Source organism: Lissotriton vulgaris, chromosome 10 (assembly GCF_964263255.1).
Source record: "Lissotriton vulgaris chromosome 10, aLisVul1.2, whole genome shotgun sequence".
Taxonomy (NCBI): domain Eukaryota; kingdom Metazoa; phylum Chordata; class Amphibia; order Caudata; family Salamandridae; genus Lissotriton; species Lissotriton vulgaris.
The window spans coordinates 615,715,787-615,787,875 of NC_141698.1; positions in this window are offsets into that span (position 1 = coordinate 615,715,787).

Sequence of the window (72,089 nt, forward strand, 5' to 3'; positions counted from 1 at the left end):
GGAAGGATGGAAGGGAGGTACTAGCACTTCACTTCAATAGTCCCCACACAAAGGACTGATTATCCCCCAGAGATAGCATGGCAGACAGGACTGGGTTGAAAGTGATACTAGTGCACTTCAGAGAGCTGCTTTGAAGTCACCCCTACATTAAAGGAATTTAGGGGTATATGTACTGGGTCTCTGGCCCCCCAAAAACAGGCACTTCTGTATCTTGAAATGAGCCTCTGTGAAAAGGACTGCTGTGCTGCTTAAAGAACTCAACTGGACTGCTGATCTGGAAGGCCTGTTTGTTTCACTGCTGCCTGCTGCTCTCTGATTCTGCTGAAAGAGAGTTGGACTCTGCCTTCCCTCCAGGTGATCTCCAAGGGCTTTGTGGACTGCCTCCTGTTGCTTGAGACTCAAGGATATCAAATTCTCTACCCCTGCTCCGGTGCCTGGCTCACTGGAATTAAAAAACACCAAAGGGCCTTGACTCACCTCAGTAAGGCTGAGTCCATATAACATCAAAATAGAACAGTTGCCAGTACTGAGCCACAATCAAAAAGATAAATTTTCTTTAGGCTATATTAATCAAACATATACGTCCATCTAGAAATGAATCCATCATTTATTTATTTGATTTTGGAATGCATTTAGAACACATTTTATCAAAAATACTTCAAAAACATGTGTAACAAACCTTATAACTAAAAAACAAAGAAAAACGATATACAAATAACTACATTCAAGTGTGACACCCACAAACACTCCAGATTCTTACTCGAACACACTGTTCCCACAATCATTCACAACCACCACTATCTCTCATATCATCAACACAACACACCAGTGCTAATGAAAAGCTAGTGAACAGATTCTTAAATCCCTGTGCCAAACGAAAAATCACAAATGCTAATATTAGAGATGTAGGGATTATTGTAAATTACCACCCTTCCATACATCAAAACAACCAACTTGTCCCAATGAAAATGTAATCAATCTATACAATTTGTTTGTCAGGGACACAACAACGGGGTCGATGCATTTCAAACCCAACGCTTTGTCGGGTTCTCATCAGGACCAAGATGTTCTGAAAATAAAACATAAGAAACAAACCTTCGTCAATATACAACATTAATACTTCTCTTTAACAACACAAGCCACCGGTGTGATCTGCCTACCTGATTTCCTATGCAGCAACTGTTGAAAGCAAATATTAAAGGTGAGCACACATCTAGAGGAGACAGGACAAAGCAAAGCAAGACACAAAAAATTCGGTCAGCCTATTTCAATAGTCAACTTGCTTAGTTGGGCGGTAAAAACATCCAATGTGAACTCTTACCAATGTCTAAAGCTTCTCTGGGGAAGCCCTCTTGGTTCACAATCACTGGGTTCCCAGTCAGCAACGTTCTTGGCTAAATTTGCCTGAAATGCTTTGTGGTGTAATTCAGTTGAAATTTCTTTTTACTAAATAAAATGGCACACCAACAACAAATTAGGGATTTCAAAAAGAGTCCGTCATTGCATCCAGTCAGCAATCCAGTAAACTTATCGCTAAGGTCCAGGAGAGGGTATTACCTTGGAAAAAGCTATTAAGCTCGTGCAACTTGCTTGCAGCGCCTCCAACTCTGGCGTGTGGCAACCATTCCCGCAATAGTCGGTGGGGTACGGAAGCCTTTGGGAGATGTAGTTTTTATCAAACCGAGAATCATCGCTTGAGGCTGCACATCATGTGATCCCACGTGGCCTTGTTGTGGTAGCCGTTGCTAACCGCTCAATCCAGTTTCTGGTGAGTTCACAACTCCATATTTGTTGCTTCCACTGTTCGAAACTTTAGTTATTTCATCCAGCCACCGATCCTTGCTTTTATCTACGTGTCACATAATTGTAGCTATACCCTAATTTTTAAGTCAAATACGGCACAGAATCCAATATTCGAAAAGAACTGTAGACTAAAATGCAGCAACCAATCATCGCTTAGCCTAAGCCTCACGTGATCGGGTTGCATATCGTTGTGGTAACCATTGATAAACACTTAGCTTTATTAGCATCAAGAACTCGCCGTGTATTCAACAAATGTATATCGAAGACCAAGAGTCCCACATTTAGGCATGTCCCGGATATTCAGGTGAATTACTGATACAGACTTGATCAAAGACAGTTCATGCCTTTGCTCCATTAGATAGATCGGGTGTTATAGTGGCGTGAATAGTACTTAGTATCCCATGTGTTGAAAAATATATGGGGCTTTTTGGTGAACCATCTATTTGAGCGGGTAGCGCTGCACTTCGGATGGCGGCGTCCCTCCTGGCATCAGTCAGAATAAGGTGAATCACAATCTTCTTGGCTGAAATGGCCTCCTCTGTCCCACTACGCTGCATATGGCCTTAATTTCCGGCTGATCACTAAAAGGACCCTATCTTATTCAAGTTTGACATACATGAAAAAAGGATCTAACCCCGCCTTCTCAGGTCATAGATGCTTCACGTCCGGAAAATCTCTGATGTCTCATTAAGTCAATGTATTGCTGTATTGAACTTCATGATCAGCAGTGCTTCACGTTGGCCTAGCTTGGCCTCCATGTCTCCACCTCTAATGTCAGCCTCAACTTTAGAGATGACTGTCCATCTCAAGTCTTTCTCTGAATGTCCTTGACTATTCCAATGATTGACCAGGGAGGCATTGGGCACCTTCCTTCTCAGTCTTGATTTATGTTGGGTGATACGTTGACGTACTTCCTGACTAGTTTTGCCAACATACAATTTTGGACAGGGACACAGGATTCCGTAAATCAGGTATTTCGACTTACAGTTGGAAAAGGAGTCATGTTTCCAATGAATACCTTCATGCGTAAATATTGTCCCTTCAATGGTCTGTTCACAACAGACACAGGTCCCACACTTGTGGTGGCCCTTTACCAATTCAAGCCCTATCATACTTCGTAGGGTTGCCCCTTCCAGTTTTGGCAAAGCTGCTCTTACCACATAGTTTGCGATGCTTTTTTCTTTTTTAAAGGCAAAAAGCTGTGGCTCACGTAGCCCTTCATCCAAATTTTTCACCAGATGCCAATTTTGATTCATAATCTTCTTCAGTTGGTTTGAATTTGGGCAAAATGTAGTCACACAGACCATTCTTTTAATTTCTGGTTTGGTTCTCTTTTCGAGCAGTGTTTCACGTGGCACCCACCAGGCCCGACGAAGTGTGTGCTTCAATAATTTTCTTGGGTAGCCTCTGTCTAATAGACGGTTCATTAAATTGTTAGCATGCTCGAAGTATTCGTCTTTAAAGGAGCGGTTGACCCGTATCCGCAAAAATTGCCCAAAGGAGAGATTTTGCCTTAGACTTTTTGGATGATTGCTTGTGTAGTCCAGCGCCTTATTTCTGTCCGTTTGTTTTCAAAACAATGTTGTTGTTAATGTCCCTTCTGACGCATATACTTGTACATCTAGAAATGTAATCTGATTTCTTGCAGAGGTGCAACTGAATTTGATGTCTTCTTTTCTCCCATTTAACCAATTACAGAAATCCTTTAATTTGTCCTGTGACCCTGACCAAATCAAAAAAACATTGTCAATATAGCGAATCCAATTTGAGATAAACTCTGAGAAGGGGTTAATATTATAAATGAATTTGTCTTCATACAGACCCATGAATAACACAGCCAACTCAGGGGCAAAAGGACAGCCCATGGCTACTCACTTTGCTTGGTAGAAGAATTCAGATCTGAATAAAAAATAGTTCTTCTGAAGGGCAAATTTAGCAAGCTCAATTATGAAACTCGTGGGGACTCGTACCCGTTTTTCCCTAGTCTCCAAGTACGTTAATGCCTCAAGGGCCTCCTCCTAAAGGATTAGGGGCCAGATATAGGTGGCCCAAAACCGGTCGGTAACGGACGAAATTACCAATTCTCGGCCGTTACCGACTGGTATTGAGCCATTGGGATGTAGGAGTCCGAAAACCCTCATATTCGGTAAATTTACCGAATCGGTAAAGTAACCGAATCGGTAAAATACTGAATCGGAAAAATTACCGAATCGGTAAAATACCGAATCTGTAAATATACCGAATTGGTATATTTACCGATTCGGAAGAGTTACCGAATCGGTAAAATACCGAATAGGAAAATAAGAAGTGGTAAAAATGATCATTGAGATGAAGGTAAGCACGGAAATACCGAATTAGCCTCAAAATCGGTATTTAAGAGGGGCGTGGCTAGCAGCCGATCATGGCGGCAGCATAAGGGACGAGCTCCGCAGCTGAAGCGGCCTCTTCGTCTATCCGACACACAATCCGACACAATTTTCAAGCCCTACAGGAGGGTACCAGAGCCCAGGACCAGGTGGTGCAAGCAGCGACAAGCGGCGTTTATATCCGACGTCTGGAGACCGAGAAACGTCGTGGCCGCGGTTTAGCCTACTCCGACCTCCTGAGCCGGGATCTCCCCTGGTCGAGTGGCCCAGCAGGAAGTGCAGGCGAACCTGGGAATCTGGACCGGAAGTGCCCGCAAACCGCGCAGGACGGCAAGACAAGTGCCTCCCGGGCAGCCAGACGTGGCAAAGCACGCAGGCCACAAGAGTGTGACGGACAATAACGCTATCGCCGGTGCCCCGGCCATCCTCGACACCGAGTATGCGGCTGTAAGTGTGAAGGGTCCTGCGACGGCGAGGGGCAGCCGCCAATTTCTAGACCGTGAAAGTTGCTGCGCACTTGGCGAATACCGGCACTCCTCGCCCTACGGAACACCCCACCGGGGCTTGAACACAATACATTAGGTTTTGGTATTGCGACCACGCTGCTCCGGACACCCTGGAGCGGAGAGGCACGAGGAGCACGAAATCCAGCGGTATGGCGGGGAAAGGTCCCAAGGGCGGCGCCACACAGACCCGCATTGAAAGATACACATCCGACAAGCCAACTACCTCCCCGGTAACGGGGAAAGATCCGGGAGGCAAGACTGCTGATACCCCGGGAGGTAAGAAGGCGACACTGGACGATGTGATGCATGCTCTGGCTCAACTACAGACGACGGTGGGTGCGTCACCTTGCTTAGGGCCGACCTCCACAAAATGTCGGAGAAGGTTAAGAACATGGAGGTGGTTACGAAATCCTTAGTGGAGGACGTCTCCGAACTTCAGCGGGAAATGGGGAAGATGGCGCAAGACAATAAAATGCTCCGTGAGAAACTTGATGAACAGGAAGGGCGTTCTAGGCGGAACAACATCCGTATTATTGGGGTACCAGAGTCGGAGGGACTTAAAGCCATGGACCTATTTGTGGAGAGCTTGATCACGGACGAACTTAAACCAAAAGGATTGTCAACCATTTTCTCCATTGAAAGGGCCCATCGAGTACCGGGAGGCCAACCAAAGCCAGGGGCAACTCCGCGGCCCATAGTGGCCCGTTTATTTAACTTCCGCGACCAGGACGCCATCTTGCAGGCGGCCAGGACTTCTCCTCCTATCAAGATACAGAACGCTACTATCGCCATCTTCCCCGACTACACGGCGGAGGTCGCACGTCGGCGACGAACCTTCTTTGATGTTAAAAAGGAACTGAAGTCCCGAGAACTGCCGTACTCAATGCTCTTTCCTGCAAGGCTTAGAGTGGTAGCTGAGAACAAAACGTGTTTTTTTGATAACCCGGAGACGGTACAGGAATGGCTGGAGGGATGGAGGCCGGTACAACACCCGCGACGGACAAATCGACCCAAGAAGGACCGAAATACAGGTCAACACCAGGGCTTCCAGGCTTCGGGAGGTGGACCAGAGGTGGACCAGAGAGCGGCGAATCCTTGGGGGCAGACGGCGGCCAAGAAGAGAATGAGGAACAGTGATCTTCAGACTTTAATACTCTATAGACATCTAATGCTGCACAAGAGCTTCCCACCATTGGACACTGGGTGAAGGGCCTCCGAGGGTGTGAATGAGAGACTGCCGGTAGCGGAGAGTCCCTCACCCCAACGCGCAAGTACACTGTTTTGGGGATGGGATATGCACTCTGCTCAGTTGGGGGGGCGGGCAGTTTTGAGTCCGTGCAGCAGGGGGGCAGGGAGGGGGGTGGGTAGGGGTTCAGACAGGTTTGCAATTCAGGGCCCTTTGGTCCTGCGAGTTTTTGTTTTATGCACACACATGCTTATTGGTATGTTTCATTCTTCTGATAGCATCTTGTTTATCTGGGACAGTGAGGAATTGGAATGTTGGAAGGGGTCACATCTACCCTACACTTGTCACCGTACGCCACCTCGCTCAAGGCGGGGGGGCCTCATGGCTGTTCACCACTTTTCTAATGACAGGAATGGATGACCATACTACACCGACCCCATTACACATCATGTCTTGGAACGTCAGGGGTCTAGGGGACAAGATCACGAGGGGTCTGGTGTTACAGGGTATTAGAAGACAGGGACCTGCCCTAGTTCTATTGCAGGAGATTTACCTGACAGGGGCGGCCACGAGGGCTCTTGATAGGCGAGGCTATCATATGATAGTACACGCAGAATTTACTTCAGGGTCCCGTGGCACGGGTATTTTGCAGAAGAAATCCTCCCAATTTATAGTGAAGTCAACAGCAGTCGATGATCAAGGCCGCTTCGCGGCAGTCCATGGCCAGTGGGAGGGGAAATTGTTAAATGTGGTCTCTGTATATATACCGCCGGCACTGCACTCGGTATCCCTGCCAAACCTCGGCAGATTCTTGCTAGATCTCCCTGACGGGGACTTACTTGTAGGTGGGGACTTCAATATGACACTCACAGACGCCCTCGACCGATTCCCCACCCGAACACACACAGATAGTACCAGCAGGTTACAAACTTTTTTGGATGCACAGGGTTTGGTAGACATATGGCGTACACTACACCCAGGTCAGCAACAATATTCCTACTACTCTGCCACCCACAATAGTCTTTCAAGGATTGACTACTTTTTCACACTGGGCAGCGGTCTTCTTACCGTGACCGAGGCAAGCATACAGCCGAGAGGCATCTCGGACCACTCACTGATCACTCTGACAGTCACCACCACAGGCACTAGACAACAACGGATCTTCCCGATCTTCCCGGGATATCTTAAAGTCCCACAGATAAGCAAGGACCTGAAAAAAGCTACTTGGCTCTACTTTGAGGAGAATCGGTCCTCGGTAGACTCCCCCTCCACATTATGGGAGGCGTACAAGACCGTGTTTAGGGGCCAAGCCATCGCCATCATTGCGAACCACAAGAAAACACACAGGAAGGAAGCATTAGATTTGGAGTTGGGCCTCGAAAGGGCCAACACCGCCCATATGGCAAACCCATCGGAGGACACACTTCACGATTTACAGGTTCACCAACGTCGCTTCACCGACCACTTGAGAAGAGTAACGTTGGCAGACATTGCCGCGACTCAACACAGGGTCTACGATATTGGGGACAAAGCTAGCAAACTCCTGGCGTGGCTGGATAAGAAGCAGGGGGGAGGGAGGAATATACTGCAGCTCACTGACTCATATGGCGTCGTCCATACCCACCCAGGCGATATTGTGGAGGTTCTGGCTGATCACTTTAGTGATGTGCATACTCCTGCGACAGTAGTAACAGAGGATGAAGCTCGAGATGCCCTTGAATGTGTGCCTCTACCAAAATTGACGGACAAGGCGTCGAAAGGTATCGACGCACCCTTGACTGTCGACGAAGTCCAATTGGCCATTGGCTCCCTTCACTCGGGTAAGGCTCTGGGCCCCAATGGGATACCCATTGAGTGGTTTAAAACTATGTCGGAATACCTGGGTACGCCCCTTCTTCAGATGTACGAAGAGTGTAGGTTGAAGGGAACATTACCGCCGGACCAACGGATGGCGACTATTGTAGCCATCCCGAAACCGGGTAAATCCCCCAGCAATTGCACGTCATATAGGCCTATCTCCCTCCTGAACCCAGAGGCCAAAATAATAGCTAAAGTACTGGCGAACAGACTCCTGCCGTGCTTAACTCAATTGATTCACCCACACCAATCCGGCTTCATGCCGCATCGAAGTACGGCCCTCAACCTTCGCAGGGTACATGGGGTTGTGGCGAGGCTCTCGATGCTACGGGAGCCAGCCGCAATCCTATCACTAGACGCCAAGATGGCGTTCGACATGGTAGAGTGGAATTACCTCTTCGCAGTGCTCGCGCGTATGGGCTTTGGTCCGGTGTTTATCTCATGGATACGTATGCTTTACAAAGACCCCATAGCCAGAGTGGTAGCTAATGGCCACATTTCTCGAACCATACATTTAGGACGTGGCACACGGCAGTGATGTCCACTCTCGCCCCTCCTTTTTGCTCTGGTTCTGGAACCGCTGGCGGTTACTATTCGTACCACGCAGCTCCTGAAGGGGATCCAATGGGATCCACATTGGGAAGATAGAATGTCTCTCTACGCGGACGACATGTTGATATACCTTACTGACTTGGAAGATAGCCTTCCCAACCTCCTGGCTCTATGTAATTCCCATGGGCAAACATCAGGATACACCATTAATTGGGCAAAGTCGACAATCTTCGAGCTCAATCGGCCACTTCCGCCACTCCCAGACTCCTGTCCGCTGGAGATAGCACCCTCTTCCTTTAAATATCTAGGTATCCATATTACGGAGTTTGCACGGCTTAATTTACAGCCTCCCTTGCTCCGACTCCGTAACGACGTGCAGCACTGGAAAGAAATCCCACTGACTTTGCTGGGTAGGGCGGCGTTGTTTAAAATGATGGCTCTGCCGCGCTTTCTGTATGTTCTCGAGAACGCCCCACGCTTGATACCGGACAGCTTCCTCCAAAAAATAACGGCACAGATCACGGGCCTGCTCTGGGGAAACCGGCCAGCCCGAATCTCACACACAAAGCTGAATAGAAGTTGGTACGATGGGGGCATCGCATTGCCCAATATACGACTGTATTATTGGGCAGCCCAACTCAAGATCCTTAATCAGTGGGTACACGCCCCGCAGGATGATCCAGCGTTCAAGACAGACAGGGCGCAACTGGGCACGAACAGCCTGCTGGCCCCACTGTATCACCGCGGCATTGCGGCGAAACTCGTAGAACCCACGAAACACACTGTTCACCTGTGGTACAAGGCGCAAGCGAAACTAAAATGGGGTGGGATCATCACAAAACTTACACCTTTATGGGACACTAAGGCACTGGGACATCTGCGACGCACTAAGGGCTTTACCCAATGGGATAACATCGGGATTTCAACTGTGGGGGACATGTGGGCTGGAGAGGGGGTGGTTTCCTTTGCAACTCTTCAGGAACAGTATGAGCTGGGGGATAACGAACTATACAGATACATACAGATCAGACATGCTCTACAGGTGGCAATCCCACCAGACACGTCCCCACCAGAATCCTCTCCGCTAGAAGACCGTCTGCTCACGGACTTCTTACAGGAGGGAGAAACCTCGCTGACATACCGCAAATTGATCAATAGCCTACCTGACCCACTGGAGAAGCTAAAAGACAAATGGATGACTGATGTCGGAGACCTAGATGAGTCCGACTGGAACGCAGCCATGGCGTCTCCCCGTGAGGCAGGTATATCCTCCAAATTCCGTCTAGTGCAGTTAAAAATTCTACATAGGATTTATTACACCCGCACGACACTACACAAATTGCAAAGGGCGGATCATCCCTATTGTCTCAGAGGCTGCGGGGCAGAGGGCACGTTCATACACACGCTGTGGGACTGCCCATGTATTGTTAGTTATTGGCAGCGGGTTCTACGTACCATCGCACAGACACTTCACACCTCACTCACACTGGACCCACGGATGTGTCTACTAAATGTGTGGGGGCCTACTGATCTTACCTTCTATGCAAGGGCGTGGACCACGATAGGGCTGGTCACGGCCAAACGAGACATCGCACAGAAATGGGGGTCGGCGGACCTCCCCACATTGGCGCAGTGGATCCGGAATATGGACATGCTCATGCTGACAGAAAGAGCGGTATACAAATTACGGGACAACCCTCGTAAATGGAACGGGGTCTGGCAACCGTGGAATTCCTACAGGGGGGATATATGTGAGCCGCTGGATGAGGAGGATCTTGAGGGTTCTGATGATGAAGAAGAACACTGAATGGGGATCGGGGCAGGGTGATGGGCAACACACAGGGGGGAATGGGGTGGTTTTGTAGTAGGGTTTATGGCGAAGGGGATAGGGAGGGCTCAGGATATGAAGAATGTATGATTGGTCCCTCACATGACAACTATGATGCTAGATGCTATACCGAGTCCAACTTAACATGCTGATTCATGTGTGCAATTTCTTTTAGTTTCTGTTCAATGTTACACAAAAAACACAAAAAGCAAATTGTAATTTTTTACGGTACATTTATACGCTCCGTTCATCTGGTCACTTTGTTAAATGATGCTGCTACATAATCAGAAGAGGTCCGAAAACATATGTATTGTCTACAATTACTTTGTACCATGAACCGGCCTCAGGGATGTAAGCATTTATGTGATTGATGGTGATGATACTATTTGATTTTTGCAACAAAAATAAAAATTAAAAAAAAAATCGGTATTTAAGAGTCGGTATTTACCATGGATTGAAATCAGGTGATAACCAACTGCAACCCATAAAAAAGGACCCAAAATGCAATTCTACTTGCACAATGGCGGCATTTTATGTCATTGCAAGACGGCTACGGCTACAGCAGGAAGGAGAGAGGGAATGGCAGAGAGAGGAGCAGGTCTACAGAGAGAGGATCACCCTGTTCATGCTCACAGAGGCAGAGATCCTCCAGAGGTACACGTTGGACTCAGACACCATTTTGGACCTCATCAGGGACCTCCAACCACTGTTGGAGCACACCACCCCAAGGGCACACGCTATCCCACCGCACGTGCAGGTGCTATGCAGCTTACACCTGCTTTCGTCTGGCAGCTACCAGAGTGTGGTTGCTGCAGTAGGTGGGGTGACCCAGAGCAGCCTGTCAAGGTTTTTCCACAAATTTCTTGACGCCATGTTACAGAGGATGGACCAATACATTTCTTTTCCTGCAACCCATGCGGAACTGGTCCAAACAAAAGCAGACTTCTACCAGATGGCACGATTCCCCCATATCATTGGCTGCATTGATGGCACGCACATTCCCATTTGTCCCCCTGCTGACACCGAATACATATACCGGAATAGGAAGTCAACGCACACCATCAATGTACAGGTGATTTGCAATGCAAGTGTGCCATCACTGACCTTGTGGCAAAATTCCCTGAGAGTACCCACGACTCCTATATATTTCAAAACAGCGGGATCTATGCACGGCTGACTGCAGGGGAATTTGGTGAAGGATACCTCCTAGGTAAGACACAGCGTGTGACCCCCATAATACCGATTGCAGTATGAAGTACATGTATGCATATGAGTAATGTCTTCCCTTTTCCTTCTGGGAGACAGTGCATATGCCCTCTGCTCATTCACACTCACCCCCTACCTCAATCCCTCAACACCCAGCCAAAGGAGGTATAACCGGGCCCACAAAAGCACAAGGAATGTGGTTGAACGGACCTTTGGCATCTGGAAAAGCAGATTCAGATGCTTGCACAAGAGTGGAGGTGCAAGGCAGTATACCCCATCACCTGCTGTAAGATCATTGCTGCCTGTGCCATGTTGCACAACCTTGCGGTGAAGAAGGGTACTGAGGTGGAGTTGTCAGACTATGAGGATCATGACGACGACATTGCTGTGCCTGAAACACAACCTGCTGGAGTGTCAACACCAAGTGATGGTAGATACAGACGTGAGGAGATTACACACAACTATTTCTGAGTGAGTAAAGAGACACAGACAGGTTGTGAATGTGAAGAACGAAATTTAATGTTGCCACAACGTTCATGCACTGATATGCAACAAAACAAACTAAAGAAACGTGGCGACTGTATGTCCTGGGTTGCCTCACCCACACCAGCAATGTCATTTGCGGCTGCGCTTCCCAGAGCCACTGGGATGTAGCTCACTGCCTTCTGCATGGCCTGCAGGTTCAGCTGAGCGCCTGGTGCTCCTGCGTGGCTCAACCACAGCGCTTGCCAAGCTGCTTCGGCTACTGCTGTCGTCTGCCTCTGCCACGTCCAGGGCAGGATTTACAGCAGTATGTGAAATTATCATGGCCTCCAGGGCACTGGTGATCCTGGCCATGCCCCTGGTGACTTCCGCCGTGTTCTGCGTGAGGCTCTCCTGCATATTGACGCCTTTACAGCATAGCTGGGATGTTGCAGTGGCCAGCCGATTCATGGCCCTATTGTGAACACGCGCATCCCTGCGCCTTGTGTGCTCCAGGGTATCCATTTTAGCGCAGAGCTGGGTGATGGCGGTGGTCATTTGATGCATTCCTGATGCCATGTCAGTGTTTGTCTTTGCAACCTCCCTATTACTGTCTACTAAGTCACTGATGCCCTTGCCCATGTCTCCGATTTGTTGGTTTAGGTTTCGGAATTGACGGTGGCAGGCCTGTATTGATTTCCCCTGCATGCGCTGTATGTGCACCATGCTCCCCTCAAGGCCACGGAACACAGTGCCATCTCCAGGTGGACCTGCACTGCTGGGAGTGCGTTGGCATCTGCGAGAGCTGCTGGACTGATTGGTGGACTGCAGTGCAGCAGAAGTGACTTGTACGGTTGCTGGAGCTTCACCCTCTGCTCCCGCCATAACTCTCAGTGGGGCCACGATTCTCCTCCTGGCTGGTGAGGTTGCAGGTGCTGACAGGGACCGTGATGGGGAGTTCTCTGGTGAGAACACCAATGGGGGGATTGTGAAAAATGTGGGGAGTGGGGAAACACGAGGGACTGTACAGTATCATCCTCATTGAGGATGGCAGTGGTGTCTTCCTCCTCCTGCGAGGCTTGTACAGTGCTTGGCCCTGCCTCCACACTCTCCTCCCTCGCTGGTGCAGTCCCTTCTGATGCTGATGGTCCACTGCCTGATGTTGCCCCTAGGTATAAAGAAGCGTATGTCAACTGAGTGCTAATTTGTCACAGTCACTACAATAAATGCTTTGCACATTTAACTTTCATTCCTCTGATTTGCTTTCAGTGCCTTGCTGATTTCTGTGCACTGACACATGGTCCTACATTTGCTGACTAAATTTCCCATAATGCATTGCTCCTGTATAGTGCTAGCAGTACTGGACTGGGGTTGGCCTGTACAGAAAGGCTAAAGGGAAGCTGGTTGCTATGGGGTGTCATGCTGCGCAAGCCTCTTACCTTTTCTTGTAGCTCTGGCTGAGCTGTCCACATCTCCTACTCCCACAACACTGTCAGGCTCGATGGTTGAGGCCACCAGTTCCTCCAGGTCAGTCAGGGGGGCGCTGGGTTCCTGCCTCCACCTGTGACACTAGCCTGCCTATGGATTTCTGCCATCTTTTTTTTGGTGAGGCTCCTGATATGATAAAATCTTTTCTTCAGGTCCTCAATGCTCCTGATTGTCACACCCACTGCATTTACCTTCTCTCCTATGGCAAGCCACAGTTTTATTTTAGCTGACTGCCTGCCAAATAGCTGTTTGTGGACTCTCACCACTTCCTCCACCAGTACCTGCAGCTTTTCCTTTTTCTCTCAGCCTTCTGGCTCTCAGTGCTGCTTGCCATTTTTCCTGTATTTCACTCCAAACAAACTCTCCCTGCTGCTCTGTCTCACTGCTCAGCTCTGACTGCCTCTCCAGAACATTCTAATGAGTTGCAGCTGCCTGAGTAGCCCCTCCCTGGTAGGAAGGGGGAGGGTGGTGGCACCTGATTGGCTGTTTTCATTAGTTTCACTTTTGCTTACTTTCCGATTCGGAATTTACCGATTCGGTAATTACCGATTCGGTAAATACCGAAAGTCTGATACCGATTTTTTCCGAATCAGTATTTGATACCGATTTTTACCTACATCTCATTTACTGATTCTTGAATACCGATTCGGTTAAATTCGGTATTTAAGAATCGGTAAATGACTTTTACCTACATCTGGCCCTAGGTGTATAAGGACACAACGTCCATCGTCACCATTGTCTGTTTGGTATCATCATATACAATCGTTGATAGTATATTGATAAATGCTGTAGTGTCCTGTAGATGTGCAGGGACTGTTTGAATAAAAAGCTTAAGAAAAAATCTATGTATTTTGAGTGTAAACAGACATAATATCGAATCAAAAACGTAGACTGGACATAATATCGAAGTCAAAATATAGAATGGACAAAATATCTAATGGACATAATATAGTGGTGAAAAATATCGAATTGAAGGTAAGTAATGTAATATCGATTTTTTGAGATATAGAAAGTCAAAATATCGAAGTATACACATTTTTAATAATATTACATTTTTAAAGTGTTTTTTATGTTATTTAATTTTTTCGTAATTTAATTATGTAGCGGGTTGTGGGTTTATAGGAGAATAGGGTGGGAAGTAATTTAATTGTAAATAATTAAATATGTTAATTTATGTATTGGTATTTATTTTTAATTGATTGGTAATTAATTTTTAATTGGTAATTAATAATTTTTTAATTGGTAATTAATTTTAATTGGTCATTTATTTTTATGAATTGATTAATTGATAAATATGTTAATTTTATTAATATATTTTCCGTAGCGGTTTGTGGGTTTATAGGGGAATAGGGTAGGAAGTAATGTAATTGTAAATTATTAAATATGTTAATTTATTTATTGCTATTCAGTTTGAATTCATTGTTAATTAATTATTAATTGTTAATTCATTATTTTTAAATGGTAATTCATTTTTATTAATTGATTAATTGCTAATTATGTTAATTTTATTAATTTATTTTCTGTAGTGGGTTGTGGGTTTATAGGGGAATAGGGTGGGAAGTAATTTATTTGTAATTAGGTAAATCATTGTTTTTTATTTATTGGTATTGATTTTTAATTTATCGTTAATTAATTGTTAATTGGTAATTAATTTGTATTACTAGGTAATTCATTTTAATAGCTAATATTAATTAGTATTTTTATTTGATTAATTATTACATAATAGTACATTGACAATTTATCTTAATTATTTTTTCTTGGTATTGCTATTTAATTAATTTTTATTAATATATTAAATCTCTACTTACCCTACTGTTGCACTCTCTGGAGTGGGAATAGTAATTTGTACCCTTCACTATCCAAATCTTTCCCTACTGTTGCACTCTCTGGAGTATAAATAGTAATTTTTACCCCTACGCTATCCAACGCTTTCTCTACTGTTGCACTCTCTGGAGTGGGAATAATAATTTTTACCCCTACGCCATCCAACGCTTTTCCTACTGTTGTACTCTCTGGAGAGGGAATAGTAATTTTTACCCCTACGCTATCCAACGCTTTCCTTACTGTTGCACTCTCTGGAATGGGAATAGTAATTTTTACCCTCCGTCTATCCAATGCTTTCCTTACTGTTGCACTCTCTGGAGTGGGAATAGTAATGTTTACCCCCCCCCCGCTATCCAACACTTTCCCTACTGTTGCACTCACTGGAGTGGGATAGTAATTTTTACCCCTAGGTTATCCAACGCTTTCCCTACTATTGTGCTTTCTGGAGTGAGAATAGTAATTTTTACCTCTAAGCTATCCAACGCTTTCCCTACTGTTGCACTCTCTGGAGTGGGAATAGTAATTTTTACCCTCCCGCTATCCAATGCTTTCCCAACTGTTGCACTCTCTGGAGTGGGAATAGTAATTTTTATCCCCCCCCCGCTATCCAACGCTTTCCCTACTGTTGCACTCACTGGAGTGGGAATAGTAATTTTTACTCCTACGCTATCCAAGGCTTTCCCTACTGTTGCACTCACTGGAGTGGGAATAGTAATTTTTACCCTCCCGCCATCCAACGCTTTCTTTACTGTTGCACCCTCTGGAGTGGGAGTAGTAATTTTTACCCCTACGCTATCCAATGCTTTCCCTACTGTTGCACTCACTGGAGTGGGAATAGTAATTTTTACTCTCCCACCATCCAACGCTTTCTCTACTGTTGCACCCTCTGGAGTGGGAGTAGTCATTTTTACCCCTACGCTATCCAACGCTTTCCCTACTGTTGCACTAACTGAAGTGGGAATAGTAATTTTCACCCCTACGCTATCCAACGTCTACCCTAGTGTTGCACTCACTGGAGTGGTAATAGTAAATTTTACCCTCCCGCTATCTTACGGTTAAAATATTTTACATTTTTTTTAATATTATGTTAATATACAAATATATGTGTTAAAAAATAAAATTGTATGTTTATTTTTTTTTACTTAAGTTAATTATTTAAAAATTTTAAAGGTATTTAGGTGTTTTTAAGTATGATTTAGTTAGTTATATTTCTATTTTATTGTTTTTAAATTACTTTTTGTACTTACCTGTTTGTGGATAGGAATTCGATATTTTTGTATTCCATACTTTGTCATCGATATTTTAGGTATATTTGGCCCTGAAGTTATACTGTGGGATTTTTCCAATTTTCCTGTAGCATCTGTCATCATCCAGCTGTCTCATCACTTCAACTTTATACCTGGACGTGTCCCAAAGGACCACTGCCCCTCCCTTATCCGCCTGTTTAATTACCAGCGATGTGTCATTTTTTAAAGACATGATTGCATCCTTTTGGATTTTTGGAAGATTAAACTGTACATATTGTCTCTTTGACTCCATTTCCACAATAGCTGACAAGATCGTTTTCTCGAAAGTCACCACCTTCTTAGGAATTTTATTGCCTGGGGGGCAAAAAAATGAATTTTTCCTTAAACCCGTTACCTCTACCTTGCCCATCTCGGTCTGATCTTTAAAAAAAGTTTTTAAACTGATTTTGTGACAAAATTCCATGGCTTCCAATTTCATTTTCACAAAGTCCATACCTCTGGAGGGAACAAAAGATAGACCCTTTTCAAGTTAAAAAAGGGTGAGCACAGGTTATTTTTAAGGCCCGATTCTGATGCGGGTTGTAAAGCATTCCCACCCAGGGCCTGATTCTGATGCGGTTAAGAAGGCCTCCTAATGGCATTTGCTCCTTCCAAATAGGATCAAGAGCGAACCAGTGCCTAATTATGATGCGGTTAGGAACATTTGCTCCCATTGAAGTCAATGGGGGTCCAACCAAATCGTATCTGGAAGCATCAGGATCCATCGTACTTGGTCGGTCGGACTCTCCCGATCCGAGTGGGTCGAAAACAATTTCCAACCCGATTCGGCCGGGAAGCATTTCCAACCCGCATCAGAATCAGCGCCTTAGTGTGAATCTAGCTTACCCTGATTAGGATTGTGGCTTCTGCTTGGACAAGGTGCATACCTTAGACAACCAGATAACCAATTTCTAGCAACATGTCAGTACATTAGATTCATATTGCATGTGGCATACAGTAATTCATTAATAATCATATGTAAGTATAACTAACAACTACATTTTACGTCAAGTCTTCAAAGATTATCTCTTTTAATATGGTTAAAGCACACAGGTATGTATAAATTCTTTAATTCCACGGTGAGTGCACTTCAATTATGAAGTCAAGTGCAACATTTCTCATAACTGTCGTTAGGCCACACAGGAAGTATGTGTGAAGTCGATGTTTTAGGTTATTAAGTTAAGATGTGTAAAGGTGGGGTCAAAATGATCTTGTACCACTGGCTTTATAACAGTTATGAGAGTACTTTTTGCCATTTCACTCAAGTATGGTTGTGTGTTAAAGACAAAACTGATGGATGTAATTTGATGTGTAGTATGTCACAACCATAGAATCAGCTGAAATGAATTTCAGTTTAGATACAGAAAGCCTGCATAGGGATCTTGAGTTTAGCTTACTGAGTAAATAATATTGCCTTAAAACTATACACTTTATTACTGATAGGTACTCACCAGAGATGTCAACATTTCTTGAGCCTCACAGGCTATAGAATTCTAATACCTAAAAAAGCATAAAAACATGAGTATTGCATTGTTAAATGAAATCAATGAATTAAGCTGTGTAAATATGTTTGAACCACAGCTTAATTTCACATAAAAAATAGAATGCTTTACCTCAAACTTACATGGAGTGGGCAGTCATTCTCTGTGCTCTCTAGGGTTAAGCATACGTCTGTCTGTTGCTCACAGATAGTAAGAGTTTGCAAGATATTTTTGATGACGCAATGGGCCAGCATAAAGTATTTAAGCTCAATGAAAGAGTGAAGACACAAATGAGATTGCACACAGTGTGAACATAGACAACATTGAATGGCTACTGAAATAACATATTACTTAATGGATTGGAATCCAGGTCCATTCATTACAAATATAGCAGGTATGAGTAGTGAGACACAGACTTAGGTCAACCTAGCCTTGGATCAGCGACAAGGGTGAGAGCCCTTCTCCTAAATATATTACAGCATTGCAGTAATAAGAAAGTGAGAGAAGAGCTTGGTATGAATTGTCTTTTACTAGGCTCCTCTATGTGGGCCTGATTCACAAAGCGAAACTTACACTTTTGTGTAAGCTTACAATTGTTTACTATTTACAAAGGGATTTACAAGCAGCACCTTTAGATAGGGCTGGCCTTTAGAATATAGAATTTCTCATGTTTGTGTAGTTTGTTTTCTTTTGTATAGAAATAATAAATGAACTTGTCCTTACTATAAATAATCTTTAACCTTTGTTTTCTCATTGAATTTCAAAGTTTTTTTTAAATAAAATGTTTTTCAAATCGTAGAGTGGAGTGTCGTTGAGTGGACAGTCATCGAGTGTAGTGTTGTATAGTACAGTGGAGGAGAATGTCATAGAGTGTAGTGTTGTGGAGTGTAGTGTCAAAGAATGGAAAATTGTAGAGTGGAGTGGCATAGAGTAAAGTTTCATAGAGTGAAGTGTCGTAGAGTGTCGTGTCGTGAAGTGTCTTGGTGTAAAAGCTCTTGATGTACTGCCTTGTCGCAAAGTATGTCATCACGTGTAGTGTCATGGCATATAGTGGAGAAGCTTAGAGTGAAGTGGTGTAGAGTGGAGTGGCATAGACTAGACTGGCATAGAGTGGAATGGCATGGCATAGAGTAGAGTGGAATGTCTTGAATACAACATGACACCATTCCAGTTGTTCATTAGAACTCTGTGGTGATGCTGCAGTTGATTAATAGGAGCTAACTGACAGCCTGCTGCTGGTTTTGAAAGTATGTTTCACTCTGCATGACAGAATATTTTACTAACATAGAAGATATTTAAGTACCTACAGAAAATGTCTTCTAGTTTTAACTTCATACAGCACAAACCATACATTTTATTGTTAAAAGAGACTCCTCATGTTGGTCATTTACTGTTGTATCCTCAGTAGGAAATTCTGTTCAGTTTTACAGCTTCGACTCCATCAAGATGGTGTTCAGCTGTGCCACACTTCTGTCAGAAATATAGAATGATAGCACTCTAGTTGTTCATTAGAACTCTGTGGTAAAGCTTCAATTGATTGTTAGGGAGTTATCTGACAGCCGGCAGCTGGTGCTGCAAGTACATGTTTCCCTCTGCATTTCATAATATTTTACATAGATGAGGAAGATATTTGAGAACTCAGAGAAAATGTGCCCTCGTTTTAGCATGCTAGGGCATTAACCATAATTTCTATGATAAAATGAACCCTCTCCGTTTGTTAAAATATAATGTAAGTGCTATCAGTTTTAGAGCTTTGATTCCTTCATGATGCTGTTCAGGTGTCCACATCTTTGTCCACATCTTTGTCATAAATCCAAAATGCTATTGCTCTAGTTGTTCGTTGGAACACTGTTGCAAAGCTACAGAACAATACTTGGGAATCATCTGGCGAGCTGCTTCTGCCATTGGAGGTACATATTTTACTCAGAATTTTATCCTCACATGGCTGAGGAAGATATTGTGAACCTAAAGAAAATGTGCTCTCATTCTACCTTTTACCTTCCATAACCTCTATACAAAAACCATGAGAGAAAACTGTTTCCTCTCAGACATTGTTTATCAAATCCCAGCAGATGGTCAGCATTTTTCACAGTATGAAATCACCTAAAACTAGTCAGAATTCCTACAATGAGTATCACACCATCAACAATAATTTATATTGTGACTAAAATCTATTATCACTCTTCAAAGGTTCTTCTTTTTGTCACCCTCAAAACGTAACATTCACTACAGTGCATTTCATTGAGGACCTTGTCCTTGAGTCTTGTTGTCAGAACTAAAAAGGATACTTTTGACGTAACTGCACAGGAACAGAGATGCTGACTCCCGAATCCGCCCGGGGCAACAACCTAGAGCTTGGAAAACGAGACTGCAGCCTATTACCTTCGAGGGGAAGGGGGAAATTGAATAAAATAATAAACAACAAGAAGAGACACTCTTGGTTGGTTCCACTCGTCAGTCCGACCTGCAGACTGCTTTCTTTCTGGATCCTGAAGAAAAATAAATCTTGGTTAGCCTAGACCAGAGGTCTTCAAACTTTTGGATGCTGAGACCCCCCTGTCAACATTTACAGGCGTAAGGACCCCCTCCTGAAAAAAATGTCTAAACCTCTAGGCAGGGCTACTGGAATTATGAGGCAGGTGAGTACCAAATTATGCGACAGGCTTGACTAAATTGTGTGAGTAGAAAATTTAAAAATTGTTTTGTGATGCTGCGTATTTTGGGATAGCATTGCTTTATTATTTTGAAATTTTTTAAACACAGTAACACTGAGGAAAGATTTCACCCCATCAGTGCCAGTTTATAACCAAAATACAGCAATTAACATCAGAAAGATGTCTAGTCAACCTTTGTGAAGGGCCTCCCACTGCGCAGGAATACGCGCTGCCACATAAGAAACTCACCTGGCCATGGCCGGGAGCGGCAAGGGTCCCATCAAACCCTGGCGGTCTTGTGCACAGTTAAGCAGTTTACCCATGCCCCTTTCCTCTCACCCCTTCCTTCTATCACTCTCTTCTCTCCTCTCCCAACCCCGGATCCCTCTCTCACATTGCAGGCAGATGGTTATTAGCCCCAGGACACCTTTTGGTAACAGTAGCACACTACAAATGTAAATAATAATAGGCAGAGGCAGGGGATCCACTAAACCCGAACTTCGGGGGGCTTTAACACTCCCAGCCAGGGTTGACCCTAGCACTGGTTGCACATGGTGCAACAGTCTTTCCACCTTCTCCATGAATTCCCTCACTACCACTCACCAACAATACACCTCATCTCTATATAGCAACTGTCTAACAAAATACTCATAGTTTACTCACACTCACTTCTGTGATGGGAATGGTACATCTTTTGTGTACCCGGTACTTTAACCTTCTGCACTCGGTGGGTGACAAGAGTGCCCATGTGACTGCACGGATAGCAATGCCACAGTGTGAGAGTAGGGTAAAAGGAGTGACTACAGGTTGAGTGAGGTGACAATATGAATTTGGGTTCGGCTGTAAGTGCAGAGTGGGACAAATTAGTGCATGGTTAGTGATTGCCTTGTTTGAGTGAGCTACAGATTGAGCAGTGAGGGGGGGGACAGGTGAGTGAAGTGTCACATGAGTGCAGGATGAGAAATGTGCTTGTGTGACTGCAGGGTGAGGCAGTGTGAGTGCAGGGTGAGCGGGTGAATGGTGTGAGCGCATGGTGATCAGTGTGAGTGCATGGTGATCAGTGTGAGTGCATGGTGATCAGTGTGAGCGCATGGTGATCAGTGTGAGTGGATGGTGATCAGTGTGAGTGCACGGTGATCAGTGTGAGTGCACGGTGATCAGTGTGAGTGCACAATGATCAGTGTGAGTGCACGGTGATCCGTGTGAGTGCACAGTGATCAGTGTGAGTGCAGGGTGAGCGGGTGAATAGTTTGAGTGCATGGTGATCAGTGTGAGTGCATGGTGATCAGTGTGAGTGCATGGTGATCATTGTGAGTGCATGGTGATCATTGTGAGTGCATGGCGATCAGTGTGAGTGCATGGTGATCGCTGTGAGTGCATGGCGATCGATGTGAGTGCATTGTGATTGCTATGAGTGCTTGGTGATCAGTGCAAGTGCATTGTGATCGCTGCGAGTGCAGGGTGAGTGTGAAAGTGAAGGTGAGAATGAGAAGTGAGTTGTCTGAAAGCAGGGTGCATTCCCAGAAATCTGAAGTGTAGGGTTTAATATATTAGTTAAACTATTGCTATAATGGCATTAATCAGGGATTGAGGGTGGAGGAAATAAATAATGTACTGATCCTGCAACAAACTTCCAGTCTTATGATTAGGGTTACCAGCTCATTATTTTGATGGCCCAGAATTAAACAGTCACCTAAAGCTGTATTTTTAGCACTTGTCTGTGTATACTAAGAACAGCAAATATAAATAGAAAGCACTTTTAATTGTGTCACTTTTAATTGTGTTCTAGGGCTGCCTCAATGATCCATGACTGAAAATTAAAGAGAAGAAAGACAGAAAAGTCACATAACTAATCAATACATACTTTTTAATTTATACCTCTGGTGTCAAGAGCAGGCATTTTTCTTTTGGCAACCCAACTTTATATTCCTTTTCATTAAATGAATTCTCACACTCGAGCAAGAAGTGTAAAAATACAAATGTAAAGAATAGGCAGAGTGGGGGCCCAGGGGGTACTGGAACCATAAAAAACATTATGCCTCTGTTACCAGTTTACAAAGGCATGCAAATATGCTAATGGTCTTTAAAGACCTGCGAAAAACCCAGGCGTGCCGGACATAAGACTCCAGACACTCAGCTCGAGTTTCACTGCAGCAGCCTGGGCTGAGACACAAGACGGGGTAAGAGGGGGGCTGAAGCCCTGGAGGCCAGGGCAGACGTGTGACTGTGAAGGCGCGACCCCCTTCACACCACTCCACGGCCCCCCTGGGGGTCGCGCCCCACAGTTTGAAGACCCCTGGCCTAGACCTTATATCTCTCCCCCTATCTCTCCACTACCCACGATCTCTCTACCTACCCTTAGTTTCCAAGAGTCTTGCCTTCTCTTCTACTTCTTTTCTTGGCACAGAATATTGCTGTACTCTTCCTATGTCTTTCCTGTAATTCACAATGATGTTACTTATTATATCTTCAATTACTCTACACTAAGATCCTTTACTCTGAACAATTTATTCTCAACTGATTTTTGTCTTTTCGTTGTGCTCTGTTATCCTACGTGCCTCATTCTGCTCTTGGCTGCAATCTCCCTGTGAGGTAATGAGGCATAGAGTTATAAGAATAATTTCCTCTGCCGTTATCTATATTTTTAGTTTTTTAACTGTGACTTATTGATTGCTTTTAGTTTTTTCTCTCATGCTTTTATCCTCTTTTTATATGTCTTCTACTTTCTGTTTCCTCTCAGAACATTACTTGTCTCTCGAATTCCGTGACTGATTGTAATCGTAATTTTGCTCACAATACACGTTAAGTATTATTAATACCTTATGCTATTTCATTCTATTCAGAATATACAATTTTTAAACTCTCATCTTGAACTATTGGTTTTCTTTTGCAGATTCTCTACTTGCGGTTCTGTTGGTTGACTAGATTCTCGACTTGGAGCCAGGCTACCGCCGCTTCACTGATTGGCAGTTGCTGCTGTAGTCTTCTACCGTTAATCTTGACGGAGACTCAACGATGATAACAGGTACGAATTCTGAAATACGACTATGTGGGCACAGTCGCTGTACTCCGGTACACTGGGAAGGGGTTTTGGTAATTTCTAACTACACTGTTTTCTTCACTGGGTCAAACTATAATTCTCCTCACGACTCAAACTCTAACGCTTCCTCTTAGGGCAATGTCCTCGGTGAAGTGCGCAGTTTTCTCTCATCACACGCCTCACCTGGACTCCGCTGACAGCTAGTTAAACACTAGACTGCTGACCGCGGTTCAAGCTGGCGGCCATATTGAAGTTCCGTTTCCTAATGTTCTCGGTCCAAGAACCCACAGTTTGTTGGTTTTTAACATAGCGACCCTTTGAGTGCGTTACTGCCGCTACTTGTGCATCGAGGGACCTGAGAGTACCCTCCCTACAAGGTAGATTCCACCCCTCTCGGCTTTGTAGGGAATCGTTGATGAAAGGATTCAACTAATCTTGGAGCATGTACTTCTTCCTCTCGTTCCCAAGATCGCTCATCTGGACCATACCCTTTCCAGTCTACAAAATAAAACATTTTTCGTTTTAAACATTTCGAATCCAGTATTTCCTTCACCTCGTACTCAGTTCCTGTTTCCAGATAGAGAGGTTTTGGTGGTAGTGTCTTCCGCAAATTGTTGAAGGCCTTTTTTAGCAATGAGATATGGAAGACTGGATGAATCTTAAGCTTGGATGCTAAGGTTAATCGGTAAGACACCTGATTTATCTTTTCTTCTACTGGATAAGAACCAATAAACCGAGGTTGAAATTTCTTATTTCCTTTCAGTCTTAGATTCTTTGTGCTCAACCAGACTCTGTCTCCTTTTTCTAACGGAGGGCCATCTCGCCTTTTCTTGTCTGCATAACTTTTATATTTATCTTTGGCTATCTTTCAACTTTCCAATGCCTCTTGGTGTACCTGTTCTAGGTGAGATACTAAATCCCTAACTGCTGGAACTGCAACATCAATTTGTCGGAGAGTTGAATTTGGGTGCCTTCCATAATTCATATAGAAAGGGGAGAAACCTGTGGACACATTCTTGGCTTTGTTGTGGGCAAACTCTGCTGCCCACAAATAGTCTACCCAGTCCTAATTCTGTTTCAAAAAGGAACAAATATTGTTCCAATTCCTGGTTCACTCGTTCAGTTTGACCATCGGTCTTGGGGTGGTAACTGGTGGAAAATCTAGTTTCTGTCCCTAAGCTTTTCATGAAGGATTTCCAAAAATGGGAAATGAACTGTGGTCCCCTGTCAGAGATTATGATCTTTGGGATGCCATGTATTTTTACTATTTCTGTACTAAAATGTGTGGCTAACTGTTTTGCCGACTGAACCCCTCGTAAAGCAGTGAAATGTGCCATCTTTGAAAAAGAATCCACTACCACTAATATGGTGTCATAACCTCTACTCAGCTGTAAATCTGTAATGAGTTCTAACGTGATGGTGTGCCAAGGATAGGGTGGTGTGGGTAAAGGTTGGAGCAATCCTTTTGGAGCCTGCCGTTCAGATTTTTCCTGAGCATAGATTTCGCAAGTCTTGACATAGTCCTCGACATCCTTATTCATCTCTGGCCACCAATAATGTCGCTTGATCAGCTCCTTGGTTTTTGCTTCCCCCTCATGTCCTGCTATCTTTGCATCATGACATTCTTGCATGACTTGTTGTTGTAATTCCTGAGTGGGGATCAACAGATTTCCTTGAAAATAGGGGAGTTGACAAACTATTTTTCTCCCTTTCTGTTCTTCAACCCAGTTCTGCATAGATTCTTGACTCATTGCTACCGAGATACTGGTTTCCAGACTGATAGAACTCGTAAGCCCAATTATCTTCTCGGCTGGTATTATGGATTGATTTTCCAGAGGTGTCTTTTGGCTTTCCGTATCAATTCTGGACAAGGCGTCCGCCTTCCCATTTTGTGTTCCTGGCCGAAAAGTAATTACAAAGTCATAATCGGCGAAATATAGTGACCATCGCAATTGTCGTGGAGTCAGGGTTCTAGCAGTCTTTAAAAATTTCAAATTACGGTGATCAGTGAATACCGTCACTTGATGCTGGGCTCCCATAAGATGGTGTCTCCATTCCTTAAAGGCATCTTTTATCGCTAACAGCTTTTTTTCTTTGATAGTGTAATTACACTCGGCTGGAGATAGTTTCCTCGATGTGTAAGCAACCGGATGCAATTGTCCTGTAACCTTGTTTCGTTGGGATAGAACTCCACCTACTGCTTGGTCGGAGGCGTCGGTTTCAACATAGAAGGGTTCATTCGGATCTGCATGTTGAAGGATTGGGGCCGAGGTGAAATCTTTTGTCAAAGAATTGAACGCCTCCTCCACTTCCTTGGTCCATTCGAATTGAATACCTTTCTTTAGCAATTTGGTGAGAGGTAACACTTTGTGAGAGAATTCACTAATGAACCTTAGGTAAAAGTTCACAAATCCGATGAAACTTTGGATCTCTTTAACACTCACTGGGGATTTCCAATTTGTTACTGCTTCAATCTTCCGCTGGTCCATGAGTATGCCTGTCGGTGAAATGACGAAACCCAAAAATTTAACTTGAGTAACGTTGAAAGCGCATTTCTCTAATTTTACAAACAATCTGTTGTCTCTTAATTTTTGCAAGACGCCCCAAACTTGATCTTGATGCTTTTCCTGGTTTTCAGAATAAATCAGTATGTCATCTATGTACACGATGGCACACTGATCTACATATTCCTTCAGCACGTCGTTGATGAAGTGCTGAAAGGCCGCTGGGGCGTTACAGAGTCCATAAGGCATAACCTGATATTCAAACAATCCAAAGCGGGTCCTGAAGGCCGTCTTCCACTCGTCACCTTCTCTCATCCTGACCAGATGATAGGCTCCCCTCAAATCCAGCTTTGTGTATATTTGGGCTCCTTTCACCTGATCTAGTAACACTGATATAAGGGGCAGTGGATACCTGTTCTTTTTGGTGATTCTGTTGATCGCCCTATAATCAATACAAAGCCGCAGATCTCCTTCCTTCTTTGGCACAAAAAATAAAGGCGAGGAGATGGGGATTGGGACGGTCGAATGACACCATTAGCAAGATATTTGTGCAAGTATTCCTTTAAATGGCGATTTTCTTTCTCTGTTAATGCATACACTCGACTGCAGGGTAGATTTGAGCCTGGTTCTATTTCTATCTTGCAGTCATAGGCCCGATGTGGAGGTAGTTGTTCAGCTTCCACCTCGTTAAATACATCCTGGAAATCCGCATATTCTTCAGGAATTTCTTGCGCATTAATCACACATATTGATCCTCCCAACTGGCTTAGCGAGCGAGCTTGACTGGTTTCTACTTCTTGTCTTCCTTCTAGGGTTCCGAAACAATTTTCCGTGCAATACTTGGAATCCATTCTGATAGTTCTGTTGCTCCAGTTTATAGTAGGATTGTGCTCAGTGAGCCAGGGTAGACCAAGAATTAATTCGAACTGAGGAGCATCGATTAGATTAAACTGGATTCTTTCTTCATGGCCATCATCTGAAACAAGTTGGATTACCTCTGTATGGCTGACTATTGGACCAGATGATAAATTGGTTCCATCCACCGCTCTTACCGGTTCACTTTTACTTTTCATGATTGCCTGTAACCCCACCTTACGAGCAAATTTTTGGTCACAAAAATTTCCTGTGGCACCGGAATCTATCATTACCAACACTCCCTTTAGGGTTATGTCTCTGAACCTTACTTCCATCGATAGATTCAAATGAGGCGCTGCTGACTGAAGGGTGTTGGCCACTTGATGTTCTTCAGGCGTCTTTTCTAAAATCGCACCCACCTGTTCAACTCCTCCAACAGGTGGTGCTGTTAGTTTTCCTTCGGCTTGTAGTTTATCTTGGGCTTCTTAGTATAATTACTGACAAAATGCCCTCCAGCTCTACAATACATGCATAAGTTACTGTTACGCCTTTTCTCCTTTTCTTCTTTCGACAGGGGTCCACGAATCGTTCCGATCTGCATGGGTTCCACCCCCGATGATCCTTCGTTACTTCGACTACTCTCTGACTGACCTCGGTCATACCTCGGAACCATCGACCTGAATTCTCTTTTTCTTTCGCCTTTTCTTTCCCCCTGACGGAAGTCTATCTCCAACACCAGGTCTACCAATGCAGATTTTTCGGTGGGTCTGTTTGGAATTCCAGCCAAGGCATCTTTCAGTTCGTCTCTCAAGCCGCGATAGAACACTGCTGCTCATTTGCTTTCTGGCCAATTAGTTTCCGCTACAAGCTTGTTGAATTGCGCTAAGTAAGATACCAGATCTCGATTACCTTGCCTTAAGTCCAGCAGTTCGTTGTCAACTACTTGGGATATTCTCCTCTTGTCGAATATTCGTAGAAACTAGTACTTAAACTTCTCATAATTTCTCAAGATAGGGTCATTTCGTGTTATGAGTGGCATGGACCAGGCCGCTGCGTCTCCACTTAAATAGGACAATGCGAAAGCGACCTTAGATTGCGCGTCAGGGACAATTGAAAGGCGGCACATGTAGTGTAAGGAACATTGGGTTATGAATACTTGTGCCTTTTGTGGGTCTCCAGCAAATCGCTCGGGAGCGGCTAAGGGAATCACTGGGGATAAGGAATGGATCACTTGGGTGGTCATTCTATTTGTGCTCTCTAAAAGAGGATTCTGTGTGTCCTGTCCTGCACTGAAAGGTTGTCTAAGTCTCTGTGCTAACTCTGCCGTTTCTTTCCTAGAATTTACAATTTCCAACTTAAGGTTTTGATTTTCCTCTCTAACAGCGCTTAACTCTTTCTGTATTGTGTCTAAGATCACTCCTAACCCTTGCAGGTCCATTCATTCCGCCATCTCTGTTCGGGTGCAAGGTGCAACTTGGGCACTTCACTATGTCAGAACTAATAAGGATACTTTTGACGTAACTGCACAGGAACAGAGATGCTAACTCCCGAATCCGCCCGAGGCAACAACCTAAAGCTCGGAAAACGAGACTCCAGCCTATTACCTTCGAGGGGAAGGGGGAAATTGGATAAAATAATAAACAACAAGAAGAGACACTCTTGGTTGGTTCCACTCGTCAGTCTGACCTGCAGACCGCTTTCTTTCTGGATCCTGAAGAAAAATAAATCTTGGTTAGCCTAGACCTTATATCTCTCTCCCTATCTCTCCACTACCCACTATCTCTCTACCTACCCTTAGTTTCCAAGAGTCTTGCCTTCTCTTCTACTTCTTTTCGTGGTGCGGAATATTGCTGTACTCTTCCTATGTCTTTCCTGTAATTCACAATGATGTTACTTATTATATCTTCAATTACTCTACATTAAGATCTTTTACTCTGAACTATTTATTCTCAACTCACTTTTGTCTTTTCGTTCTACTCTTTTATCCTACGTGCCTCACTCTGCTCTTGGCTGCAATCTCCCTGCGAGGTATTGACACATAGAGTTATAAGAATTAATTCCTCTGATTATTCGTTCTGCCTTTATCTATATTTTTAGTTTTTAACTCTGACTTACTGATTGCTTTTAGTTTTTTCTCTCTTGCTTTAATCCTCTTTTTAAATGTCTTCTACTTTCTGTTTCCTCTCAGAACATTACTTGTCTCTCGAATTCCGTGACTGATTGTAATCGTAATTTTGCTCACAATACACGGTAAGTATTCTTAATACCTTATGCTATTTCGTTCTATTCAGAATATACAATCTTTAAACTCTCATCTTGAACTATTGGTTTTCTTTTGCAGATTCTCTACTTGCGGTTCTGTTGCTTGACTAGATTCTCGACTTGGTGCCAGGCTACCGCCGCTTCACTGATTGCCAGTTGCTGCTGTAGTCTTCTACCGTTAATCTTGACGGAGACTCGACGATGATAACAGGTACGAATTCTGAAATACGACTATGTGGGCACAGTCGCTGTACTCCGGCACACTGGGAAGGGGTTTTGGTAACTTCTAACGACACTGTTTTCTTCGCTGGGTCAAACTATAATTCTCCTCACAACTCAAACTCTAACGCTTCCTCTCAGGGCAATGTCCTCGGTGAAGTGCGCAGTTTTCTCTCATCACGCGCCTCACCTAGACTCCGCTGACAGCTAGTTAAACACTAGACTGCTGACCGCGGTTCGAGCTGGCAGCCATCTTGAAGTTCCGTTTCCTAATGTTCTCGGTCCAAGAACCCACAGTTTGTTGGTTTTTAACATAGCGACCCTTTGAGTGCGTTACTGCTGCTACTTGTGCATCGAGGGACCTGAAAGTACCCCCCAACAAGGTAGATTCCACCCCTCTCGGCTTTGTATGGAATCGTTGATGAAAGGATTTAACTAATCTTGGAGCATGTACGTCTTCCTCTCGTTCCCAAGATCGCTCATCTGGACCATACCCTTTCCAGTCTACAAAATAAAACATTTTCCTTTTAAACTTTTCGAATCGAGTATTTCCTTCACCTCGTACTCAGTTCCTGTTTCCAGATAGAGAGGTTTTGGTGGTAGTGGCTTCCGTAAATTGTTGGGGGCCTTTTTTAGCAATGAGATATGGAAGACTGGATGAATCTTAAGCTTGGATGGTAAGGTTAATCGTTAAGACTCCTGATTTATATTTTCATCTACTGGATAAGTACCAATAAACTGAGTTTGAAATTTCCTATTTCCTTTCAGTCTTAGATTCTCTGTGCTCAACCAAACTCTGTCTCCTTTTTCTAACGGAGGACAATCTCGCCTTTTCTTGTCTGCATGACTCTTATATTTTTCTTTGGCTATCTTTAGACTTTCCAATGCCTCTTGGTGTACCTGTTCTAGATGAGATACTATATCCCTAACTTCTGGAACTGAAACATCCATTTGTCGGAGAGTTGAATTTGGGTGCCTTCCATAATTCATATAGAAAGGGGAGAAACCTGTGGACACATTCTTGGCATTGTTGTGGGCAAACTCTGCTGCCCACAAATAGTATACCCAGTCCTCATTCTGTTTCAAATGGAACAATCTCAAATATTGTTCCAATTCCTGGTTCACTCGTTCAGTTTGACCATCGGTCTTGGGGTGGTAACTGGTGGAAAATCTAGTTTCTGTCCCTAAGCTTTTCATGAAGGATTTCCACAAATGGGAAATGAACTGTGGTCCCCTGTCAGAGATGTTGATCTTTGGGATGCCATGTATTTTTACTATTTCTGTACTAAAATGTGTGGCTAACTGTTTTGCCGACGGAACCCCTCGTAAAGCAGTGAAATGTGCCATCTTTGAAAAAGAATCCACTACCACTAATGTGGTGTCATAGCCTCTTCTCAGCGGTAAATCTGTAATGAGGTCTAACGTGATGGTGTGCCAAGGATAGGGTGGTGTGGGTAAAGTTGGAGCAATCCTTTTGGAGCCTGCCGTTCAGATTTTCCCTGAGCACAGATTTTGCAAGTCTTGACATAGTCCTCGACATCCTTATTCATCTCTGGCCACCAATAATGTTGCTTGATCAGCTCCTTGGTTTTTGCTTCTCCCTTATGTCCTGCTAGCTTTGCATCGTGACATTCTTGCATGACTTGTTGTTGTAATTCCTTAGTGGGGATAAACAGATTTCCTTGAAAATAGGGGAGTTGACAAACAATTTTTCTCCCTTCCTGTTCTTCAACCCAGTTCTGCATAGATTCTTGACTCATTGCTTCCGAGATACTGGTTTCCAGACTGATAGAACTCGAAACCCCAATTATCTTCTCTGCTGGTATGATGGATTGATTTTCCAGAGGTGTCTTTTGGCTTTCCGTATCAATTCTGGTCAAGGCGTCCGCCTTCCCGTTTTGTGTTCCGGGCCGAAAAGTAATTACAAAGTCATAATCGGCGAAATATAGTGACCATCGCAATTGTCGTGGAGTCAGGGTTCTAGCAGTCTTTAAAAATTTCAAATTACGGTGATCAGTGAATACCGTCACTTGATGCTGGGCTCCCATAAGATGGTGTCTCCATTCCTTAAAGGCATCTTTTATCGCTAACAGCTCTTTTTCTGTGATAGTGTAATTACACTCGGCTGTAGATAGTTTCCTCGATCTGTAAGCAACCGGATGCAATTGTCCTGTAACCTTGTTTCGTTGGGAGAGAACTCCACCTACTGCTTGGTCGGAGGCGTCGGTTTCAACATAGAAGGGTTCATTCAGATTTGCATGTTGAAGGATTGGGGCCGAGGTGAAATCTTGTGTCAAAGAATTGAACGCCTCCTCCACTTCCTTGGTCCATTCAAATTGAATACCTTTCTTTAGCAAATTGGTGAGTGGTAACATTTTGTGAGAGAATTCACTAATGAACCTTAGGTAAAAGTACACAAATCTGATGAAACTTTGGACCTCTTTAACACTCACTGGGGATTTCCAATTTGTTACTGCTTCAATCTTCCGCTGGTACATGAGTATGCCTGTTGGGGAAATGACGAAACCCAAAAATTCAACTTGAGTAACGTTGAAAGCGCATTTCTCTAATTTTACAAACAATCTGTTGTCTCTTAATTTTTGCAAGACGCCCCAAACTTGATCTTGATGCTTTTCCTGGTTTTCGGAATAAATCAATATGTTATCTATGTACACAATGGCACACTGATCTACATATTCCTTCAGCACGTCGTTGATGAAGTGCTGAAAGGCCGCTGGGGCGTTACAGAGTCCATAAGGCATAACATGATATTCAAACAATCCAAAGCGGGTCCTGAAGGCCGTCTTCCAGTCGTCACCTTCTCTCATCCTGACCAGATGATAGGCTCCCCTCAAATCCAGCTTTGTGTATATTTGGGCTCCTTTCACCTGATCTAGTAACACTGATATAAGGGGCAGTGGATACCTGTTCTTTTTGGTGATTCTGTTGATTGCCCTATAATCGATACAGGTCCTCAGGTCTCCTTCCTTCTTCGGCACAAAAAATAAAGGCGAGGAGACTGGGGATTGGGATAGTCGAATGACACCATTAGCAAGATATTTGTGCAAGTATTCCTTTAAATGGCGATTTTCTTTCTCTGTTAATGCATACACTCGACTGCAGGGTAGATTTGAGCCTGGTTCTATTTCTATCTTGCAGTCATAGGCCCGATGTGGAGGTAGTTGTTCAGCTTCCACCTCGTTAAATACATCCTGGAAATCCGCATATTCTTCAGGAATTTCTTGCGCATTAATCACACATATTGATCCTCCCAACTTGCTTAGCGAGTGAGCTTGACTGGTTTCTACTTCTTGTCTTCCTTCTAGGGTTCCGAAACAATTTTCCGTGCAATACTTGGAATCCATTCTGATAGTTCTGTTGCTCCAGTTTATAGTAGGATTGTGCTCAGTGAGCCAGGGTAGACCAAGAATTAATTCGAACTGAGGAGCATCGATTAGATTAAACTGGATTCTTTCTTCATGGCCATCATCTGAAACAAGTTGGATTACCTCTGTATAGCTGACTATTGGACTAGATGATAAATTTGTTCCATCCACCGCTCTTACCGGTTCACTTTTACTTTTCATGATTGCCTGTAACCCCACCTACGAGCACATTTTTGGTCACATAAATTTCCCGGGGCACCAGAATCTATCATTAATGACACTCCCGTTAGGGTTATGTCTCTGAACCTTACTTCCATCGATAGATTCAAATGAGGCGCTGCTGACTGAAGGGTGTTGGCCACTTGATGTTCTTCGGGCGTCTTTTCTAAAATCGCATCCACCTGTTCAACTCCTCCAACAGGTGGTGCTGTTAGTTTACCTTCGGCTTGTAGTTCATCTTGGGCTTCTTAGGATAATTCCTGACAAAATGCCCTCCAGCTCCACAATACATGCATAAGTTACTGTCATGCCTTTTCTCCTTTTCTTCTTTTGACAGGGGTCCACGAATCGTTCCGATCTGCATGGGTTCCACCCCCGATGATCCTTCGTTACTTCCACTACCCTCTGACTGACCTCGGTCATACCTCGGAACCGTCGACCTGAATTCTCTTTTTCTTTCGCCTTTTCTTTCCCCCTGACGGAAGTCTATCTCCAACACCAGGTCTACCAATGCAGATATTTCGGTGGGTCTGTTTGGAATTCCAGTCAAGGCATCTTTCAGTTCGTCTCTCAAACCGCGATAGAACACTGCTGCTCGTTTACTTTCTGGCCAATTAGTTTCCACTACAAGCTTGTTGAATTGCGCTAAGTAAGATACCAGATCTCGATTCCCTTGCCTTAAGTCCAGCAGTTCGTTGTCAACTACTTGGGATATTCTCCTCTAGTCGAATATTCATAGAAACTCGTTCTTAAACTCCTCATAATTTCTCAAGATAGGGTAATTTCTTGTTATGAGTGGCATGGACCAGGCAGCTGCGTCTCCACTTGAATAAGACAATGCGATAGCGACCTTAGATTGCGCGTCAGGGAAAATTGAAGGGCGGCACATGTAGTGTAAGGAACATTGGGTTATGAATACTTGTGCCTTTTGTGGGTCTCCACCAAATCGCTCGGGGGCCTCTAAGGGAATCACTGGGGATAAGGAATGGATCACTTGGGTGGTCATTCTATTTGTGCTCTCTAAAAGAGGATTCTGTGTGTCCTGTCCTGCACTAAAAGGTTGTCTAAGTCTCTGTGCTAACTCTGCTGTTTCTTTCCTAGAATTTACAATTTCCAACTTAAGGTTTTGATTTCCTCTCTAACAGCGCTTAACTCTTTCTGTATTGTGTCTAAGATCACTCCTAATCCTTGCAGGTCTATTCCTTCCGCCATCTCTGTTCGGGTGCAAGGTGCAACTTGGGCACTTCACTCTGTCAGAACTAAAAAGGATTCTTTTGACGTAACTGCACAGAAACAGAGATGCTGACTCCCGAATTCGCCCGGGGCAACAACCTAGAGCTCGGAAAACGAGACTCCAGCCTATTAACTTCGAGGGGAAGGGGGAAATTGGATAAAATAATAAACAACAAGAAGAGACACTCTTGGTTGGTTCCACTCGTCGGTCCGACCTCCAGACCGCTTTCTTTCTGGATCCTGAAGAAAAATAAATCTTGGTTAGCCTAGACCTTATATCTCTCTCCCTATCTCTCCACTACCCACTATCTCTCTACCTACCCTTAGTTTCCAAGAGTCTTGCCTTCTCTTCTACTTCTTTTCTTGGCATGGAATATTGCTGTACTCTTCCTATGTCTTTCCTGTAATTCACAATGATGTTACTTATTATATCTTCAATTACTCTACACTAAGATCTTTTACTCTGAACTATTTATTCTCAACTCACGTTTGTCTTTTCGTTCTGCTCTGTTATCCTACATGCCTCATTCTGCTCTTGGCTCCAATCTCCCTGCGAGGTAATGACACATAGAGTTATAAGAATTAATTCCTCTGATTATTCGCTCTGCCTTTATCTATATTTTTAGTTTTTTAACTCTGACTTACTGATTGCTTTTAGTTTTTTCTCTCTTGCTTTAATCCTCTTTTTAAATGTCTTCTACTTTCTGTTTCCTCTCAGAACATTACTTGTCTCTCGAATTCCGTGACTGATTGTAATCGTAATTTTGCTCACAATACACGGTAAGTATTCTTAATACCTTATGCTATTTTGTTCTATTCAGAATATGCAATTTTTAAACTCTCATCTTGAACTATTGGTTTTCTTTTGCAGATTCTCTACTTGCGGTTCTGTTGGTTGACTAGATTCTCGACTTGGTGCCAGGCTACCGCCGCTTCACTGATTGCTAGTTGCTGCTGTAGTCTTCTACCGTTAATCTTGACGGAGACTCGACGATGATAACAGGTACGAATTCTGAAATACGACTATGTGGGTACAGTCGCTGTACTCCATTACACTGGGAAGGGGTTTTGGGAACTTCTAACTACACTGTTTTCTTCCCTGGGTCAAACTATAATTCTCCTCACAACTCAAACTCTAACGCTTCCTCTCAGGGCAATGTCCTCTGTGAAGTGCGCAGTTTTCTCTCATCACGCGCCTCACCTGGACTCCGCTGACAGCTAGTTAAACACTAGACTTCTGACCGCGGTTCGAGCTGGCGGCCATCTTGAAGTTCTGTTTCCTAATGTTCTCGGTCCAAGAACCCACAGTTTGTTAGTTTTAAACATAGCGACCTTTTGAGTGCGTTACTGCCGCTACTTGTGTATCGAGGGACCTGACACTTGTAATGACTGTCACAACATTTTGTTCATATTTTGGTCCACCAATCAAGGGGAGCCCTTTGGGACAACCCCAAATGTCCATGGAGGTCAGGGTCTGCTCACCCCACCCCACCCCCCCAGCTGGTTTATTCTGATGTACGGTTTGCATGCAAGGTTCAAATTCCATTGGGTTGAAGACCCATATGCTCTTTGCTTAGAGTATGCATATTTCACTAGATTTTATGTCAATGTAGACTATTGGTGTAGAGATTATATTTGGTTGTGTGTGCCCTGCATTGATTTGAAGTTAAATTCCACGTGTGAGGGTGTGTGTTACCATTTGCTTTGAGTGAATTTGTGCAACCAGGGTGCTTGGTTTTGAGATTCTTTCTTGTACAGTGTGTGCGTGGTTCATAAATTTCTATTTTACATTTATTGCTTTCAAGTTATTTGTGTATGATAAGTCAAAAAAGTTGTGCTTTTTTGGTTTCGCCGGTATATGTTCTGTTTCTTAAATTGTGCGTGAGTAGAATGCATTCATGTCATGCATTCTACATTGAGAATGCAATTAAGTCATCATAGAACTTTAGGAATTTAACAAAGAACAGCAGTAAGGAGACTGCCTGAAGCTCATGTTTCTGCCTTCACACTGTGCCCTACTAAAACTGTAACATTTGACTAGTGCCTCTACTGACTATAAGGCACAACAAATAATATCTTCAATGGTTCCAGTATGAATTCAAAAGATGTACAAACTTTCAAATTTAGAAAACGTATGAACATGTAAATTCTCCAACGTAGACTCATCATTACAAAGACCATAAGCAAGTACTCTGAGAATGCAAGTATTGAGCAACTTAACGACAGGCACAACCTCTTACATTGTCGCTAAACATTCAGTTAAAATCAACCTAGTATATTTAGCCAAGTGTTTACTTTTATATACCACACAGCTGTGCATATACACACGGCAGCCTCTGATCATTTGGCGGCACTGGCGACATTATGCTGCACACAATGCAATGTGACTGATGTACTTACCTACAAACTCCAGACAGCAGTTCTTTAGTCAACCAAAGAACCGGCATTGCTCCCTGCTCTGTCTGCTCCTACAATGTGCTAAGGATAGCGCAAAAGGACTCAACACTGTTTCCTACCATCTCGTTATTTAACCTTGACATGAAGGAGCCCTGGTCAAAACTCAATAGTTCTAAATTAATTTTTCAGCCAGTGTCACCTTCTTGCACTTAGGCCCTTATAACAATGATTGGGGTCGAATCGCGGACCACCAGCATTTTGCGCAGGGGACTGTCGACAATGAGTCTGTGCTCCCACCTGTCCGATTAGGATAGGACCGCCATGCAGGTGCATGTAAAATGTTTTATTCAACTGCAGCTTTGCCATGGCACAGGAAAAGGACTGCAGTAGAAGCAGAAATAGAAAAAGGCACTTTTTGCACACCAATGCACCGTGTTCCAGGCACCTTGTGGGGGGGCAGTATATGTGCCCCCCAGGCCACTTAGCAGTGGTGCACTGGGGCCCTGCTTGGGGCCCCTGGAGTCTGTATCTGTCTGCCTTTTTATGGCAGTGGGACCACCATGAAAAGGCCGTCAGAAATGGACATCCCTACAGCAGTGCCTGCTCAGGTACCACCGCCATTGTAGAGATACGAGTATGACCGCCCGATGGGATCTTGGACCTTGGATCCTGTCGGAGGCGGTGGTCTTTCCCCCTGACTTCTGCGCTCCAACTACCAGTATTATAATACACCAATCAAAACAATGGCCTGGATGTTGGGCAGACCGCCACCGTCTTCTTAATGAGGCCCAATATATCTTTCTGATTAGGATCGTTTTTAAATATCAAACCAGTGTTGTGACGCTGACAGCATGTGGTAAAAGGCTTCACAACACAAATTCTGATTGAAAATAACGTACTTTGCATGCTATAAACTACAGAGTGTGCATTGCTCCCCAGTGATATGCACACTGTAACATCAATCTCTGGTTGTATTTACCAAAGCAGCAGCAGCAGCATTGATCAGTGCAAATTAATAAAAAGTGATTCACACACTTTGGTTCTTATGCATATGAGGTAATATAACAACAGGTTTGGAGTATTTACAAATATGGCAGATATTAGCAACATAATGCCCCACTTTTCTTTTTACAGGTACCAGGCAAACAACTTACAAAATGGGCAGAGTGGACCACAAACTTAATGCATGCTAAGGAGCAATTAATGGACCAAGATAGAGCTCAGAGCAAAAGAACAATATGCTGTATTATACATAGGAAGTGAAGTTAAACATTATTTTGATAATCTTTAACCATATGTACTTCAGGCAGAAGAAGAATTAGATGAGTTTTAAGTCACAACAAGATAATTAGAGAAATAATTTGAAGGGGAGAAAAGCTTGGCAGTACACACATACAGATTCTTTGCAATAACACAAGGGCTTAAGAAACTGACCATATCTTTTGTAACAGCCTACATTAAATAAAGCCTTCACAAAGTATAGTGGTGTCTCTACAATTGGAATCGTACTTAGGTCACCAACATTTTTGCTCACACAATTTTGCCCACACATTAGTGTAACAATGGCTAGCAGTGATCTGATCAGTCACAAACATGCAATGCACCATTGCTAATCTGCCCATTATGTTTGTACAGATAATTACTAAATAAAGATGACAAACAAATTGAAAGGACCCATGAGGCAAAATTTCAGCTATACCGGGTCATGTTATTAGCAAGGGCTGTGAAGGTGTCAAGAACATGTACGTGTGTTTCATAAGGGATGACTGTAACCTAACAGGTGCAGAATGCATTGATCACAAGATGGATGATTTAGTTTTATTCCGTCATAGACATGTAGAGGAAATGTAGTAAGGAAGACCCATGCATCAATGCAACAAGTGGTAACACGTCAAATGATTTGTTGGTGAACTCAATCACTAGAATTACCATTATTTTTGTTTGTATTTATGAAACTAAAACCCTATTTCATCCTGATTGCACCACTGTGGCATTTGAAGGGAGTGATATTGATTTAGTAGGTTTTCAGGGGGCTGATCTCTCATTTAAAGATTGCAACAAAGAAAAGTATATGTAGAGAAAAAGTGAGCTAATGTACTTGGGTAGGGCCATCAGACAAATTGCTAAATGAAATTGACTCCTGTGCAAAATAATTCAGGTTTCACTAGTAGAGGACGATGTAGTTAGATCATGGTGGAAGACATGTGAAGATGTGTTTAAAAATAAATTAGGTACCATCCAAGGTAATGAATATGTCATTAAACTCAAAAACAGTTATCGTCCAGTAAAACATAAACTAAGCAATGTTCCGTTCAGTGTAGGGGCCGATATAGAAAAATAAACTGCTGATATGTTGAAACAGGGTATTATTGAATTGGTAGATGCTACGTCTTGGCTTTCCCCAATAGTTCTTAGCAACACAAAACAGGAATTTTAAGGGTATGCATCGATCAAAGGTACCTTGAGAGGCTATATGGGTAGAGCGTGCTCACTTTCACCATATAGAAGATGTGTTGATCCTTGTTGGACTTGCATCCTGATACATGAAACTGGATACGTGTGAGGCATATCACCAAGTAGTGTCAGATCTGAATTCAAGGGAATTCACAAGCTTTCAAACACATGATGCTACTTACAAGTTCTGACATATACTTTTAGGGCTTGCATCTGTTGCCTCAACTTTCCAAAGAGTACCATCCCATATAAGCATTCAGTGTTTTTTCAAGATGATATTTTAAAATTACACTATCGAACTGCATGATCAAATGGTTGAGAGGGTTTTGAAAATTATACTCAAAAAGGGAGTCACTGTAAGAAGAGACAAGCGCATATTTAAAGTCCAAGAGATTGAGTATCTGGGTCACATCTTATCACCCCAAAGTATTTCACATAGACCTGGACTGGTAGATAATGTATTCAAAGCTCCACATACCTTAGACAAGGCCTATTATGACCATCGTTAAGGAATATGCAAATTTTGTGTGAAATATGTAAAGGGGTTTACTGATTCCACAGAGGTTTTATAAACCTTCATTAAAGAAAGACAAAACATGTGAAATAACTTTTTTATCAATTAAAGAAGAACATTTCTAAATCCAATGCCCTTCATTCACCTGCAGAGAAACGGATATGCACCATGACTGTTAACACTAAAACCAGTGGTCTAGGTGTGGTTTTGAGCAAGTTGGACGGTTGCAAGGAGTCCAATATTGGTTTTGCCTCACAAACACTACAGTCCAACAAATGTCACAACTTGGGTATAGAGAAATTAATGTTGGGGTGTGTATTGAGTGGAGAAATGTTCAAAGCATTTATGTGGGAAGGATATTTTGTCTTAAAATATTATCACAGACCTCTGGTAGACATTTTATCAGGTATTAAAGTAAAAACTCTACAGCCAGATTAGCTAGATTTGCAACAATATAATTGGAGTACAAATTCAAAATTGAGTATATTCCAGGTTTTGAAATGGCTGAGCAGATTGCTTGTCGAGGCTACCTATTGAAAGGGAAAGGGCTGAATTAACAACTGATATCAACAAATGTTTAATCACCAATTTTGATTTCAATGGAGCAGTCTGTGGGAGTGAGGAAGAGTGGAACTTGAATGTGAGGTGGGATGCAGTTATACATCAGGCGTTGAACTCCTTGATGAAAGGTCAGCTTAGAGAGAATAGAGTATCACTGTGCAAGCATTTAGGAAATTGGGAAATTAATTGTCAGAAATTAATGGAATACTGGTCCATGGTAAGAAACTAGATCCCTCTCGGATCTTTCAACAGATGATTTTGGATGTAGCAGCCAAAAGTCATTCTTGCTCAACTCTAACAATGAGGTGAGTTAGAGAAGAGTACCAGTGGCCTAGAATGGACAGTGGGCTAAAGAGGTTTGTGAGTGAGTGTGATAAGCAACTAGTAACGATAACCCCTTTAGAAAAGGTAATGTGTGCACCTGGAAGGACTTGGCAAAGAGCATGTTTAGATTTTTTATTTCCACTCCACTTTCCAACACTCCATTTGAAATACATAGTCATGCTTGTTGATCTTTTAACAAAATGGGTAGAAGCCAAGTTGCTACATGAACCTACCACTGAATCACTATTTTTTTTCTTATGTGAGATGTTTGTTAAAAGAGGGCATCCTGGAATGTATACTGAACAACAATTGTGTGCAGTTCACATCTCAATCCATTTGTGATAGTGACAAACGGAATGGTCAGAAGATTTAATCATGTGTTGATAGAATATGTTCAAAGAGTCATTCATTGCAACAAAGGTGTCTTGTGGCTGTGAATGGAGGTCTGTGGGCTTTGATCCTACGCACACATGTTTACGTCACCCTACTTGTTATGGGGTGGTGTTCTTTAGCCTCCAGGGTTATCTAGCCTCCTGTGTTTCCACACATTAATCAGGAGCACTGTAATGGTTTTACCCCTCTGTCCCTTAGGGTGAACCCTGAATTATCAGTCTATCAATTAGGAGAAAACATGTGGCCCGTAAGAATATCGCAATATATGAATTTGTATTCACTAACAACAGTCCTGACAGTTTGAGTGCACAACACAAAGGAGAAACTACGCAGTCCTGAAACACAGTCCTGTAGTGGAAGGCCTTCTTCTTCAAGCTTTATTCCTTCAGTACTGCAACCAGGGCCGGCGCTCTCCAAAAGGCATACAGAAAAGGACACTACCGTCACTGTCTATCTGATATACCTATAACTCTACAGTGGATGTATGTCGTTGCAACGCATACGTTTATAACGCATACTTTTACAACGCATGCCATTACAACAAATTCTTTAAAACTACCTTTACAACGCATACTACATTTACAATGCATACCATTACAATGCATACCATTACATTGCATGTATGGTAAGTATTGTATAGTGTAGGGGTATAAATTACTGTTCTAAACACAGGGGGGTGCAACAGTAGGGTAAGTGTTGGATAGTGTAGGGGTAAAAATTACTATTCTAACTCCAGGGGGTGCAACAGTAGGGTAAGTGTTGGATAGTGTAGGTATGCGTTGTAATGGTATGCGTTGTAATGACTGCATTGTAATGACATGCGTTGTAGTGGTATGCGTTGTAGTGACATGCGTTGTAATGGTTGCGTTGTAATGGCATGCGTTGTAATGGATGTTGCATTGTAAAAGTTTTGTTGTAAAGGTAGTGCGTTGTAAAAGTTGCGTTGTAAGTGTTGTTTCCCCTCTACAGTGTGCTCCCCGTCACCAACATTCTTAGGTCACTGAGATTAGCAAAGAATAAAAGAGACTGGTTGGAGGGCTGGGAAAGTGAAGGGTTTGTGTAGGGTTTACCACTCATTCACTGGTTAGTGCTCTACTTGTGCCACAGTCCCCAGAAGCCCTTTCCCGCCAACCTCCTCCTCCACCCTTCCCTCCACGTCACTTGCCTGGTGCTATGGTCCCCCTGGACAGTAGCGTTGGGTATCTTGGTGTCCTGTTGCCTCGGGGGACTACCGGATACTAGCAGGGTGTTTGGTGGGGAACTCTTCCTCTGCGGCGTCGCGCTGCTCTCCTCCGTCCTCCCGCTGGTCTTCTCTGGTCCTCGGGCTTCCACCGTAGTCTAGACCTCCAGTTCCTCTGTATTCCTTGTTTCCTGCCGTTCCTCCCGCGCTTTTCCGCAATCACTCGCCGCCCTCCAGCTGGGCCATGCGTCGCCTTTTTGATCTTCCCGCGAAGTCACTCTTTCCCTGTGCCGGGCTGCTAGACTGCTCACTTTCTCTGCAAAGGGCGCCCAGCCGGGCGCCATCTTGGATATCTCGGCTGCTCTGGCCATCGGCCAGCCCACATTACAAGCACGTTTCAGAGTCCCCTGTCCTGTGAAACAATCTACTTGCAGCATTCTTTTTGTGCTCACACACCACAATTTCATCCCCTCTCCCTTCCTTATAGGTCACCCTGCCCTTGGCAAGTGTACATCATTTTGGGGCACATATATTTTGTCACTAGCATCAACATATATTCTTTCCTATTCTTTTTCTTTTCTTGAGCACTAAAATGAGCTGTCCACCTTTATTCTACGCTAATGTCTTTTCCCAACAACACTGAGTGTGTCAGTACTTTTGATCCTTACCTTCTACTCTTTCCTATATTCTCACTATAGGACAGAGCCCACCCCGAGGCCCACACCTCAGTGCCTTGAGTTGAGGCACAACACCGGATGATAGTGGGTAAGCCTGTGTATCATGTATGAACACCATGTTTGATTGATTGTGCATACATTGTATCATGGTGTTAAATAGTCACCATATTTTGGGTGAATTCTGTATGAACGCAGCATTTGTTTTATTTGGTACACTCTTTACCATGATGTTTAATATTCACCATAATTTGGATAGCTGGCGGCACGATGTGACAGGCACCACTGATTTCATAATTATAACCTAGCTGTCTTTGGCTTCCCCTACAGGTTAATTAAAAGTGTATTTGGTTTGAATCTTACAGTGGACCACTGATTGGTTTTGCATTTTAACTCTTATGAGCATTGTTGTTGAACAGCACAGGTCCTGATGAATGCAATATGTTGGGTGTATGTAGTTTGTATCTTGTGGACAAGCGCAGTCATGCTCATGCATATATCTACTGTGTTAATGATTGACTATGAGGCAGGTATGGACTACTGGTGCTCAACATTCCCTGTTGTGCTGTTGCTGGTATTTACATTTGATTTGTGATAGTGCGCTGCAGAATTCTGGCATAGATTATGATGGTGGATGGGTGGCTGGACTGATTAATCAATGCTTTGGACTTGCTGGTACTTTGTTACTCCTACCGAGAAATAAACTTGTATATCTTCTGATCTTGCCTGGATTTATTTGACTTTTCTGCTTACCCTAAACAATACACTTCTTTTGAGGGTTTACATAGCTGAAACATGTTGACCTAAATCAGTGACACATCTAAGTAGGGTTACTTGACCACTGCAATGTCTCTTCTCTTTTAACCCTGACCCACCCATGCATAAAGTAGTTTTGACCACTATATCACTTATTGCATGCTCTGCATTCCCCACCACCTTTTAGTTCACCACAGGATTTCTACCAACTCTTTCAAAATATCGTAAGAGCTCCACCTTCTCAGAGAGGGAGTTGTAGCCCGCACTGTCACCAGCTGTCATGGTGTGATGAAAATCCAAATGATGAAGCATGCCACCTCTGAAGGGTGAGGGAATTCGTCCTTAAAAATGAATATCCCTGTTGAGCTAGGTTTTCCTTTCTTTACCTCGTTAAGATCCAGGTGTTCCTTTTTGTGTTAAATAAATGAATTGAGAGTGAACACCTGCACCCATCTCCCCTGGCCCACCTTTATGAGTTGACACAAACTGATATTTCACATCAGCTCTGAGGAGTCAAAATGGGCCTCAAAGTTGTCAGGGACCGTCACGAAGTCCCATACCCTGGGCGCCATGTCACATCAATAGGATACTACACACACCATGTCACAGTTGTCATCCAACCCATTCTTTCATGGAAAAATAGTTTATTAATGTCTTTATGGAATTGAGTTTTTGTGAAGTAGTTGTTTCCGTCTCACATAACTGTGATTTATAGTTTTAGTTCTTTTCACATTTTATCAGTTGTATTCAACTCATTCTGTCATTTTACATACTTCTTAATCATTTTATTTTGTTTATGGTACATTATGTATTTAACTAGATGAGTAGTTAGTTCATGATTTTCAGAGGAGTGTGTTGTTTGGTGGCTACAATGTAGACTTGGCATCCATTCCACATTTAGAATGACATAAGGTCATCATAGAAATTTGAGAGTGAATGTTGAACAGCAGTTAAGGTCTGCATGAAGCTCACGTATCTGCCTTCACGCTGTACCCCAATAAAATTGGAACATAGGACTTAAAACTGTTGTACATGTTGTAGCTAGCCAATCAAGGCTGGAAACTTTGAAACCACCCCTACTTGTTTCTGTGGGTTAGGTTGTCTCACCCTGCCCTCATACTTTTTTCCATTCATTTTCAGGATACAGGGACTGTGTCCCTGAGTCCTGTAATAGATTCCACAGAATTATGTTGATGTCATTGCCAGTAAATAAGGATTGACTTGTGTGTAGCCTTCTCAGTGGAAATCAAATGTAAGGCTTGTTGCAGGATGGAATGTTACTCTTTGAAGTAAGAAGTAGTTACGGCCCCAAAGCTGGAAGGAAGAGCTGGAGGTACCTGTCATTGCATCTTACCAATAAAGATACTTAACCTCACTTACTGCTGTGGAGTGGATCTTTACAACTAGTCCCCTTTAAATTGGCTAATCAAAGCATATCTAGACATGAAAAGTCCAGATATACCTCACTTTTTAACCCTGTAAATGCCACCCTGTGACTCTGTTTAAATTCCAGTTCCTTAAAGAATGCTAAATAGAGTTACAACAAATCACTTTCTGAACAAAGTTCTACCTTTTTGCCAAATTTTATGTAATTCGATTGATCATTTCTGTAGAAGACAGCAATGTTTCCTATGGAAATTAACAGGGAAAATCACACTTTTGCCCCTTCCCTCCCCATGTCTTGGCTCCCGCTTGACAGATCACCATGAAACTTTCCATGAAGGAGCAGAGGCAGATAAGATTTTTTTGGGAAAGGCTTTTCAGATTTTTCAAATGGTGCCAAAGATCTTAGTGAAAAAAATCAAAATCTGCTCTTCCTATGGAAACTCTGACATAACTATAGCTACAAGGGTGTGCCATTTTATTTTTTATTTTCTCATCGGAGGCATTGGTGGCTGGTGAACATTGAAAGTGGAGAGGCTAAATTATGTCACTGTATAATATCAAGAGAGTGAGTAAAGGGAGGGAGTCTGACTCCAGGAGAATTTTCTTGGGGATCCAACACTGAAACCATTTTTTAAAAATTTGTTTGGAGTGATAATTTTTGCAGCACGAATTTCACACAAAGTAGATAAAAATAGAATGAACGTATCCAACACCTTTGTGATGGGCCAGGTAGATCTTATCCTCACTAGGTGTTTGGGCATATCCTGACCAAGTAAATGTTGAAAATGTGGTTGCAAACTAATTGATTTCTAAGGAATGTCAAAGTACATAGGTTTAAGTTTGGCTTTTCACAGCAAAGTTGTCAAACAGGTCTTTTCTAATAATGTGCATAGTGTGGACTTTGGGTACATCCCCTTCTACTATTGGCATTCTTCCGTGCTCCTAATTCAACTCCTGGATGGAGACTATGTCAATCTCATCTTGGTTTGGCCCAGTAGAGTAGTAATCTCTCTCATAATATTATTAGCTGCTTGGGCGCATCATTCCACTTCCACCAAGTGGTTGCATTGAAATGCAAAGGGCGCTACTTTACAATTATAGCCCTCTCCATCTGCTCCCACTGGCTCTCACTTGTCTGTCTTGCTCTAGCGTGCTAATGCTAAATGTGTTTATTGCAAAAAGAACAGATGATAGACGGAATGCTGAGCAAATCAAACATACAACCACAGTCACTGATCTGGGTTAAATCAATTGTTTTTTGCTTGTCATTTCAGTTTGAACCCAGACAAATGCAAATCAGTCTTGACTGCTCCCCATGGGAACAGTCCAGTCCAAACTGGAAAGCCAGGTCTTCCCTGGACCAGAAACAAGCATCCTGGTGCTGGTTTTGGGGTACCAGCCGTGAAGTTGCACCACTGCATTATGAGGAATCAGGTCTGTTTTGCTGTGAGGCAAGTATGGAGCAACAGGTCTTGAAAATTGCACCAGAAAGCTCAGTAAGGAGGACACAGAAAGCCCAATGGTGGAATTTGTTGTGATGGAAGAAACCCATAGAACGGGTGAATTTTATTTGTGCAGGACTGTAATTACCAGCATGCATTTTGACTCACCTGAGGACCACTTTAGTGCAGTATTATTTTCAGAATGGTGATTAGGGTCTGCCTTGTTATTCTATAGTTTGACCACTCTTCACAACATTTTCCCCAAAAAAATCCCCTTTCTGTACTGGATGTAAATGAAAAGTTTTGCAGCGATCCGTCAAGCGGGAGCTGAGAAACAGGTGGTAAAATATTGTGTGGTTCCTATGTTACTTCCGAATCTCTGACAGAATATCGAGAGACAGGATATCGGCAGACAAAATATCGACGCTGGAATATCGAAGGTAAGTATATCGACACGCTATCTACAACATGGTAAGTACAAAAATATCGAAAATAAAATATCGATGTTAAAAATATCGTAGTTAAAAATATCGGGTTTTTTTGGTTATAAAAAATATATATAAAGTAAATAATACTTGTATATAATTTAAAGTTATGTTAAAATATTTTAGAATGTTTAAAATGAATAAATAATACATATTTAATGTTAAACATTTAATTAAAATTAAACATACAATATGTGATTATTTTAACATTATTAACAAAAACTATTAATTACAAATACATCAACACTCATAAAATAATAACATAAATAATAATACATATTTGTAATTAATACATAAAAACAATGAATTAACCTTTCAATATTTGAAACATTAATTTAACACATTATGTAACATACTAAAAATATTATAAAATACATAAATAAATATAAATTATATTGGATAGCGTAAGACTAAAAATTACTATTCAAACTCTATGGGGTGCAACAGTAGGGAAAGTGTTGGATAGCGGATAGGTAAAAACTGACTATTCCCACTCCAATGAGTGCAACATTAGGGAAAGCGTTGAATAGCGTAAGGGTAAAAATTACTATTCCAACTCCAAAGGGTGCAACAGTAGGGAAAGCGTTGGATAGTGTAGGGCAGGGGTCTCCAAACCAGTCCTGGAGGGCCGGATCCTTGCCAGATTTTTTGAGATACATGTAATAATTTTAAAAATCTGGCATGGATCCGGCCCTCCAGGACCGGTTTGGAGACCCCTGATGTAGGGGGGGGGTAAAATTACTATTCCCACTCCAGAGAGTGCAACAGTAGGGAAGGCGTTGGATAGCGGGTGGGTAAAAATTACTATTCTAACTCCAAAGGGTGCAACAGTAGGGAAAGCGTTGGACAGTGTAGGGGGTAAAATTACTATTCCCACTCCAGAGAGTGCAACAGTAGGGAAAGCGTTGGATAACGGGTGGGTAAAAATTACTATTCAAACTCCAAAGGGTGCAACAGTAGGGAAAGAGTTGGATAGTGTAGGGGGTAAAATTACTATTCCCACTCCAGAGAGTGCAACAGTAGGGAAAGCATTGGATAGCGGGTGGGTAAAAATTACTATTCCAACTCCAAAGGGTGCAACAGTAGGGAAAGCGTTGGATAGTGTAGAGAGTAAAATTACTATTCCCACTCCAGAGAGTGCAACAGTAGGGAAAGCGTTGGATAGCGGGTGGGTAACAATTACTATTCCCACTCCAATGAGTGCAACAGTAGGGAATGCGTTGGATAGTGTAGGGGATAAACTTACTATTCCCACTCCAGAGAGTGCAACAGTAGAGAAAGCGTTGGATAGCGGGTGGTTAGAAATTACTATTCCCAATCCAGTGAGTGCAATAGTAGAGAAAGCGTTGGATAGCGTACGGATAACAATTACTATTCCCACTCCAGTGGGTGCAACAGTAGGAAAAGTGTTGGATAGTGTAGGGGGTAAAATTACTATTCCCACTCCAGTTGGTGCAACAGTAGGGAAAGCGTTGGATAGCGGGTAAGTAAAAATGACTATTCCCACTACAATGAGTGCAACAGTAGGGAATGCATTGGATAGTGTAGGGGGTAAAATTACTATTCCCACTCGAAAGAGTGCAACAGTAGGGAAAGCGTTGGATAGTGGGTGGGTAAAAATTACTATTCCCACTCCAGTGAGTGCAACAGTAGGGAAAACGTTGGATAGCGTACGGGTACAATTTACAATTCCCACTCCAGAGAGTGCAACAGTAGGGAAAGCGTTTGATAGCGGGTGGGTAAAAATTACTATTCCCACTCCAGTGAGTGCAACAGTAGGGAAAACGTTGGATAGCGTACGGGTAAAATTTACTATTCCCACTCCAGGGGGCGCAAGAGTAGGGAAAGCGTTGGATAGTGTAGGGGGTAAAATTACTATTCCCACTCCAGAGAGTGCTACAGTATGGAAAGCTTTGGATAGCATAGGGGGAAAAATTACTATTCGAACTCCAAAGGGTGCAACAGTAGGGAAAGCGTTGGATAGTGTAGGGGGTAAAATTACTATTCCCATTCCAGAGAGTGCAACAGTAGGGAAAGCGTTGGATAGCGGGTGGGTAACAATTACTATTCCCACTCCAATGAGTGCAACAGTAGGGAATGCGTTGGATAGTGTAGGGGATAAACTTACTATTCCCACTCCAGAGAGTGCAACAGTAGAGAAAGCGTTGGATAGCGGGTGGTTAGAAATTACTATTCCCAATCCAGTGAGTGCAATAGTAGAGGAAGCGTTGGATAGCGTACGGATAACAATTACTATTCCCACTCCAGTGGGTGCAACAGTAGGAAAAGTGTTGGATAGTGTAGGGGGTAAAATTACTATTCCCACTCCAGTGGGTGCAACAGTAGGGAAAGCGTTGGATAGCGGGTAAGTAAAAATGACTATTCCCACTACAATGAGTGCAACAGTAGGGAATGCGTTGGATACTGTAGGGGGTAAAATTACTATTCCCACTCGAAAGAGTGCAACAGTAGGGAAAGCGTTGGATAGCGGGTGGGTAAAAATTACTATTCCCACTCCAGTGAGTGCAACAGTAGGGAAAATGTTGGATAGCGTACGGGTACAATTTACAATTCCCACTCCAGAGAGTGCAACAGTAGGGAAAGCGTTGGATAACGGGTGGGTAAAAATTACTATTCCCACCCCAGTGAGTGCAACAGTAGGGAAAACGTTGGATAGCGTACAGGTAAAGTTTACTATTCCCACTCCAGGGGGCGCAAGAGTAGGGAAAGCGTTGGATAGTGTAGGGGGTGAAATTACTATTCCCACTCCAGAGAGTGCTACAGTAGGGAAAGCTTTGGATAGCGTAGGGGGAAAAATTACTATTCGAACTCCAAATGGTGCAAAAGTAGGGGAAGCGTTGGATAGTGTAGGGGGTAAAATTACTATTCCCACTCCAGAGAGTGCAACAGTAGGGAATAGCGGGTGGGTAAACAATACTATTTCAACTCCAAAGGGTGCAACAGTAGGGAAAGCTTTGGATAGCATAGGGGGAAAAATTACTATTCCAACTCCAAAGGGTGCAACAGTAGGGAAACCTTTGGATAGCGTAGGGGGAAAGATTACTATTCCAACTCCAAAGGGTACAATAGTAGGAAAAGCGTGTATTAACATAGATTGGCATTTTAACATACTTCTAAATAATGTTTATATTTTAAATAATGTATCATTAATTTTTCAAATACATCAACATGAATAAAAAACAATTATTAATAAATAAAACGATTTAAATTTGAATAATTAATTGACAATAAATTAACAACAAACACCAATAATTAATATTTATTAAATATTACTCACCAAATAATAAATATTACAAAATTAATTATTTATCATAACAATACAATATTATTTTAATTTAAATATATATTAAAAATGAAAATACATTATACTAATTAAACATGTTAAATAAATTATGTTGAACAAATAATGAATAATTTTTTCTACGTATTAAAAAAGATTTACGAATTACAAATATTAATTAACAATTTTAAAAATAATTATCTATTAAAATAATTATTTACAAATTAATAATAATTTAATACATTAATTGTCCATTACTAAAAATGTACAAATAAATAAATATTTACTATAAAATTACTTTCCACCCAATACCCCTAAAACACACAACAAACTCAGGTACTAAAACATATCATTGAATTAAAATTACCATTAATTACCAATTAATTATTTAATTTACCAATTACATTAATTATTTGCCAATTAATAATTAATTACAAAGTAAAATATACATACAGAAATATTTTATTAATTACAATTAAATTACTTCCCACCCTATTCCCCTATAAATCCACAACCCGCTATGGTACGAAAACATTACATTTAAATAAAATTAACATTAACTACCAATTATATAATTAATGTATCAATTAAAATATTTAATTGCCAATAAATAATTAATTGCAAATTAAATTATACTTAAATAAATATTTTATTATTTACAATTAATTTACTTCCCACCCTATTCCCCTATAAACCCACAACCCGCTCCGGTACTAAAAAATAACATTTAATTTAAATTAACATTGTTTACCAATTATATAATTAATTAATCAATTCAATTAATTCATTGCCAATTAATAATTAATTACTAAATAAATTATACATAAATAAATATTTTATTAATTACAATTAAATTACTTCCCACCCTATTCCCCTATAAACCCACAACCTGCTCCAGCACTAAAACATATAATTTACTTATAAATACATTTATTAATCTATACAATTAATACACATATAATATAAATTATTTTAAATACTTAAATACAACATATAACACAATATCGATATTAGTGTCATCGAAATTAGTTACATCGATATATATGCTATCGATATTACTAACTTCGATAATACTTACATCGATATTAAGAATATCGATATCATTTACCTTAGGGTCGATATTCGGTCCAACGATATTCTTGACATCGATATTCTACACCTTCGAAATTTAAAACACAATATTTTTGTAGTTCGAAATTTAGAACTCGATATTTTGACTGTGTACCGGTAATTCCTATAGTGAATTTGAACATTAATACAGGTCGGAGTGCTGAACAGAGTTACACCTAATTTGGCAGAAAGTTAGGTCTTGGTAAACCGACCTTTATTATTTGGTATAAATCTGTTAAGCAGTTTTGGAGATATTAAGGAAAAAACAAATTTGCATATCTAGAGGCGAGAACCCACCACAATTCCTCCTGCTCTTGTGTGGAGATCTTACTGGCTGCCAACACTTCAACCAGGAATTGTTAGCAGCCATTTTGGGGCTTGGCGTCAGCCACATCCCAAACAAAAAGCTGAAAAATAGAGAAAGGGCCAGGATAGGAATACCCTGATGCCCCCTGCCTGGGTTGAGGTACCCCAGGGAAAATGTTAGGGTCTAAAAATCTTTTTTTTCATTTTTGTGATGAAAATCTCAATGGATTCGCTTATTTGTGGCAAAAAAAATTAAGTGCAGTCTCCTGCACTTGTTTAAACATGGGCACCGAGTTGGGACAGGTCTTGGGGCTTTAATATAATTTTAATGAGGTGAGGGGTTGCCCTATGCTACCCCCTGGCATATATTGGCTCTGTGGACCGCCACCTTCCATGGAAAGACTTATGTAAAAAAAAGCAGAGTAATGGTGCGTGCCCCTCCTCCTGAGGCACTTATGAGCCCCGGGGACCAACACCTCCATGGGCTTTATTAAAATAAAGGATGGGAGCTGCGTGGACCACCCTCCTTTGCCTGTAAGGGCGCTGCGGACCACTATCTCCCCAGAGACACATGTATAATAGAGAGGGGGTTCCGCAGACCCCCTTCCCCGGCCATATTCAGCCCTGGGGACCACCACCTCCCTGGGGCTTTCCTATATTATTAGAAGGGGCTGATCTCAGGCCCGGGGACCATCACCTCCCAGTGGCAGACCCTTGAAAATAAAAGGAGCGGTTAGCTCAGCCCCCTCCTGGAGCCATTACTGGCCCTGGGGCCCACCCCGGGGACATAGCAGTTTCACCTGCGCAAAGCGAGAGCAAACCGTAAGTCCTCTCCCAGCAGGTGGGAGCAGGAACCTGTTCCCATTCGCTGGGAGCAGACTTTTCAACTGCTTTCCTGTTTGCTGTCAAGCAGTCAAGAAATCAGATGAAAAGATTGCACCCACATGCAGAGAGCAGCAATTTTTTCAGCTCCTTATGTGTGGAGCAATGCCACGTGGGCATTGAGGCTCCCATGTGGTCCCCTGCACTGGAGACTGGATTCTCTGGTTGGCTTCAGGACACCCAGCATGAAGAGGCTGGGCCCCGGAGGATGGAGTCCCCTGGGCTAAAATTGACCTGGGAATGGGAACTGCACAGCTGTTCAAACCCCCATACAGTCTCTCATACACCCACTCACACACAAACACCACCACTCACATACCCATTCAATCACCCATAGAACTACTCACATACCTACACATTTATCCATAGAGCCACTCACACACCCACTCACTCACTCATACAGCCACTTGCACAAGCAATCACTCACCCATACAGTTACTCACATAACCACTCACTCACCCCCACACACACTCACTCACCCATCCGCTCTCTCAACACAGGCCCTTACTCACCCATACAACCACTCACATACCCGCTCACATACCTATTCACACATCCATACAGCCACTCACACACCAACTCACTTAACCAAATACCAACTCCAGCACCACTCACTCACCCATTCAGCCTCTTACACATCCAGTTACTCACTCAAACAGCCAGCCACACAGCCACTCCCACACCCGCTCAGCCACTCACTGACCCATAGAACCACACTTACTCCGCTCACTCCCCACACAATCACTTATACACCCACACACCTGTTCACACACCCACTTACAAACAGCCACTCATACACAGATACACAGTCACACAGCCACTCACATAATATATGTTAGAAGAAGTATCACTCATTAATAGTACACAAAGGGCAGCAATTTAACTTTGTATTAACTTAGTATGTATCTTTAAGTCTCAGAATCCTTTACAAAACACTAGCATTTCCTGGATGATGTCATCAGTGATGTCACTGACCATTTCATGAGTGATGTAATTTCTGAGGCCATAAGCAGTGAATTGTGAGGGCTTAAGTCATAGTTAGCTAGGATAACCATAGCTGTGGATTTTCACTGGTTTTGTAGTATGAGTTAAAGCTGAGCCTAACTATAATGTCCCTGTAACATATGTTGTTGGTTTTTTGAGTGAAAAAGTATATATAGTGAATATATATATATATATATATATATATATATATATATATATATATATATATATATATATATATATATATATATATTTTTTTTTTTTTTTTTTAATTTTCACTAAAAAACGAATGTCACAGGGACATTATTGTTAGGTGTCAGCGACAACATTAACATTTTGAAATAAAAATGCACGAAAATTCACTAGTTATAGTTTGTGGAGCTAACTATAATATATGCCTCCACCAAACACTGTTTATGAACAACATATTCAGCACTCATAACATGTTTTATGATATCACTGATTGATATATACATATATATTAATTTACACATATGGCCAAATGCATTCAAGCTAAACTTCTACGATATATACATTTTTCATATTTTTCATATAATCTGTTGTAAAATACAGAATCCTGGTGGCAATACATTGCAATATATTATATTATATATTTTATCATGGACAGCCAAAACCTTTCCTCGATATAAGAGAGCAAATGCATCCATATAGTTTCTTTTCTATGTCTATTTATGCACTATTTGCACATGTCACTTTAAAAACCAATGATCTACAATAATAGCTTGTCATGTGATCAAAGCAGAAGGCAGCCGAAACTCATAATTGCGGACTCCTCATGTCTATAAATCAACAAAGCACTGATTCTGGGTTTGTGTCCTTTTTTTTCCCAAAAGTGGAGGTGAGGAGTGGACCTTTTGGATATATGGAACCGGAGACTTCAGCGGTTTATCACGGACCCCCTCCCTACAAGCAGGCTCCCGTGACAGTGAAGTCACTTCCTGATACGGCTTCAGCATTTCGGGATATCACTATCTTTAAATACAATGAAATGGAGGGCCCCTTTACATAAAAAAGCATTTACGGGCAGATTTACAAGCCCCTTGCACAACTTTTACGTCATTTTTAACACAGGAAAAGTGACGCAAAAGTGGCGCAAGTGGCTTGTAAATCTGCCCCTTAGAGTCGGCTGACCTGAAGTTCCCGGTACAAACGAAGGTAAGAAGAATCTTATACTTTGGTTCCACACAGTCAGGTGGGGAGGTGTGCCGCACCAGGTGGGAAAAAAACTGGTACTGACCAAAACGGCAATGGCGCAATACATATTGAATAGACATTAAAGAGCAATGTCTGCAGACATGCTGCAGGATCGTGAGGAGAAAGCAGTGAGGCTATTCAGCAATAACCCCATGCAAGGGGCAAAAGCATCAAAAACATTGCAGACATGGGAAAAACCTGGATGTCCAAAAGATATTTTTCGCAAACTAGAGAAGTTGATGAAACAAGAACAATCTAAAGGGTGGGAACACAAGTCCCTGCAATGCTATTTGGATGTAGGAAGAATCCCTAGAGGGCTAAGAATCATGATTGCCCAGAGTTATCAGAACCCAAATCCCCAGATGATGGCCGAATGAGCCAAATGCGATCTAAACTCTTCTAAAAAACTGGTGGAAATACTGCTTACATATGCGGAAACAGATCGGATTGTCCTTCAAAAATAGGTAGATGCCTTGGAGGAAGAATTAGTGAAAATGAACCCACCCCAAGATATCTCTAAGATGCAAAAAGAAATGATGGGCAGAGTTAAGAAAGAGGAAGATAAAATCAAAGGCAGAAAGGCATACAAATTTCAAAGAGACAAGACTGACTACAAAAACTGGCAAATATTTACTTTTGCTCCTAAATACAATTCAATGGGGAACCCCAAACAAGGGGAAAAGATAAACATCTCCAATTTTAAAGGTCCTATTGGAATATCCACATCAGATTTAAGCTCGACGTTGGATAGCGAATCTGAACCAGAGTTGAATCAAGACAACCAGCCTCGCCAAAAAATAACCCTCTCAGAAGAATTCGATTTTTTACATCAGGACCGAAGACAGACTCTGCGCCGGGGAAGCAACGAAACCGCTAAAGGTGCAGCAAAAGAAGAAGGGAAAGACGAAAGTCCAACAGGAAATGCAAAAAACAAGAAAACCACCAATGTCCGCTGGAGACGAAAGTAAAATCAGATACTAAAACTATAAAATATAGCCAACATCGATTTGACACAAGCTGAACAACAACTTCTGTCTTTAGGATTATCCTACTGCCCTGAAGGTAGTTTTAACTATGCACAAACGAGGACTGATGTCTATAAATTCATACAAAAATTAATACTCAGCAAGTACCATCTACTACTCAAAACTGAAAACATTGCTACTAGCGAGCAGGCAAAAGCACACTCTTCCAACAAAATGGAATTAACAGACAATGATCAGGCACTGCTTCTCGATTTACAGGATCTAGCAGCCTCTCAAGCAATAAGGACTGAGACAACATTCTCCAGACCAATCACACCTTTTAGAACTAAATCAACTTTTAATCCTATCATGCCAAGAGACTTGCGAGATATTTTTAACAAAGCAAGTGGTGACACAGATCAAACATTTAAACCAAAAGATACACAGATACAAAGCCCAAAAAACGTACATGGAGTGGAGAGATAGCCAACTTATGACAAAACTTCAAAACAACAAAGATATTGTAAAAAAAAATTCAGATAAAGGAGGAAACGCTGTCCTCTGGCCGAAGAAGGATTATGTCAAAGAGGCCTTATCGCAATTGAATGATGCAGTTTGTTAAAAAAGAAATTCACCACTAGCAGTTAAAACTACGTACAATGAATTCTATATGAGACTTTTGGCTTGGATAAGGGTGGGACTATTGAGCATGGATGAATACAAATTCCTGAAAAAAGAACACCTTGTAACGCCGGTGATCTATTTTTTGCCAAAAGTCCATAAAAATAAAAAACAAACTCCAGGAAGACCAATAATTGCAGCCTGTGATAGTTTGTTAGAAAATACATCACACTACATTGATTACTTCCTGCAGGACTGCGTTCAAGGCCTTCCGTCCTACATAAAGGACACAGTGACTTTTTACGAAAAATAGATAATCTGGCTTGGCAAGGGGGATTCTATTCTTATGTCTAGAGATGTTTATTGTAATATACAAGTATAAAGCACAAAGACGGCATTCGAGCAGTAGAATATTTGCTCCATAACTGGCGAATATGTAGCCTGGCGGAGGCAAACCGCCCGACATCGTAATGGAGCCCTAAGTGTTGTCAGGACCCGACTTCGGAGGTCCTTTTCTTTGACGAGACACCCGCTGTTCTGGCAGGCGGCAGTTTCTTTCTGAAGTGAGGAGAAGTAGTATATATATATATATATATATATATATATATATATATATATATTCATATAAAACATCTTAGGTTTCACACACGTTATAGTTAGGAATTAGCATTTAAAAAACATGCAAATTCATGGAAAAAAACCCTAGTTTTCACACCTTATAGTTAGCTGAACATTTCTCTCATACAAAACCTTTGAAATTCCTCTGTTATAGTTAGCTCAGCTAACTATAACTTGCGCGCTCGCAATGCACTGCTGATGACGTCACATATAACATCCCTCATGACATGGTCAGTGACATCACTCATGACATCACTGATGACATTGTCCACTGAATGTGTGTCTTTCTGAAAAATAAATATTTTTATATATGTATATCTAAAAGTCGATGGAAGAATAAATGGGTAAGTAAGTGTCTAAATGGATGTTTTCTTTGTAAATTTCATTGTATAACTGACTTATTAAGTGTATCTTAGTGAATACATGTATTAGCGAGTACTGTTTAAATATGTAAATATCTGTATCAGTGTTTCACTTTGTGTATAAGTGGCTGCATGGGTTGGTGAGTAGCTACACGAGTGTCTATATGGGTTATTAGTTGGTTTTTTGAGTATCAGAATGACTGTCTGTATGGTTTGGTGGCAAGTATTACTTAGAGCACAGATGCATGAATGACTGACTCACTGTTTGTATGGACTGCACGGGTGGATGAATGTGTGTATGGGTGTGCTAGTGAGTTAGTGACTGCCTCAATAGTGTCTTTATGAGTAAGTACATATGTTTTAAACATGTGTGAGTATCGATGTATATAAGTAAGGATATATGACAGTGACAGATTCAAAAAGTTCCTGTATAAATAAGTATGTGTTTTTCCATCACCGATTGTTTAAGAGAGTAAGATTGTGTACGTTTCTGTAAAAGTAAGTGTAGTGGTGTGTGTATAGCTGTATATGCAAACAAATGGATGTTTGATAGTTTATTTGCATGTGTGAGTAACTGTATGGATGAGTGTCGGTGTGTAACAGTAGTTATAAGTATATGAGTACATATGATGAGTGAGTACATGTATAAGTGACTATATAGAACTGTTGGTGAATGAGTGCATGGGTATGTAGATGGCGATATTACTGAATAGGTTGTTGGTAAGTGGTATTGTTATCTCCATTTTTTTTTTTACTTTCTATTTCTGAAGATGTGTATCAAAGGTTATATTACGCCAAAAAGAGGTCTGCCATTCTTTCACTAGGATGATTTCATCAGTGATGTCATCAGTGATGTCATTTGAGATGTCATCAGTAATGTCATGAGTGATGTCACTGACCAGGTCATGAGTGATGTTATATGTGACATCATCAGCAGTGCATTGCAGTCGCGCAAGTTATAGTTAGCTGAGCTAACTATAACAGAGGAATTTCAAAGGTTTTATATGAGAGAAATGTTCAGCTAACTATATCGTGTGAAAACTAGGGTTTTTTCAATGAATTTGCATGTTTTTTTAAATGCTAATTCCTAACTGTAATGTGTGAAACCTACAGTTTTTTCAATGAATTTGCAAGGTTTTTTAAATGCTAATTACTAACTATAACGTTTGTGAAACCTATGGTTTTTTCAGTGAATTTCAAAGGTTTTGTAAATGATAAGCTATAAATGAATTAAATATTATGTTTCTCTTTTTACACTAATTTCTGATATTTTTAATGTAAATATTTATATGTATTTAATTTTTTAGATTATATTTCATATTCCTATTATAAAATAATAACAAAACTAAATTGCAAAGTAATTTTTGGATTCATTATTGCTTCACTTCGGTTGCAAGTATAACACAACTCCAGCAATGCTCTGGGGCCTTATGCTCACAAAGCTGTATCAATCCTTATACCTGCTTCAAGCATGTGCAAGGTTTTGACGCAGCATAACCTCAAAAAGTGACTGAATGAAATGTTATACATTTCACTAAGTCACTTTTAGGAGGCGTTGCTGCATCCCCTTCTGCACAGGAAAGCCTCTTCTGGCGCACGGCTTTACAATGTAATGCACCCTCCAGATGCGTCACATTGTTAATAGCATGCATCATGGCACATCTTTTGCACCACCATTGTGTCACAAAAGTAACGCAACAGTTGTGTAAAAGAGGATCAAGGGGATTGTAAATATGCCCCTAACACATACAAATTCACCCAGGCAGTTTCACCAGCAGCGCAAATTGAAGCATAGACTTCTAACATATTTAGGTACATATGTTACATTCAAGTGCTTCGCACATACTACAGTATACTATAGGTAAACACCTTATAGATTTATGCTGTAGCACTTCCTTATAGTTCTGCACTTTCACATTCTCCATACACTAGTAATATATGCATTCATTCATTTGTGAACTACACATTCATTCTGACAAAGGTTTACACACTAACATAGAAATATAGTTCTTTCTTTGACCAGTGAAGGTAGTTCTAAAAATAACAGTTTTTTTTTGTTTTGTATCTTTTTTGTGTTTTCTCAACAAATTCCAAGTGGAACAAAAGAATGAAAAAAAGAACAACTAATGTTGAGGACAGCAATGATCCTGAATCCTGCGTTTTATCAGATCGATAGACTGTTCCCCATAACACAAAAGTTTGTCACAATAAATGCAAAGAAATTTAACTTTAGCAAAGTCAGAATCAATATGTGGGTGTGGACTGCTTGCTGAAAATGCTGTCGCAGTTGATGTGCTTGGTTTAGCAGCAGGTGGGGTCTCCTGCGACCTCCGTCTTTCAGCTCGAGCAAAGTTCTTGGGGTGCAAGTTCTTCACGTGTCGCACCATATTTGCTGTGTCAAAGGAGTATTTTTTGACATGGATCACCCCTTTAAAGAGTTGTTTGGCAAATTTTACAGGTTACTTTTGAAGCAGTAACCTTTTTTTGACCTTCTGGAAAAGTGAAAAACTTCCAAATTAGAGCTTCTTTCCTCTACTTTGGAGGATCTTCACGAATTAAATCTCCCTCTGAAGAACTGCTGGAAGATGACTCCATTGCTCTTATTATGGTGTTCTTCCTTCTATTTGAGAAGATTCTCACAACAAATGCTTCTTCTTAGAAAGTCAAAGTCGAATAATTATAATGAGACGGAACTTTCAACACTCGCAATAGGAAAAGTTACGAACCAATCAAATCTCTACTTTTAAAGTCACATGGCTTTGCGTACGCTTATGATGCGCTTGCGCAGCTCTTTCAATACGAGTACGCATGATCTTCTACTGTGATTTGTGTATTTCTTTTTAAAAGTAATATAGGATTATTAAAATTATTTAAAACAAATCATAGTTATCCCAAATGTCTGCCCTTAGTATCTACATTAAATACATAAATAAATGTTTTAAACCAAGTAGAAACATTGCCGCCTTTCGCGTACAGAACGCCGTACATGACATCACACCGAACCTTTAATGGGACGCGTAACGTCAAAGCATATTCGTACTGTATGCGCAGGTACATGCTGAGTATGATAAGCATTACAAACCATGGTGCGATAACCCTCTCAGTGACAAATCAGAGCTAAGGGCGCGCTAAGGAGAATGATTAGAAGTGCTGACTCATTGAATATCCGATTCTGGGCCTGCCTCTGCGTACATTATAACACCGCCCCCATCTCTCTCTGTTGTTAATTGTTAGTGCACACACTCATACTTGCACATGCGGTGCACGCTTGCCCACACTACCCACATGCCACCACCAAGCATGCTTGCTATCATTTTGCGTAGAAACCAATACATTAGCCAATGTGATCTCCCCCAGTGCCATCAATCTTATAGACCGCAAAAACTCTACTAATGACGGCCCTGGGCTTGGTTTGGTCAGCCCCCGCGGTAACCATATAATGCTGGCACTGACGTGAGCACGCTCTCTTTTTCCTGCCAATGCTGTGATGAGACACAGACTGTCGAAAACACCCCAGACTCAGCGAAACCACAGCCTTTCAAGACACGACAAAAGACGACAGAAACAAAGGTAAGAGAAGACGTCACAACATCAGCCTCCACTGTAAATTATATATGCATAATACTATTTTTTTATACTTCATATGGCTTTCCTACCCCTCAATGGTTTTAAATTGTACTTACATAATTGAAATATTTCTTTATAAGTCACAAGGTCCTATACCCCTCTAATCTTAAAAATTGTGTGTGCATATATTTCTGTGTCGTATTTCTGTACTGCACCACGTGCTTAGGCCTTTATTATTATTAATTATGCATCCATGATAGTATTTTATTTTCTGCGTCACGACGCCGTCCCAGGCCTTTATTAACTTATTGATCTTCCTTTGTTTGCTGGAGCTGCAACTGTCTTAACTACGGAATATTAAGAACCCACATTAAAATTTACTTTTGATAGTAGTTACGCATCTCAGTTTCAATATCTAATTAAAATCTCCTTTTTGTTTCCTTCACCAAACATCGTTCAGAAGCAACTACGGCCTATTGAGCAACAGCAATGGAATTCTCTGCAACTTATTGAATATACTTTGACGTATAGAAGCAGAGTTCAAGTGGAGTGGTGAACTCCGTGGCCGCACTCTTTATACAAGGTAAGCACAGCAGCCTAGATCTCCAAAGCCTTCATAGGAATGCATTAGAAATAAGTCGGCATAACGGGCGTCAGTAACGCAATAGGCACTTCCATATAAACACCACTTGAACTCGGCACTATAACAAGTAAAATGTACCAGGTACACTGCACTCATAAAACTGTAGTGTATCTTTTATTTATGAAAGGAGAGAGGGCCATATTATCAAACCTTGGTAACAGAATTATCACCACTTTATCGTCAGGAAAGTGTCGCTAAAGTGTCGATAATGGGTTTGATAATATACTCTATTGAATTCCAATCGAATCTCATGTTAGATGTGAAGGACATCTGACATGAGCTTCAATTGGAATTCCATAGAGCATATTCTCAAACCCATTATCGCCACTTTAGCGACACTGTCCTGCCGATAAAGTGGCAATAATTTTTGTCATCCAAGCTTGATATTATGGCCCAGAGTGTGTAGTGTACAGCAGCTTCTCTGTAAAATGTATAATTACCTCCGAGCAGTGACAACAGATAGGTTACAACAGTCTGACAAACAGTTCATCAACCTTATTACGCCACTTTTGAGTCACTTTTAACATAGGTAAACTGATGCAAAGAGCTAGAAAATCTACGTCTGGTTCAACAAAAAATCTCAACTCCAGACTCTGCGACACAGTTTTAATGTTGTTTTCTCTCTCTCTCACTCTTTGTGACATCATTTCTCTTTCTTTCTTAAACTTAGAAACTGCTGTCTGCTTTAACATGTAGAAGATCTGCTCAACTAAAGTTGTGAACTCCACTTCCTAATGTGTTTGGCGCAAAGTTTACACAGCGGTAAGCACAGAGGCCTAGATCTACAAATACATCATAGGAATACATTAGAAATAATTTGGCATAACGGGCTTCAGTAACGCAGTAGGCACTTCCATATGGACACCACTTGAACGCGGCACTATAACAAGTAAAATCTACCAGGTACACTGCACTCGTAAAACTGTAGTGTTAGCTTTATTTCTGTAACAAGAGAGGGCCATATTATCAACCCTTGGCGACAAAATTATCGTCACTTTATCAGCAGCAATCTGCCGCTAAAGTGGCCATAATAGGTTTGATAATAAGCTATATGGAATTCCAATCGAAGCTCATGTTAGATATGAAGGACATCTGACATGAGCTTCGATTGGAATTCCATCGAGCATATTATCTAACCCATTATCCCCACTTTAGCGACACTTTCCTGCCGCTAAAGTGGCAATAATGTTTGTCGCCCAGGCTTGATATTATTTCCCAGAGTGCGTAGTGTACAGCAGCTTCTCTGTAAAATGTATAATTACCTCCAAGCCGTGACAACAGATAGGTTACAACAGTCTGACAAACAGATCATCAACCTTATTACACCACTTTTGAGTCACTTTTAAAATGGGTAAAGTGATGCAAAGAGCTAGTAAAGCTACGTCTGGTTCAACAAAAAATCTCAACTCCAGACTCTGCGACATAATTTTGTTTTCTCTCTCTCTCACTCTCTGTAACATCATTTCTCTATCTCTCTTAAACTTAGACACTGCTGTCTGCTTGGACGTCTAGAAGATCAGCCCACCTGAAGTTGTCCATCCTAGTGCCTTCAGTGTTTGGCCGCAAGCTTCATACAACGGTAAGCACACAGGCCTAGATCTACAAATCCTTCATAGGAATGCATTAGAAATAAGTCGCCATAACGGGCGTCAGTAACGCAGTAGGCACTTCCATATAGACACCACTTGAACGTGGCACTAAAACAGAACTGGAATGTACGAGTCACACTGCACACGTAAAACTGTAGAGTTACCACAACTTGTAATGCTTCAACTCATTTACTCACATCTACATAATTCTAAACTCTTATTTTCTTTTTTCTTTTGCAGATTACCAATCGGACCCCTTTTGGAATCCATTTCACAATTTCTTTTAAAATTGTTTAACTTATTTTGCCAGTTCTAATATAGTTATAATTGAGTTTCGTTTATATTTATTGTTTAATTAAAGTTAATTAAAACAAACTACATACTTCTTTTATTTTGTGGGGGAGGGGTATGACGGTCCATAATAAAAATAATGTTGAAATACTATAGTAAGATATTCAAGACTAGGATTGAAAACTACTGAGTTCTAACTAACTGATATAATAAATACAACGGTGAGAAACTACTAAAATGGCGGTGAACGGAGTACGTAATCAGCGTTTGGCGCCTCGGCACTACCTTTCAAATAAATATATAAAAAATATGACTATTAATACTGTACAAAAGTACAGCACCGGATGAATCACACGAACCGGGCAAAGGAAGCGACAGATTTACTAACTGATATAAAGAAAGGTTTGCTCATTGAACTTGAAGAAAAAACCGTGAAGTTTGAAACAACGCTGATCATGCTACACCAAAAAAAAAGGAAAGCTTTACATACAAAAAGCGATACATTATCGCCGCTTTTATCGACAGGAAACTGCCGATAAAGCGGCGATAATAGGCCCTTGTAACTTCCCATAGCAGCCCAGGTTCTGATCCTAACCTAGGCTGCTGTGGTTATTCAGAAGTACATAATATCAAGGCCATTATCTCCGCTTTATCGGCAGTTTCCTGCCAATAAATGTGATGATAATGTATCTCCTTTTGTTGATAATATGGACCATTGCTCTTTTTTTTTACCAGTAAACTTAGGTGCATATTATCAAGGACCAGTGTTAAAATTCAGCACCGGATGAATCACACAAACCGGGAAAAGAAAGCGACAGATTTACTAACTGATATAAAAAAACGTTTCCTTGTTGAACTTGAAGAAAAAGAAAACGTGGGCTTCGAAACGACGCTGAGCATGCGAAGAGAGTACAATTGCTACACCAAAAAAAGGAAAGCTTTACATACAAAAGGCGATACATTATCGCCGCTTTTATCGACAGGAAACTGCAGATAAAGCGGCGATAATGTGCTTGATAATAGGCCCTTGTAACTTCCCATAGCAGCCCAGGTTCTGATCCTAGCCTAGGCTGCTATGGTTATTCACAAGTGCATATTATCAAGCCCATTATCTCCTCTAATCGGCAGTTTCCTGCCAATAAATGCGAGGATAATGTCGCGCCTTTTGTTGATAATATGGATCATTGCTTTTTTTTTAGACCAGTAAACTTAGGTGCATATTATCAAGGACCGGTGTTAAAATTATCGCCATTTTAATTGGCAAGAAACTGCTGATAAAACGGCGATAATGAGCTTCATAATACGGCCTTATTTCCCATAGAACCCATGATAGCACCAGAACATAGGCTTCTATGGGACTTAACAAGGATGTATTATCAAGCCCACCCTCCCAACATTAATAAAAAACTCCAGACAATGCAGATACCCGGAGCTAGAAGGTCATTTTACATATCACTGCCCCAGAAATATGGCGTTCCCCGCGACGTGTACGGGGACAGAGAGAGAGAGTTCAAACATATATTTTTTTTATAAAGACCTGAGGGGTGCCGCTCCCCGAGTCTGCTGGGAGTAGGACCGATACTCCCCCCGCATACTTCAAAATAAAAGCAGAGGAGTGCCATTCCCCAGTCCTGGGGGCACCTTACAAGCCCCCATTATGCAGAAAAATTGCCCCCGTAATTTATTCCCCCGGGACCTAATGAATAAAACGGATTTCTACTTTTTTTTCACCTTTTCCACCGCGTACACGTACTGCACGAGTACCCCGCCATTTTTAATTTTCTTTTAAATAAAAATTGACCCTAAAGATCCATGTACCACCCCCTGACCAAGACTATGGGCTCAGAATGTTTCTACCCTGCCCCCTTTCCTTATTTCGCAACTTTGTTTTACTGTTTTCTTGTGGCTCGGCTCTTCCGACAAACAACATGGCTGCCAATACTTCCTAGTTTGGAGTATTGACAGACAATCAGCATGCAGCTCCTGCTCATAATTGTAGGTATTTACATACGCGTAGCCGCTATTTTTCTTTAAAAAAAATAAAATAAAAAATAGAGCCTAAACATCCATATACGACCCCCTAAGCAAGCCTGGAGGGTCAGAATATCTCTACCCTACCCGTTTCCCTTATTTCTAAACTTTGTTTTACTGTTTTCTTCTGACTTGGTTCTAGCGAGGCACAACATGGCCACCAACACTTCCTGGTTTTGAGTGTTGACAGACAGTTCACAGCCAATCAGCATGCAGCTTGCGCTCGTAATTGAACAGATTTCAGTACGGGTACTGAACTCCGACTCTAGATAACGCTATGATTTTACTTGCAATTTTCTCACAAACTACTGAACGGATTTACACCATTTAACAAAAAGCACAATCTGCGAACAGAACTCTACCCCTCTGCTAAAAGTCCCTATACAGCTGGCGTTCGACAGGGTCGCCAAGCCCTCAATATATCAAAGTCCTGGTAACACAATCCTTGCAGGAAAAAAACAGAGTCGAAGCCCAAGTCAGTTTCGAGTGCTTACAGATGTATTTATCCGATTTTGAATTTGGTTGAAACTGAAATGGTTGATATTTGTAGCAAAAGTGGTTTTAAACCAAAATCTATCTTTGTGCCTAACATTGCAAATACATATATTGACACTTTTGAACAGGGAATGTTGAATGCAATGCGCAAAATTGAGAAACAAAGACCCAAAATTAATATGAATCTTAGCAAAAATCAACATCAAGCTTTGCAAGAGATATCGTGTTGGTCTGACGTTGTGATAAAAAACAGCGATAAAGGGGGAAATGTAGTTATCTGGCCCATTGATATGTATTTGTATGAAGGAGAGAGACAATTGAGTGATGTAGAAAGTTACACAACAGCTACCAAACAGGAATATAATGAGATGATTAAGACATACCATGAAAAACTATACAATTGGAAAGAGGCAGGCACAATTGAGGATGAAGAATATAAATTCTTGTTATGTAAACATCCTGTGACCCCGGCACTATATCTGTTGCCAAAATTACACAAGAGTATGACAACACCACCCGGGAGACCCATAGTCTCTTCTGTTGGCAGCTTATTAGAGAACACCTCCCGGTACATCGACCACTTCCTACAACCCTCAGTACAAGCGCTACCATCATACGTCAGAGATACGTCTGACTTTTTGAGAATAATTGAAAAATTTGTATGGCAACCTGAATATTGGCTAATCAGCTTTGATGTGGTTAGCTTATATACAAGCATTCCACAAAGTTTAAGAATTGATGCATGCAAACACTTCTTAAAAAATCGGTCCATTTCACATCTAGTACATACCAACATGTTATTGGATATGATGTGGTTTTGCCTGAGCAACAATTATTTCATTTTCAATAAAAAGATGTACAAACAGGTCCGTGGGACGGCGATGGGTACTTGCTTTGCCCCCAGCTTTGCCGGGTTATACCTGGGCTGGTGGGAGGAGCTAGTGGTGAACAACATATCCCACTTTAGTACCCACGCCGTCCTATGGTTAAGATACATAGACGACATCTTCTGCGTTTGGAATGGCACGCTCAACCAAGCACAAGAATTTGAGTCCATTTTGAATAGCAATGATCTTAATCTGAAATTTACGAGTCAAATGAGCAAAACCACTCTAGAGTTTCTGGACGTCAGCCTGACAATTAAGGAGGGGGTACTTGTCAGTTCACTATTTCGCAAAAAAACAGCAGGAAATAGCCTCCTTAGTGCAGATAGTTGCCACCCAACTTCACTTATACACAGCATACCATTTGGGGAGCTGATTAGGGCAAAAAGAAATTGCAGCACGGTAGAAGGTTTTGAAAAAGAAAAAGGAATAATGATGAAAAGGTTTCTGGACAGGGGTTATTCAAAGAAAACGATCAAACAGGCAGAACAAAAAGTAGCTCTACTGGAAAGGAAAGATCTCCTAACCCCAAAAAAACACGAAGATGAAGAAACGATCCGGTTCATTACCACATATAACTGCCAATCTTGGGAGGTTAGACGTGGGTTGAAGAAATATTGTGAGATCCTCAGATTAGACAAAGATCTAGAAAAAGTTATAAATGCTACTCCATCAGTCACCTACAAAAAAGCAAGGTCTTTGAAAGACATGCTGAGTACAACGTTGATCAAAAATCAACCCAAACCAAATGCAATACAAGGATTTTTTCCTTGTAAAAAGTGCAAAGCTTATAAAACTAGCAGAAACTGTAAATCAATAAAGCTTTCTCCTGACCAAGACGAGCACACCATTGTTAAGCATCTAAGCTGCTTCACTGATTATGCCATATATGCATTACAATGTCCGTGCAAAAAATCTTATATTGGATGTACAACGAAACAAGCGAAACTCAGGGTCTTAGAACACCTAAGGGCCATAAAAAACCTGAATCAGCAGTACCCTTTAGCACGGCACTTTGCCCTAGAACACAAGCAAAACCCCAATTTGCTTACATTTGCTGTAATTGATTGTGTAGAAAACAAGGAGAGGGGTGGCAACAGATGGCTTGACTTGAGAAAACTTGAGTCCAAATACATAATTAAGTACAACACAATCCAACTGGGGGGTCATAACCTCGGAGAAGAGTTAGCAATACATCTGTATGATTGAATGTAATAATATATCCTTCAACCTATGGACTGATGTTGTACACTATGCCTGCGTTTGATACACATGACTGTGCGTTTTAATTGAAAATATCACTTGTCACCACCTGCTGAGAATATCTGCTAACTTTTAATATAGTTATTTTTCTGCACAATGAAAATCACAAAAATAATTGTTTTTTGAAGACACACATACTAAAATATACACATTGTCCTTTTGTTACAGATTATGGATGCCTGCCCACTGGGGCTTGATGAAGAATGTGTTAAACATGTCCTGCACGTCATTACACACTGTTTATGCCCACTGGGGCGTTATAGACTTTGTCACAACCATTGACTATGGTCAAAAATTGCCTGATTGCACTTTTTTTGTGTATATTACAAATATTTGGACTCTTTACTGTCAGGTTGACAAAGATATTCGAATGACACTCGATTTGAATAGTAACACATTCGCCAATTGTGAGATATCATCATTTTGGTTAGAATGCACATTGATTGTTTAAATTAATTTTGGGGCATCCTGGTAAACATATGAAATAAGGCATTTCTTATGTGCTAAATATGTCATTATCAAGTATACGTTGTAACAAAATGTAAAGTGGCAGTAACAAAGTATCTACGTTAGTCTGACTTCATGCTAATTACCACGTGATATGTGCAAACATGAACGTGTCACTTTAAAAGCTTGGCGTTGTGATTTACACTCCACCCGTGAGCAAGAGGTAGGCGTACCTCGAAACGCGTAGGGTTGTTTTTCTGCCAAAATAAATCTTTAAGCACTCGAAACTGACTTGGGCTTCGACTCTGGTTTTTTCCTGCAAGGATTGTGTTACCAGGACTTTGATATATATATATATATATATATATATATATATATATTCAATGAAAAAAACATTGGTTTTAGGCCATATATAGTTAGGGATTTGCATTTAGAAAACCTTATTTTACTCGCATAAAACCATTGAAATTCCATATATAGTTAGATGCGCTAACTATATATCGCGCACCCGCAATCCACTGCTGATGATGTCACATATTACATCATTCATGACATGGTTAGTGACATCACTGATGACATCACTGATGACATCTCAAATGACATCACTGATAAAATCACTGATTACAACATCCAGTGACTGTATGTTTCTGTAAAGTTAAAATATGTTTTACATATTGAAGAATGAGTGGATATATAAGTGTCTGGATGAAGGATTTACTAGGTGCATGACTGACTGATTGAGTGAGTGATTAAATGTGTCTCACTGAGTGCATGGGTTAGTGACTAAACTGTTTTAATTTGTGCATCATTATATCTGTTGTTCTACAAACTGCTGCATATGTTGATCAGTAGCTATATGAGTAACTGAATGGGTTATTGATTGGTTGTCCAAGTATTTGTATGGGAAACTGAGTGTGTGTGTATGGGTGGCTGGGAGGTGTGTGACTCTGTACATAGATGTGTGAGTAGTTGATTCACTATATGTATGGATTCAAAAGTGCATGTGGAAACAGCTGTATGGGCGGTTGACTGTGCATGAGTGTATTAGTGAGTGAATGGATATCTCAGTGCTACATGTCAAAGTAAGTACATATGTAAAACACAGTACATGTGAGAGTTGACATCTATAAATAACTGTGCATAAGAGCCAGTGAATGTGTGAGTGCCTGTATGGATCATTGTGAACATGTATCAGAGATTGTATAAGAGAGTAAAGTAAATATGTGTTAGTATATGTTTGAATAAGTAAGGTGTGTATAACTGTATCGTTGAGAAAATGGAGGTGTGATTGATTTTTGGCATAACTGACTAGGTGTGTGAGTAACTCCATGGATGAGTGACAGTCTGTGACTGTCTGTTTACACTGATTGTATCTAAGGTTATATTAGAGTCTGAAGAGGTTCATGGTATTATCACATGAATGATATCATCAGTGATGTGATCAGTCATGTCAAATGAGATGTTATCAGTGATTTTATCAGTGATGTCATTTGAGATGTCATCAGTGATGTCATCAGTGATGTCACTAACCATGTCATGAATGATGTAATATGTGACATCATCAGCAGTGGATTGCGGGTGCGCGATATATAGTTAGCGCATCTAACTATATATGGAATTTCAATGGTTTTATGCGAGTAAAATAAGGTTTTCTAAATGCAAATCCCTAACTATATATGGCCTAAAACCAATGGTTTTTTCATTGAATTTTCAAGGTTTTGTAAATGCAAATTCCTAACTATATATCGACTATAACCTATGGTTTTTTATGTGAATTTCAATGGTTTTTTAATAGCAAATATCAAAAGCTGTCAAATGTCAAGTACGTGATAGGTAAAAACGTTTTCGTGTTTATGCACGCTGATGTGCTTTGAACGCTGCCCCCCCCACTCCCCTCTTTTCTCTTAGTAGTACTCTCTCTTTGCAGATAGTGAACGGTAGTTAACGCAGACCTTTACCCCTGTTGTAATCCGTCGTACCTGCTTGTCTCTCCATTTGATTGATTATTATCCAAGCATTTACTGTTTTAGAATTGGTTCTCTTTGGATCATTCTCTATTTACAAACAAGCACAAAGTCGCAATACTCTGTTTAGTCTTTGCAGATAGTGAAAAATCGTGTAAAAAAATAAAAGTAATCGAGCAAAATCAGTAGACCACTAATTCGATCTCTTTTTGACCTCGGTAAAATACAAACATTAGGAACAACCCTTCATGAGAAATACGAAAATAGTGAAATGAACTGAGCTCCACACCATGAGGGCTGCAAGACAGCTCGACTCCGCCACCCACCCCGCCCAAAATAACAACAAACCCTATGCAAATATTATAAATATACACAACACACCAGCAAAGAAACAGGGTAAAACATTTTATTAAATAACTATTTACATAACTATTTTATACTTTTTATTGCCCGATCCGGCTAGCTCAATCGATCGAGCATGAAACTCATGCACTGATAGCAAGCGTTGAGAGTTTGTAGAACGATGGCTTCAGATTTTCCACATACGGTGTAGTGGCGCGAACTGGCACGGGGCGTTTGGATTCTACCCCTTCCCCAAATAAGATTTTCATACGTGAATGTTCGTTCATGCTTTTTGTCCCTGAGTTGCTTCCATGTCACTGCCTTACACAAATGGCATAAGTCCTGGTTGTTGAGTGCCATACTTCAGAGTTCTAAGCAGCTCTTGTAACACTGTTTAAACCTTATTTGCACCTGCTGCAGCTTCACTATTCAAAGTAAGTGGGGTCCATTTGTGGACCTGACTGCATTGGAAAACAATGTGATACGGTGCCTCCCTAAACCGCTTGACCGAGGCCCCCGAGGGGCGGTGAGATGGCACGGACTGAGAGGGGGCGCTTGGCTCCTGCCCCCTCCCCAATTCGTGTTGCCCTGGTGTGGCCTGAGATCGCCCCCGGCATAGGCGGCCGGCTCCCGGGGTCCGGCGGAATTTTTTCCCTTTTGATGACTCTTCCATTCTGGACCTTGTCCCACAATCCGTTTGACCTGAAGACACGCTGTCGTGGGGCGCCCCTTTACCGTTTTAGTTGCCATTCCGCCCGCTTTTGGTACTCTGTGCCTCTTCCGCCATTCAGCTGTTTACCGCCCGCTCTTGCGACTACAACGTCTCGCTCACCATGTAGTTGAGTTGCTCCCGCTCTTAAGATTTAACCGAACTTTTTGGACTGCTGAAAGCGGTTGTATTCCGACCGCTGGTTGGTGGAGACATTTTGACTATATTCTGGACCTGCATTGTCGCGTAATGCGTCATATGACGCGACGCGTTAGCGCACCCGGAAGTGCTCCGGTGCGCAAGGCGCAGCTTCCCGGAAACGATCCAGAGCGCGCCGCGCAGCGCGTAACGTAAGCATAACAGGTCATGTGACTTGTTAATAAAACTTTTCATTGGTTCATTTTACTTTTCTTTTCCTAATGATGTAAGACTAGGTCATGTGACCTAAAAATAACACTTTTCATTGGATTAAAACATTTTTTTCCCAAACGATGAAAGCCCCACCATGTTTCTGGATGTTTCAGACTGAAGCTGGCGTCACCATGAGAGCACCATCATCTCGTAGCTCCGTCGTGGCCATTCCGCAAGCAATCATGGCAGCCGCTCCCCACCGGAAGCCTGCGGGAGTCGACGGCCCCCAAGACTTTTGTACAATCTTCAAGGCTGAGGGGACGCTTTCAAGAATGGAACCCAAGCCCAGGCAGACAAGCGTCCGAG